Source organism: Lagopus leucura, unplaced genomic scaffold, assembly GCF_019238085.1.
Source record: "Lagopus leucura isolate 7727_CA_CO unplaced genomic scaffold, USGS_WTPT01 Super-Scaffold_100002, whole genome shotgun sequence".
Taxonomy (NCBI): domain Eukaryota; kingdom Metazoa; phylum Chordata; class Aves; order Galliformes; family Phasianidae; genus Lagopus; species Lagopus leucura.
Genome location: NW_024962263.1, coordinates 45,428,932 through 45,500,838, shown reverse-complemented (window position 1 = coordinate 45,500,838; position 71,907 = coordinate 45,428,932). Strand labels below are relative to the sequence as shown.

At 45.3% G+C, this 71,907-nt stretch overlaps 1 protein-coding gene and 1 long non-coding RNA gene across 2 annotated transcripts; one reads left to right on the top strand and one right to left on the bottom strand.

Moving 5' to 3' along the window:
- Positions 1-20,044: 20,044 nt before the first annotated feature.
- GATA6 (GATA binding protein 6) lies at positions 20,045-36,230 on the bottom strand. Its single transcript, XM_042869095.1, has 6 exons — positions 35,668-36,230; positions 33,139-33,305; positions 30,122-30,247; positions 28,604-28,691; positions 28,405-28,511; positions 20,045-20,477 (listed from the first exon to the last, which is right to left on the bottom strand). Exons 1-6 carry the CDS (start codon positions 36,173-36,175, stop codon positions 20,310-20,312), a joined length of 1,164 nt encoding a protein of 387 aa, XP_042725029.1. The 5' UTR covers positions 36,176-36,230; the 3' UTR covers positions 20,045-20,309.
- A 1,882-nt stretch (positions 36,231-38,112) lies between these two features.
- On the top strand, positions 38,113-42,600 carry LOC122179387. Its single transcript, XR_006178678.1, has 2 exons — positions 38,113-38,245; positions 39,203-42,600. It is a non-coding gene; the product is annotated as an uncharacterized LOC122179387 (long non-coding RNA).
- The last annotated feature ends 29,307 nt before the right edge of the window (positions 42,601-71,907 follow it).

The following is a 71,907-nucleotide window of genomic DNA, read 5'->3' as shown; positions in this document are numbered from 1 at the left end:
ACCTTGTTCAAGCCCGTGGAGTTGCACCTGCTTACTCTAAGGCAAAATTTGGCTCGGTTTGAATCTAGATTAACTCAACATTTGGAAATAAAAATGAGAAGCTTGGCATATTCCAGTATTTCATCTGGAGTCTTATGGCACTTGAGATTAGTTTATCTAGTAGATTTACTGCTTGAAAAATATTTGATATCGGTATCAACACAGTTCAATATCTCCTTCTCACTACCCCCTTATCCTTCCGCCCTCCTCTCCACAAGCAAAAGGAGACCTGCCTTGGTCTTTCTTGGCCTACTGCAGCTGACAGGGAGCTGAGCTGACAACAGCACATCCCTTTTGATCTCCACAGTGCTCTGCAGGAGACAAAGAGGTTGTTCCTGTTGGTACAGCAGGCCAGGCTGTGTCCATCTGCCAGTTTGTCCTCAGCCTGTAAGGATGTGAGTGCCTGGGGATGAGGGATGCTTCCTGCACCAGCATTGCCAAGGACCAAGCCAGCAGTGTCTGGCATCACTGGGAAGGAGGAAGTCTGGTTTCCTCCCTTAATTACTAAAGAACTGGTACAGAGGCTGTGCAGGAAGAGAATAACTTCTCCACATTTTGTTTTGTTTTGTTTTACTTTTTGCAGCATTGTACATCTACCATACTTCTTTAGGAGACATAAGGGACAAGAAAAACCTGAAAATCAGTTAGGATATGAATGAGTATTTTCCAAAGAAAGGAAAGCAAAAGGAAATTTCAAAGATCCTCCCCACTAAACCCACCCATCCAGAAAAGGCCTGAATAAATAGATAGCCTGTGCAACATGTTGGGAAAGTCAACAAACAGGGGCTCCCTCACGCAAAGAGGGAAGTGAATTCCTGAATCAAGAACTGTGTCCTGAGTAGTCCCTGCCCACAGCCCTAGGAAGAGTAGGATTTCTGTCTCCTAATGTTATTTCTTACTCAGTTCTCAAAAAAAGAGTAGTCTTAGAAAACACCCTGTAATCAAATTGAATCTAGCTCAACAGAAAAGAGAGATTTGGATTACACTTGGAAATGAGCTGCAAGACAGATCAGTCTTTGCATTACACATTTTTTAATGTTTGAACATTGTTCTATGTGTGTAGATATGTGCGTGATACCCCGACAGTAGACTTCCAGGAAGAACCAAGTGAGTACATTGTCACCATCCAGGAAAAAAATAACAAGAAGCTCATGCTAAGTTGGTAGAGAGTAGGTACTTCTTAGAGGACATAAAAAGCTCACATGGCTCAGCTGGGAAGGCAGCAGTTTCTTGGATTAAATTATCATGAAGCACAGAATGGTTGAGGTTGGAAGAAACCTCTGGGTCCATCTGACCCAACCTCTGTTCTGGCAGGGACACCCAGAGCAGGGTTCCCAGGCCCATATCTGGGAGGCTGCTGAACATCTCCAAGGAGGAAATTCTCCAACCTCTCTGGGCACCTGTGCCAGTTCTCAGCCAATACTGCCCCAATGGAACCTCACAGCCCAGCATCTCTCCACCTTTCAGCCATGGGACTGTCATTTCAGCCTTGTACCATCTAGGCAAGAGTGACTGAGCAGCTGCCTTGCTTGCATGGGATATCAGATGTGTTACTTGATGGGTCAGCAGGGTGCTTCTGCCACCACAGGGCACGTTGTCCCATTATTTCCCTTTATAGCTTAATATCCACATGAGTATACTAAATAATCCAGGTTCTGGCCAAATGGAAAGACAGAAGCCACAGAAGTGGAGCTTTGTCTGGCTTTCATTAATGGACATGTGCCCATCAGCTCGGGCTTTGGAGCAAGACATTCCCACCACTTAGTTATCTTCTACTGGAAGGAAAACAAGTGCATGCTAAAGCAATGCTCCTCATTCTCAGTCTCCAGCCAAATACAAGCTGGTCGAATTATTTACCTCAGCTTTCGTGCTGATTTTATTACTAGATGTTTTTACAAAGGCTGTTTTATTAAGCCTTTTTTATTGACCTGAAGACAGAAGCTTATTGATATCGTTGCCTGTGTCAGGATAAGATTGAATCTATTATTTGTGAATGCTAAGGCTTGGCTTTTCTGAAAGGTACTGTCAACAGCTGCCATGGAAACAGTTTGAATGAAATAGTTACTTTCCTACAACTGTTTCATCAGCAGCAAGGAACTTAATTCCAAACTGCAAATAACAAGCAGCTCTCCATCCAGTTACTTTATCAGTTCTCCTGTTTAAAACACACAGGTCTATTTTCTAGGAGCATGAAAATAACAGATCTTGAATCACCAAAGAGTTGCAGAGGAGAAGAAGGAAATGATGGGTTACATCACCAAGATGAGAGCAGCAGCAACTAAGAAACTTTTATTAAAGCAGATAAAATTCCTCTTTTGTTGAAAATGCAGGAGTATTTTGCCATTCACTTCAAACTGCTATCTGATCCATGAGAATGTGAATCTAAACAGAAAAAAAAATCTGACATTTTGGACACATAGGATAAAGATAAGATAAATTAGTGAGCATAAAATGAGATATTGCATGTTTTTTGGCTCTCTTGGAATCTTTTGGAAGTGAGAACTTTTATAAGCATCTCTTCCTCTTTTTTTTTGTGCAGGAGGCAAGCTTGTTTTTCATTTCTCCTTCAAATGCCTAAAAGTGAGCTTTACCTTCAGGCTGTGTGCACTGAGATGAGAAGTTGAGTCTGTCACAGTGAGCCTTTCATGGAAGATGAGCAAGGATCAGTGAAAAAAAAAATTAAAGAACATAATCAGATTGTTAATTCCATGATAATTCGAACCAGGAAGATAACTCCTGATATCAAGAAATTAAGAAGTACCTCTTTTTACCATTTATGCTATCTTTGATTTTAGTTCCCATCACATGAACTGCTGGCAAAATCTAACCAGCGTAACTCATAACTGCAAAGATTTACATCACTTTTCTTTCCAAATATTTAAAATCTAGAGAAGAATTTGCTCATCTTGACTTCTGCTGACACTTGTGTAAATCTTGTTATCTACTTCAAGATACTTAATTTTTCCAAGATGTGAAAAAGAGCTACCAGGTTTATCTGGTTGTTGGAGTCCAGGCACCATTGAAATCACAGAGACATTTTTGGCATACAGTTTGAAATCTACCCAGAAAGCAGCAGTGGTTTTGACTTTCCCTTAGACTTCAGTGTGACAAACCTGCCCACCTGTACTTGTGATTCCATGCACTCACAGCTGCCTGTGTCAGTTACTGCCTTTGTTTTGACTTTCTATGTCACTTATTTTGTCTCCCATTCAAAGAAAAATAAAATTGCTGATAGATAATACTTCTGTGTGATATAAAGTATTCACAACAGCGAATGAAAGAAGCTAGCAGGGAGGGGGAAATAACAGAGAGCAACTTTATCAGATATTTTTGACCTGAAGCAATTACAAACGTAAAGTTTGCATGAGCATGCATGATGTTTTTACATGCATATCATATTTTAGATTGGTTTGAGAGAGAAACAGATAAAATCAATCAACTGGTGATGTGGCAGTAATTATGCAAATGGAGCAACCTGACCATAAAACACTTTGAATGGGATAAGGTAGCTCAACAACAACTGAGCATTAAAAATATGGTTATTGCATCTGTCCTAATAATCCGACATCTCTCCTGCCAAAGTGTGGAAGGAATGGATGTTGTGTAACAAAATTTAAACCATATAAAGAATCGGATAAAGATCATAAATAACTTGTCCTTATAAAAATCATGTCTTTAGTTCCCTTCTGTGTGTTTCTTACAGTTTTGTTCAATCTTGGGCAAAGTTCACTTTTATGAGACCAACCTTATGCAGCAAACACACCTTTGCTCTGCTGCTTTACTGCAGTGTTAATGGTTCGTTTGCCTTTGGGGGTAGGGAAAGGTAAGTGCTGCTGTTCCAGCTTTTTCCTTTGAGTGCTGCTCAAATGAGCGCTGTGGGGTTAGATTAGTTCATCACATAACACCATGAATTATTCTCAATTGCAAAATCAGCTGTGATAGCAAGCAACAGAAGTATATCCCACTTTACAGGCAAAGTATTTTGCAGCTGCCTGGAACACAAGTGATGCAGACTGGTGGATACTTGAGAAAGAGGAAATGAAAAAATGATGCACATTTTCATCTTGATCCCAAAGGAAGTTTGAACAAAAGTACTGTCTGTTCACTTCTTTCTTCTTGCCACTTGTTTTCCTGTGTCCAAGTTGTTTTGACTCTACCCCACACCATATGTGCTTCCATATGTTGTCACTACTCCAAACAAACTCAACCCCAGTTTGCAGTGCATGCACCAAATCCCCACAGCCCTTCCAGCCTTCCTCATTATCAGCCATGTACTAGTAGCATTCCCCTTGGTGAGGAAGGTCTGGGCAGCAGTCACTTCTTCAGCATGTCCCTGGCTGATCTATAGCAAGACCCGCAGTCAGATTGTTACTCCATTTCTATGGGCTGGCTTTATATACTTTTACCTCAGTCCTCCAGGTCAGGCAGCTGGTCAGAGCCTGAGGAATCTGTCTCTACCCTTTAGCTGAGAACATGGACTATCTTTGGAAACGAGGGAGCAGGCATGAAAGAGCACTAATCTGAGGCCAGATTAATCCTTACTATAGGTTTTGGATGTAGGTGAAGAATTCTCCCATACCTAGGAAATCTGAGATGTTAATCCACAAGCAGCCATAGTATTAATTTTAGCAAAACAGTACTGATTGGTGAGTGGTAATCCAGGAAGACCTGCAAGCATGGGACACAACAGAGAGAGAGGAGAGGACCTACACACACACACACACACATGCATACACACACTTCTCCCCAAATAGAGCTTTGAAAATTTGCTGGAGAGATCCTCCCGTTCCAGCTAGCATGTTGTCCAAGCAGTTTGAACTTTCTTCACCTCAGCTGTGGCATGCCTTTGGCTGAATGCTACCCTCAGCAGTGATCCCAGTGCCATCAGGCAAGCCCACATGTGGATGTGATCAGTGTCATTGTGTCTGACACTTCTGAGTGTCCCTAAGAAACTTATGCACAACCATGCCAGTGCTGCAGCATAGGTTTCCTTCTGGAGAAAACTGTTTCTCCCCATCATCTGTTGACTGACTCTCCAAGCTGAAGATGGCCTTTGCATGTACCTTCTGGAGGATGAAATAATTATGCATAAAAAGCAACTGTGCTTTTCTCAAATACCAATAAGCAGCTTTGCACTGCAATGAGTATCAGCACGGTGTGAACAGCATTCTGTTGGAGGACACAGGTTTAGAGACATTAGAGTCTGAGAGTCTTTGGTGAAGATAGGAGAGTAGTTTGTCAGAAGTGGCTTGGAGAGCACAGATAGGGATTGGCTCAGTATCTTCCAAAAGATGACCTAGGGACCATCAAACTAAACTATTAGGAACTGGGTTCACAGCTGGGCAAAGGAGACTCGTAGAATCATTTGAGTTGGAGGGGACCCTTAAAGACCATCTAGTCCATCTCCCCTGCAATGAACAGGGACACCTCCAACTTCATCAGGTTGCTCAGAGTCCCACCTGCCTGATCTTGAATGTCTCAAGGGATGGGGCTTCCACCTCTTGGCAAAGGAGGTGGCTCTTCTCGCAGCAGGTGCAACTCCTTTTCAAAGGTCACTGTGGATGCACACAATTTATATGGGATCAGGGTGAGAATGGATGAGCCCTGGATGAGGAATCCATTGCGAGCTGCTACACATAAACAAACTGCAGAGGCTTAGGAAGGTCCGAACAGTTATGAGCTGAAAATGGTCAGAGAGTGGGAGGGACTTAAAGGAAAATGTTACACATACTTGCCCTGTTCTCACGCTCCCTGAAACATCTTTTTGTAACCAGTTTTAAGACACGGAATATTGGACTAGAAGATCCTTGGTCTGAACCAGTACGTTCACACTGATGTTTCCCCTCCAGACAAGTAGACTGCTGAAACCTTTTCACCACGTAGATAGGACATAATAAAAATAAAAAATAGAAAATAGAAAAGGGATACTACTTATACATTTTACTCTCTCAGGCAGAACGTTCCTCCCACCCCCATTATTTCACAACAAGTAGTAACAGAGACTGAAACTAGCTGGAACTGAGACTGAAGAGGTGAAGGTGAGAAATCTCAGCTGCTCTCAGCAGTGTTATAAGGCAAGAAATGGTTATGCTCATATAGTCTGATGGTTATCATGAAATCAACAGGTGTTGATTTCTCCTATATGTAGGAACTGTGATTTTCACCCTGTATGACAAGATCAATAGGTTATCAAACAGCAAACACCATGCCATGATATGTGAAGGTCTATCTGCTCTGGGAAACCAGGAGCTCCTGCCTTGAACAGCTTTCATCGTGACTCTGATCACACTCTTTCTTTTTTTTTTTTTAAATCTGAGTGTTGTGCAAGGCTTCTGTCACAGTTGTGGACAGCCACAGTGGTACCAAGGCGCCCGTACAGACAGGAGAGTGATGCTCCTGAATAAGACGAGCAGGACTCGGTGAGGTTATGTTTTTTAACCTTAGTATTTTCACCCGCATTTAGTTCAGTGTCCATTTGGACTAACACAGAATTACCAGAAGATGAGAAAGATTTATTTACACACTTATACCAGTAGTCTGCAAATGCAAGACAGTCCTTCAACACACAACACATCAGACACCAAAGTAAGGGCAACATTTCAGCCCATGTTCTGCAGCTAGACCAAACAGAAACACAATTCCCACTGGGGTCATTTAGCACTTACAGGTAATAAGTAGGCAAGTGAGAAAAAAGTGTCTATTTCCGATTTAAAAGCAATGGCTGAACCTGGCACAGCAGAAACAATAGACTGGTTCCCAAGTAGACATCAGGTGTATTTATTTTACTGAAATATATGGGTTTGTGACAATCAAAAACAGATGTTCATTAACAGGCAGAGCTGTAGGTAGGTTTCCAAGGTATGAAGCATGAGGAGGCCAAAGAGGCAAAACATTCAGTCTCCTGCCTTGAACCTGAATTTGTTGAGTCTTTTACAACAGTTTTCAACAAAGTTTTTCAATTTCCATGTTTTTAAGTAGCATCTATGAAGATGCTGCTAGCCTTTGGACATTGTTTCTGTTCTAGGGTTTTTCCACTTTGTTTGCTTTTATTTGGGATCCAGAATTAGATTTGAAATTTGCTGTCTAAAGATATGCAGAGCTAAAGATATGAGAGACATCTTTTACAAACCCACCGCAACCTTCAGTCTGGAACTGAGTTCCTTCAGAGCTTGTGCACTCAGATCCCGTGACAGGTGCAGATGGATCCTTCTGAATGTGTCACTCCTTATACAGCTCTTTTGTGTTTCCTAACATTTGGAAATTCCCTTGCTGGAGGTGAGTGATGTTGCACCAAACCAGGGCAACCTTATTTCAAGCAGGAACTGTCAGCAAGATCAGTGCAAGGTCAGTTGCTCTGGTTGTTCATTTCAGCAAACTCCTCCTCCTACAGACAAGCTTATGCTAAACCAACTCCAGAGATACAAGGGCTGCAGCATTCTTCCATTTGCTGGCGCCATGAAAGCTGGCGAAAAATGCCATGGCAGCAGATGTTAGCAGCCTGCCAGACTAAATCAAGCCCCATTCTCCCCTGTACAAGGACAATTCCAAGATAACTTCGTAGTTGGCCGAGTTTCTCTTTCCAAACACTGCAGTGGAGTATCAGCACAAGAAAGCCTTGGGAGTGTTTCTGCCAAGGAAATTGAGTGATGGGACCTCTAACTGCATTCAACACATAGGCAAAAGAATTACTTTTATCAACTGACCTTGAACATGCTTATATGATTTTTTATTTTTTTTAAGTTTGATCTAGAAGTACATCTGAACCACAGTTCCAAAGCAAATTGAGGTCTACGTATTGCTGATCAGCCACCTGAATGTTTTAAAAAACAAAAGTCAGGTAAAAGAAATAGGGTGGATTTTGAAATTCCATAGTACTCTGCCTTAATTTGCTTTTGTCAAAAACCTGAGACTTCTCTGTCCACCTTTGTGTGTGGTTCATGCTCCCAGAACACAACTGGTACCAGACCAAGACGGTCTGTTGCCCACTAAGCTACATAGCCTACAAAATATTCTTGTTGGAAATGCTCATAAACCAGCCTTGCAAACGGCTCTACGGGGAATGGAGCCATACTTCTCAGCTGCTGCATTTTAGGGAAAACGCTCACCATAGCAGAATCACATAATTGTAGAGGTTGGAAGGGACCACTGGAGATCATTCAGTCCAACCCCTCGCTAAAGCAGGTTCCCTACAGCAGGTTGCACAGGAAAGCATCCAGGCAGGTCTTGAATATCTCCAGAGGTGACTCCACAGCCTCTCAAGGCAGCCTGTTCCAGCAATTTGTTACCCTTGAAGTCAAAAAGTTCTTCCTCATGTTCATATGGAACTTCCTGTGTTGCAGCTTGTGTTCATTGCTACTTGTTCTGTGGCTGGGCACCACTGAAAGCCTGGCCCTGAAAAGGTGGAAAGCCAATCGCCTGTCTCCCACCCATTAGGTATTTACAAGCCTTGTTAAGATCCCACCTCAGTCTTCACTCCTCCAGGCTGAACACCCCAGCCTTTCCTCATAAGGGAGATGCTCCAGGCCTCTCAACATCTGTAGCCCTTTGTGGGACTGTCCAAAATTTCCCTGTCTTTCTTGAACTGAGGAGCCCAGAATTGGACACAGTACTCCAGGTGTGGCCTCAGTAGGGCAGAATGCTGCAAGAGTCTTCCAGCTATGAAATTATGCAACACGCAATACATCTGACTTAAAATATTGTCTATTTGAAGCAGAAATGAATAATCAGAAGTCAAAGGCTGAGTCCTACTTCTTCTCTTGCCTGTGATCAGGAGCCAGACGTCAGTGAGCACTCCTGAGTCCATCTGTCCCTGAGAAGAAGGTGACAGAAAGGTGCTCGAGGACACCCTAGAGAGGCTCAGGTGGAGCAACTCAGTGACTGTGTAAGCCCAGAAAAGTATTTTGGAAATGTCAGGGGGCTGTGAGCGCATAGGTTGTGTGTTTGCACCTGACACAGATCTCAAATCCACACACGAGTGGTATATAGACCTATAGTCCACTTCTGTGAGGGACACAGGAGCTGAAGCCTCTGCAGCCCAGCCCTGCTCTGTGTCCACTGGCTAGTCCCTGCTGCAGAATGTGTGATATGAGGATAACAAAACTAGAACAGGTATTTGACACCACAAACCTTGTTTCACCATGTAATGAACGGTCACATAGGGCAGTCTTTATTCTCCAGGCTAAGCATTCAGAGCAAACAGGCTGCTGTAATCTTTAGCAAATACATTTTTGCTTGCACAATAAATCTGTTCAAAAAAATCACACAATTCCATTCAAACCAGTCACTAAAGAGTCACGTGTTGGGGCCTATCTCTGCTTTGTGCTGACATAGGCAGAGGATCACGTGCCTTCATAAAAAAAATATCCCCAGACTAGAGGCAGGTCTTGGCTCAGGGTCACAAAAGACTCATCCACATTTCATATTGTGTCTTATCTTCTTTCTTCACCAGCTAGTCTCGAAGTATGCCACTTCCATGCAAGCAAACAGGCACACATCTCAAATACACATCAAGTGGCTATATCTCTGCTGGGAAATAAAATGGATCAGGGAACAGTTGAAGGAGGAGTGCTCCAAGCCAGTCTCTCTTACCCTCAACGTAGAGGCAGCAATCCAATCTGGGCCCAGTCTCTGGCCCGTGCTGGTCCCCTGACTCTTTATAGGGGGCAGCTAGGTGGACCTGGCCAAAACCATGCCAAGAGTCACCAATATGAGCTGTCACACATCACTGCCAAGGCCCTTGCCCACCAGCTGGGACATCACCTGGGGCCAGGAAGGTAAAATAGCACCTGTGGATTTCTCACAAATTATTGAGTCCCATCTCTCATGATCCACAAAATGGATAACAATCCCCACTGTATTTCTCACTGGTAGTGGGAGGATGGAACATTTTCCTGCTTGGATATTAATGGGAAAGCCTGAGAGTACTCTAGCTGTACAGCTGGGTTTATACCATTGTGCCTGAGAGTCGTCATTTCAGCAGAGGGCAAATACTGACTTAGTGGGTCTACTAACACAAATCACAGAATCACAGAATGGCCAGGGTTGGAAGGGACCTCAAGGATCATGAATCTCCAACCCCCCTGCCACATGCAGGGCCACCAACCTCCACATTTAATACCAGACCAGGCTGCCCAGGGCCCCATCCAATCTGGCCTTGAACACCTCCAAGAGCGGGGCATCCACAACCTCTCTGGGCAGCCTGTTCCAGTACCTCACCACTCTCTCTGTAAAGAATTTCCCCCTGACATCCAACCTAAATCTCCCCTCCCTCAATTTGAAACCTCACCCTGCAGTTATCAACCCTTGTAAAGAGTTGATTCCCCTCCCCTCTGTAGGCTCCCTTTAGGTATTGAAAGGCTGCAATGAGGTCACCTCACAGCCTTCTTTTCTCCGGGCTGAACAAGCCCAGCTCCCTCAGCCTGTCTTCATAGGGGAGGTGCTCCAGTCCCCTGATTATCTTAGTAAAAGTAACAAATAACATGAATAAGATCCATGATCAAAATTGAATTGAAAAAATTGAATTTTGGCCTCTGTTTTAAATGAGGACAGTTGTCTACATTGAAAACAGGCATATTTGAGATAAATAGGACCATATACCATTAAAATATACAGTAAAACATATGTTTAACATATTCTGAAATCAAGTGTTTCGCATTATTGATCTTTTTATTTCTTTCATTTGTGTGAGTGAAGGATGGTTGTTCATTCCATTTTTTATGACCTATTTATTATTGTTACCTGGAATTATACCACTACCTGAAATACAGTAAGGAAAGGCTACCACTTGTTTATGTTGTGTAACACAGTAAATGAAAAAAAAAAATGATCAGGAAACATTTTGTTCAGTGCAGTGAGTTTAAAGAAGACAAACCTGTAGCTCGGAAAAAAAAGAAATCCACTAGACAAAACAGAGAAGGGGAAAGAGGCAATAAAGCAAACAAGAAGATGGAAAAGCCTGTGCTAATGTTCCCCTGTTCACTCATACACCCTTGTGCCAGTATGGCATTTACAAGCCTGATGGATGGAAAGCACCCCCAGTTTTCAAAGTTCATCACGGAAGAGAAAGCTTTAAATGCATAGCTTAGGTACAATTCTTCCAACCTACCTGGCCTTTCCCTTACAGATAGAGTAGAATCCAATTAAAAACCTGTAAAGGTGTACACACACCATCTGTGTTGTCCAGCCAGGGGCTAAGTTTCTGCCTTAAGGGAAGGTATAAGTCAAGAGAAGGGTGATGGGAAACAATTGTTTTCTGAAGTGCTCACCTTGCCACCAGGACTACCAGAGCTTCACTGCTGGGTTGGGTAGGTTACACAGGTGAAGGCTCTCTGAAATTCCTGTGTAAGAACTTTCTTAGAAAAAGTTTCTGTGACGCTGCCACGCTTTTTGCAAAGGCTGGAAGAATTTCAAATTCATCTACTTCATGGCCATGGGAAGCCATAAATGCAAGCCTACATCCTCCACTGCCCTGGGTTCCCAAAAGTGCTGTGACACTACGAGATGGAGAATGCTCAACACCAGGTGAGGGTCAGATGCAAAATATCTATTTTTCCACATGGAAGAGTTAACTGGAAAGACGGTTAAAGAACAATATTCCATGACGTCAGTGGCATTTATGACATGCCCTTTAATTACCCTTACCAGTAAATCAGTGTGTGCACTTTAGTACAGCAGAGTAAGGCATACTTCAAAGGAAATAGTAGTACTGTTGATTAGCTAATGAATACGATATCAGAGAACTCAAGGAGATTTTTCACTGTATTAGTTACTTTAAAGGATAATGCTAATTAAAGACTTGCTACATGCCTCAGGTCCACTGCTGATTTTCTGAAACAATGAAACTCTCGCATTAATTTTTTAATTATCTGCTCTGTACTTATTAATAGAAGGATGCCGTCTTGTCCTCTGGCTTACACAATGAATTCTCAGGAGCCCAGTCATACACACAGAACATAGAAATTAATCTAACCATATCTGTGGTTGGTAAATGATCCCTGTTCTTCAGATGGCCAAGGAAGCCTTCTTCTCTCTCTCTCCTCTCTGCCCATGCCTTCTGCTTGAAGCAGCAGAAAGGCATAGAGGTGTTTGTCGAGCCCCACTTGTTCCCCAGCTGCAGCTGGAAAATTGGACTGTGTGCATCAGGCCAATACCTGAAATTGGCTTGCAAGTAGAATAATTTATTTAGTGTAAATCAGGATTATCTCCACAGTGGCCATTGTTATTCTAACCCTATCTCTGGTGCAAAGGGCAAAATCGGGACCTGTATTTTCTGCGGCTATAAAAAATATCTGCCTGGGAGTAATGATATATTCCCATTGCCTTCTGTTGCAATGCATTTATTAGTAAAGCTCCATCCAACCATGACTGTCTCGCCTCCTTCCCACCTATGCTATGTAGGTAGAACATGCTCATGTTTAGTGTATCGGTTCTCCTCTGAACAGTCAAGTTCTGGCCAGGACAGGTAGGTATGGCTCTCCCACACCACAGTCAAATTGGAGGAGATGGGTGCACTACCCAGTGCCTTAGCAGTGGAGGGTCACTGTGCCCCTCAGGTATGGTTGATAGCTGGGGCTTCTGGTGGCCAAGACCTCCTGGCAGCTGGTGAGTCCCTGAAACACAGACTATCCCATTCAAACCACTTGGAGAAGTTAGATGAGGCCTAGCCTGAATTCCTCTGTGTTTTACAAGGCTCCTCCCAGCAGCTGAGGTTTGATGTAGGTGGCTGCCATAAGTAGTCTCAATGATTACGAGGGTGTCAAGCACGTACTCCTCAACTTTGTAGCTAACATTGAAGCTGACAGCTTGCTGCTTCCTATATGCTTGCCTGCTTTAGCCTACTGTAATTGAGGCTCTTATCTTTTAAAGGTCCTTATAAACTAGAGTTAACCTCTGCCACGGATCCACAGGGGCCTGTGCTCCCAACTGCAGGGGGAAAGAACATGCCTGGGCTGGGGGTGTCACGAGGAGCCTGTAGACCAAGAAACAAGGCCAAAACTTCACAAGAACTGAAACCTCAGAGTTAACATTTCACTCACATAGGTTTCCTCATAGGCTGAAGTACATCAAATCATGAGCGAAGCATGCTGACCACCTTTTAGGTTGACTGCGGCAGGAAAGCAGAGCGTACATAAACATCATACACACCTTGGTACATAACAGGTGTGAAATACGAGCTCCTCCCAGCTTCACCCTGATTTTTATTTTTTTTCAATGTGCTCATTTCAGAAGTACTAATCCTTTGCTTTAGATAAGAAATGGTTTTGCAGTGTGATAGATTTGACCCTATCACACAGTCCTGAGGCGAGCACCCATCTACTTGCACAAGGCAAACTGGTCATGACTAAACGGCAGAGGGAGTGGGACTAATTCGTGTTGCAGAACGGATACAGCACACAGCTGTTGGTGCCTGTCCACTTCCTCCTGATGAACTCAGCCACAGAGAACTGTTAAGATCAGTGCCCTGCATACAGAGCCTGAGTCTGCTGGGATCCGTATGCGAAGTTTCTTGTTGAAAACTGATCGTGAGGACTTAGAAAGACAAGCTGTTTTTCCTGAAATTCCTGCTTATACAAAGCTTCTACTTAGTCTCAGGAATTTTATCACTACTCTGAGCAAAGCCTGGGACCGGACAATAAAGTGGGAGCTCTACTGGCCTCCTTCTATCTAGTGCACAGATAATCCTAACAATACTCTGGGAGAAACCCATTTTTTAATCTTCTGAGAGCTGCTAAATTGCACAGACAGCATAATTTCTCCACACCTACGCTCAGTGCAGCCAGTATGCAATATAAAAGCTTGAAGGAATCCCTTGGTGGTTGCAATGAAGAATAAATGTTTTGTCAGTCCATCTTGTAAGCAATTTTTGTTGTTGTTTTCCATTAGATGAAATAGAAATATTAATTTCCAGGCTCAGGGTTCTAACCTTTAATTGATACAAGACAAGTGAAATTTTCTGGAAACTACAGGACATCACTGTGTTATAAGGAAGGATAGAACAAGGGGAAATAGTTTCCAACTAAAAGAGAAGATACTTAGACTAGATATAAGGAAAAAATTTTTTACAGTGAGAGTGCTGAGGCACTGGAATATGTTGCCCAGAGAGGTGGCAGGTGCCCCATCCCTGGAGGCACTCAAGATCAGGCTGGGCTGGGCCCTGAGCAATCTTACTGAGCTGTAAGTGTCCCTGTTCATTGCAGCGGGGTTGGACCAGATGACCTTTACGGGCCCCTTCCAACTCAAATGATTCCATGATTCCATGACTATTGCTGTCTTCAGAAGACTGTTCCAGGGTTGGTGAAAAGTCCCTTATGGTTTAAAATAAAATAAAATTAACCTTGTGACACAACTTATTCTGTGAAGAACAGAGTATCCAAACCATGCAAACCTGAGGCAGACCCTGCCCTGGTGCAGGCAGTGCTGGGAGATGTGCCTGCCCAGACCTCACTGGCACTTCTCCATGCCACTGCTCTGGAAATGTGGCTCTGCCTGTGTGTTAGGCCATAAAGTATTTTCAGATCCTATTTGCAATAATTTAAAACACAGCCTTTTCATCTGTGAAACTCAGGATGTATTTAATAGGAAACAATAAAGATGCAGGGCAGTTTTAGAGAGGAAAGAGGATGTTTTAGGTAGGCAAAAAGTAATGACTTATGGTGAAAGTGGGTCAAGACACCACAGTGTTTACCACGACTCACAGGAAAAGTGCCATGGGGTTTTTCATAATGACAAAAATTCAAACTCAGCATTGGGTCTCATCCCAAAACATAATACAGCTTCAGGCCAAATGGGAACTAATCTGGCCTATAAATCACAAAGCAGCAAATGTAACCCACTTAGTCCTGAGCTCAGTCACTTCTCACTTTTGTTCAGCTAAATTCAGCCTTTTAGACAATTTTGTTGCAAAGACATCAGGAGATTGAGCACTCGTTTTCTTCTCTTGCCATCATGTCATCACTAATAACATTAATTGTTTCAGTTGAGGCTAATTCCTCACCTGAGCTTATCTGGCTTCACCTTCTGACCACTAGAGGAAGACCACTGTTTTCCTCTGCAAGACCAAAGCCCTTTCAGTACTAAGATTTTTCTTCCCATGAAGAGACTCACTAAACCAGTCACCTTTCAGTCTTTTGGATACTTTCAGCAGACTGTGGTCATGAAATTTGTCAAGGCCAGACAATTTCTCCAGTCCTTAAATCATTTCATGTGGCTCTTTTCCCCTACACTCTCCAAATTTCAACATCCTTTTCAAATATGGATGCCAGCTCCAAATGCAGCATCGCAAATTACCTCTTTACCTCTACTCAGTATTTCCCAGTTTATTTCAGGGAATGTATTAGCACTTTTGCATAGTACATTGTTCTAACAGCTCCTGTTTGGCTGCACACCCACCGGGGCACTTGAATTCTCCACCCCTCTCCTATCACTTACAGCAAATTTCATTGCATATCTTTAAGGAAAGAAGGTAAGAAATGATTTAAAAACATGTTACATACATGTAACGAAGACCTCAAAGCCTTTTGCAACATGTGGAGCAGAGCCTTCTTGGAATTGCCCCTCAAGCCCTCAGTTTCTTCCTCCCGTGGCCCACTGCAACAAACCTTGCCCTATATTTTAATATTGATTTCAGTAGGTTTGGTTTGACGCAACCCTGGAATCTCCAATGTATACAAATTTAGGAAGTGAAGGATCTGTGAGGAATGAAGTTCAGGACAGCTGGATAAGGAAGATCTGGAGCCCCAAGCACTCAGGAGGAGCTGGAGTCCGTTTTGTGTTTCTACATCCTGTGTTCAGCTAAGGCTCTTGGTAAGAGGGACAGAGTGTAACTCATAAAATTCATGTTCTCTTGGAAAGAATGATAATTGGTATTATTTTTATGCAGAACAGTGAATTACCCAAGTTCTATATAGCAAATATTGCGGGACCGACACATGGCTCTATCTAGTTTTGCAGCAAGAAAACCAAATCAAATTAGCTGCTTTGGCTTCTCGCTTCACACCAGGTGAAGGTCCTTGTCCTCTGATTGCTCATAAGTAACAAAAACCTCCAAGTTGCCACAAGGCCTGTTTGTCTGTGCTTCATCCAGTTCACCAAACCAAGTCCAGCAGTTGTTGCACACTCATATACCTCCACAGCACACATCTCACCCTGGCATATGCTGTCAATGCCTCAGCGTTATTTGGCGTGCGAGCCTGAAGAAGATGCCTGAAGTCATTAACCATTTAATATTGGTTGTTTCTAGAGAAAAGATGCTATGATAACATATAACTGCATGCTTTTCTTAATTTTGTTTTGTTCTGAATGTCAACTCTGAAGCTTCATCCTGGCACCAGAGAGCTGCTCTGTGGTCAGTTTGGCTTGTTCAGCCTCACTAGTAATTGAGACTTGCAGCCGAACTCTCTTTGTTCTTTCCCAGCCCATCCCAGGGGCTGTCACTGAAGAAAAACAGGGATATGTAAGGAAAGCATCTGGCCAGGCCGTCTATCAGTATCAGTGTTATTGATGATGTATGAGCCAGAGCAAAATCCAGCTCACAAACCCAGAACTGGGCCAGCTTGCCAGGACTGAAAAGCAAAATAAATAAACAAATATATATATATTTTTTAAAAAGACAAACCTTTATTTTGTCAAGCAGCTTCAGCAGTAAGTACATTTGGAGATTGGCTTTGGTGAGTAGAAAGGTACTCTTGTAGAGCTCTGATAGAATTTATAGATTTTTGCTATGCAAAATCATAACAGAACTTGGCTTTGAGCTCCTCAGCATCTATAGAATAAGGCAATGTGGTACTGCATCCCTCCTATCTATCGTAGAGGGACAAAAACCTGCCTCTCGTCCAAGGAGACAGAGTATTTAATTCTTGATACTCTTGCTAATAAAAACAGGAAACACCTTCCTGTATGGGAACTGCTGAGTCACGGCCTGAACCTCTGATTGATCACCTGAGGCGAGCCATGAGCCAGCCAGAGGAGCACAGGTGAAGGCAATTCACCTGTGCTGCCGGAAGGGGTGGAGCCTGGCCACCCCTCCTAGACCTATTTAAGAGCTGGCTACCAGTGGGGAAAGATCTCTTCTGGAGATTGCCTCTATTGGTGTTTGTGGTGAGCCCAGACTAAGGGTAAGCCTTCCATTTTATTCTCTTTTGTTATCATTGTCCACTTCGCCTAACTCTCTTGATTATATTGTGGTTGTAACATCTTGATATCCATTGATTATACACCTTCCCTAGGAAAGGTTGTTTTGGTTTTTTTGCTTCTGTTTTTCCCTTTCTTCCCCACCAGTCCTTATATCACCTAAAAGAACATTTTCAGACTCAGATCCAAGAGAACTCTTCACGTTTTTTTGTGCCCTGCAAGACTTACTATCTGTGAGAACCATCCTAAGTCACGCTTTGGGTAAAGGTGGTACTGAGAAGGCAGAAGAGCTTCCTGGGAGCCCTCTTAAATGGTGCCACGGGGTTTCAAAGCAACGAGACATCCACAGGCTGATGGCAAGAGTGTCAGCAGCCAGCTAAGTTTACTGCTGGGTCAGCAGCTCCAAATTAGGATGTGCTGGTCTGAGTTCCCTGTTTTAGGATAACCCGAAGGAACATAGCTCTGACCTACATGGCACTCTCCTCCTGCTCAGTAGTGAGGTTTATATTACACTATTCAGAAGTAGCACACCAAACTTCATTCCTGTTTAAAAAACAAAAACAAACAAACAAAAAAAAAAAAAAGAGAGAGAGAATGCAAGACTCCAGCTAAGTCTGAAGGCTGTTCAACACCCGTTAGTGACAGCTTTTCATCCATTTAAGTGTCAGCACAGAAAAGGGCATTTCAGCCAACAAATGCTTCAAAAGGAAAGAGATTCATCCTCTTTTGCACACCTTCTGCTTTTTAAACGCAGTGTTCCCTTGCATGGCCCACTTTCCAGTTGGATGGGGCTAAACAGCTATTAAATTAGGAGATCCCAGCCCATGTGACCCCTAGGTCAGCAGGGCTGGACTGCACCACCACATTAACACACAGGGCACAATGAACTGAAGTGGTCCAGCACCATGACAGTCTCCTTGGGTCTGCTAAGCAGGTCTGGTACAGACCAAACCCCAGGAGAGGCTGTTTGCTACGAGCTGCTCTATGAGGCCTGTGCCACTGCGTCCATCCGTTGGTCCTCCCATCAGCCCTGGGATTACACAGGCAGCCTCAGCCCTCTGGGTTTTACAGGCTGAAAAGCAAGCAGGCAGGTTCTCAGCTGGTGCACAGCAGCATAGCTTCACTGCAAGCAGAAGAGCTGTCCCACTTCACCCCAAATGGATCTTATTCTGAGGAAGGTGAAGAGATGCATTGCAGCCACTCACAGGGCTGTCGGCATCCCTGTTCAGCAGCACAGCCAGTGTAGCTGGAAAACACACAAAGTATAAAGTCTTGCTCCCAACAGCGAAGCAATGCAGAGGACTGGTCCTCAAAGCCAGCCAGAGGCTTTCTATTCCCCTTAGCAGCTATAAACCAACATCTTCTCTTTTTCAGAGCCTTCAGCTGTGGTTGCCCTTCAGACTTCACCACCAGAGGATGCCAGCAGAAAGGCAAGGGCTCTGCTGCCCCATTTGCTGATTTTTACATACACAAGAGACCTACCTCCCACACTTTAGCTACTGTGTGAAGGCCAAGCAAAACCGTTACGGCCCTCCCAAGGCATTTAAGCAGAAATACAACATGTGTGCACAAGAGACACTCATGTTGGGAGGTGCAGGACCCCAGTTGTACATACCTCCAGGAGGCATGCATACAGAGGGAAGTTCTAAAAATGCCACTCATGGCACAGACTTAGCTAGGCAGAGCGAACATTTTGACTGAAGAACATCATTGAAGCCATCTGACATGCTGCCTGCATCCATAGCTTTTAATACAGATTAACTGCTGTGGCTGAAACAAAGGAGAAGGCGCGGTGTACAGAAAAAAAATGATACCCTTTTATTTGTAGAGCTCTGATGAAACAACTTTCCAAATGCCATCCCATTTAAAAAACAATGGAAACCAACCTAACGATGTGTCAGTCACGCTATACAGATCGCATCCTAAACTTCAAAGATGCCTAAATATCTTATGGAGTATTTACATATGTATCGGTTAGGTAGTAAAGTTTCATTGCAGTTTGTTTCTTTCCAGTACAGGCTTCTTCAAATGGCAAAAAAATAACCAACTGGGGATGCATTTGCTTTTTTGTACAAAACTTAGGAGCAAACAGCTAGGGCAATTTTCCTGAGAGAAGGCTTGTTCTTTGAAACTCCTGCTTTAGCAACTGGAAATACAGAAAGTGGATGGGTTTTGTTGCACTAAAAAGCCTAAGGATGCCTAGTTAAGTTTTTCTTTTAAATTATTTACGTACCATTAAGTTAAAATGTTTACATTCATTCATTCGTATAAAAACCGTTGTTAAATCTTATGCAAATGATTTAACACTGATTGCTGCAACGCAAATTGCACTTCTTTTAAAAAAAATTATTGTATATATGGAAGAAAAAATATCTGATTGCTACCCTGTTTACAAATTTTGACTGACTCTATACAGTTCAGCCACAAAATATGAACTTTCATAAACCTCAGTCACAGTGTACTTCAAAAGTTATAGCGCAGTCTTGCAAGGTGAGTAAATATCTTAAACAAGAACAAAATGTCCTTCACCAGCTCGACCCCGTGAGGTTTGTACCAAAGGCTGTGATTTTCTCCCCCGGGCATCGCTGGGCTCTGGCACAAGGGAGCAGAGCAAGGCAGGCACAGGATGGGTGAGGAGGTCAAATGTCCGGCTCTGGGCGCCCACGCTGACTCCAGCAGTACATGCTACCAACACTTCAGAGAGTATCTGGTTATCTCTAATAATTCAAGCCTCCCCAATGCTGACGGCGTCTGTCAAATTCTTGGGAGGAGAAGGTGATGAGAGAGTGAAAACAAATATACAATCAGAAAGGCAGCACTGCTGGATGAGTGAAGGTGTGTTTCTGGAATCTATCAATAGGTCTAGGTTTCTCTCTTATTTTTTTTGAGTGTGTATGGCTGCATTAGCTATTCCCCAGTGGGCACTTGCTTTCCCTACAGTTTTCTTGCATAGATGAGGATGAGGATGCTTCGGCAGAGCCTCTTAGGGGAACTGAAAGCCACCTCTGCCACCAAGGCACGGAAACAATTTCAGAGGAGCGTCCCTAGCCAGCACTCTCGCTGCCACCGCTCCGCAGAAGAAACCCCGCACGACATCTGGGGGCTGCTGCTCTGTGCCGGGATCCAGTTTGGCTGGCAGCGGGTCATGCCAGAGCCAGGGCACACCAATGATCCTGTCTGACAGACGCCGTCACCTCAGCCGTGGAGGTCAGGCTGACTCCTGTGTACAGCCCATCTTGACCTGAATACTTAAGGTTGCTGCTTTCGGGACTGGTGCTCTCTCCCGGGCCGGACATCACTGACGAGCTTGCCTGGAGAAGGATGGAAAGGAAAGGGAGATTTCACTGAGAGGGTAAGCTTTGCACTGCTTTCCTAAGCATTTGTGAAAATCCAGAGTTTGTGCTCAGCTCTTGAAACCACAGAAGACCACAGAATAACTGAGGCTGGCATCTGGCCCCACACCTGCTCAAGCAGGACCACCCTGAGCAGGCTGCCCAGGCCTGTGTCCAGGCAGCTGCTGAAGATCTCAAGGAGACTTCACAGCCCCAGTAGGCAACCTCTCACCACCGGCCCCCAAACACTGTAGCTGAATCAATATTTTGGGAACAGCCTCTTCATTTTCCTATGCTGGCAAGGCCTAACTAGGTTGAAAGCTGTGTTTGGAGGACAGTACAGTGGTTGTCTTCACAGCAAGGTGGAAAAGAAAGAGCATGACATGCAAGAAAATATGTGGAAATTAGACAGTAAGGGAGGAGGTGTGCATGATGAAGGATGCAGCGCATGTGTCTCACCACTCACTAATGAAGGAACACAGAAGCCAGCACCAAACATGTGACCCAGGTACGGTGGCACTTCTAGTTTTGCTCCCTCCATGGGAGAAGCCCAATGCATCCAGCAATGGGTGCTGAGCACCTCCTGGAGGTCAGATTTCTTTGTCTCCCGCAGCCTGTAAGACATCTAAAACCACTCCTCTCCCTTCAAAATGCTCACCAGGATCCCTTAATCCCCACAAGACTAACCACTATGGGAGATGCCTTTTTTATCTCAAGCAGAGCAACTATGCCTCTGACCCAGGAGCATGTTTGCTCCATGCCACCTACTACTACCACCTACACACTCAAAACAAAGCACAGGGAACCCTGGTAGGCACAGAGCTGAAGCTCTGACCAGCGCTGTAATCAGGTCATTTATTTTAATGGAGAGACAGGGAGTTGCAAAGACAAAGAAGCAATCATTTTTTCCATAAGGCTGAGCAGATCCACTAGAGAAAAATTTGCTGTGCCAGACAGAGAAGGGGCAACATTTTCACCTGATAAAGGAAATGTTTAAGAGCTGACTTCATGCAAAATTAACTCTTGGATACGTCAACTTTGAAACCTTAATTTACTTGTTAATGGATAGTCTTTGGACAGGATTCCTTAAAAAGAGGACAAAAAAAAAAAAAAAAAGACTATCCTAAAGTGTGATTGCAGAAGCTTCCTGCCTGCTGTTTAAGTGAAAAGTATACATATTTAATCATTTTACAAGAGTAGAGCTCTTGGCTCTCCTGGAGCTATGCCAATCTAGCAGTTCGTACATAGGAAAAGCGGGGTTTTGCTTATTCAAAGGCAGTTTCTGAGCTGCACTTCACAGTGCTTTTGTTGCTAACCCAGCTGAAGCTTCACCTGACAGAGGTACTCATTGCCAGCATTGCCAGTGGTCAGTTCTGTCTGAAACAAACCAAAGGCCAATACTTTTATTTTTCTCTTATTAAAATGTCTGATGGCTGCTATTCTTGCACCTAGTTTCGTCAGCTGTTAGGCCAAAATACAGAGAGTGAAGAAACAACCGCTGCTGCAGAAAACAGAATGACTCCAATTTGAGAAAAAGTATTTTTATATTATCCCTCTATCAGATACACAGTTACTGTTCAGTAACAACTAATCTCTGTATCCTCTTTATCTGTGCATAAGTAATTCAATGAGACAATTTTCACAAGAACCTTCAGGTCCATTTGTGGGTCTTGCATCAACCCAGGTTTTTTAAATTCACATTCATCGTGTGGACTTCTGTTGGCACCGCATACCTATTTTTTTTAACAGATTGAGTGCCCCCACACTGGAAGAAGGGTTTAAATGTGTTCAGCTTTAGCCAAAAATGCCAGGAGCCGCTTTGAAAGGTTCCTGTTTGCCCATATTTGCCGCTGTTGTTCCGGTAGGCAAATATCTTATCGCCGCCTATTTTTTCCGGGCTTGGAAAATGTAGTTTGCCCTTTTCCTGATTCAGTCCCACAAAGGTGGGGCACAGCACTCTGCCCTTTCCATACCGGGTTATCAGTTCCCCCTCCCTCTGGCACCCCAGAAGGGAGGACGCAGAGGCGCGTCCTGTTTGAAGGCCGCCCATCCCTGCCCAACCACGGCCGGATCCTGGCCCCATTGAGCCAGTGTGGGCAGGACCTGGGCAGGACAGCTGGGCCTGGAAACCCCACCCCAGTAATGTCGTGACAAATCCAGACAGCTCAGGCAGCTCCCAAAGTGAGACATGGAAAACAAACTCGTGAAAAGGAGGTGGCTGAATCTTTGAGCGAGGTGACCCAGGCCTGCCTACCTCCTACTTCAGCAGGGGAAAGGCAGCAGAAGGCTGATTGGAGATTAGAGGACATTTGTTAGCTGGAATAAATGAGCTGAACATTGCTGCTGAAGTCAAGAGGCTACTCCAGTTCACAACAGCTGGCTCAATCAATAAAATAATGGATTTGTTTTTATTGCTGGTATCTGATATTAAGAGAGATAATCAATGAAACTCAACTTCCTGAAGAAAAAATGATTGAAGTCCATTGGGAAGAACCTGCCTCCCGAACAAACATCTGTATCTGTAAAGGTGGTTGAAGGATCCCACCTTCTTTCTACACAAAGCAGCAGGAGCCAGTTATGGAGCAGCCTGCAGGCAAGTCATCTGGATCAGAGGTGACCTCTCTGCAGAGGATCTGCCCTCCATGCTCACAGCCAGACCCTGGCCAGATCCACAGAGGGATTTGGACACCCACATCCTCCCCAGTCCTGCTAGCCCGGAGCAGGAGCAAGCTGCTCAGCCCAGCAGTAGGGAAACATCCCCGGCTGGAAGACTCATTGTTTATTCTACCCACTCCTTCCTGCACCGTCTGTCTGCCATGGAGACCAGGGAGAGGGGAGGGTGCTGAAAGGCAAAGTCTCTGGTCAAAAAGTTGCGCTAACATCTGGAAGGGGTGGCTGAGAGCCTTGGTCTGAACCTCTGTTCTATCAGATAGACCTTTGCTCCTTCTGCTTCAAAAGTTTAAAACACTCCAGGAATTTTGGACATCACACTAGGTCTGTATCTCAGCCAATAGGCTGATCCCTTCCTCTCCTATTAGCACAGTTTAGCTTTGCTGCACTTAAATAATAACCGTAGTCAGCTGAAACACACTTGCAAAAACGTATTTCATGTATAATGTATTTTGGCAAATGGCAGTGAGCCCTTCATTTTCCAGTCTCAGCTTCCCATCGGTAACTGCCATCCCCACTTTCTCCAAATACTCTCTCTCCTTTCCAAACAGGGGTTTCAGTACTGCAAAACCACAGCTTTTCCCTGATTTAGTGACCCCCTTGCTACGCAAAGCTGTAATTTCTTGCTAGTCTAATTGATCCTTTTGTTTATATTACAGATGTGTAAGTTTACATATCTTCTAATCTCTCCTTTGTATTATAGCGACATAAATCTGTGGTTAATACTTCATTAATTTCCTAAAGGAGGCAACTTCCAGCATGGGTATGGGAAAGCTGATGACCCCACTGCTGATGAGGGCTGTTTGAGCAATTGGTTTCATTGCTTTTGCAATAAAGCTAAACAAAGCAAAATATATGCGTCTAAAACCATGTATAATGCTTGAGTAGAACAAAAAATACTCCTTATTCCTCGGTTTTCCCCACTGAAACAAAAAAAAGGATGGACTGCTTTGTTCTATGTGATACAAAAATAAATGCTTTCTCTTGAACACGTGTATACGCAGAAAAAAAAAAAAAGTGAACGGCTAAATTTATAAAACTGAGTGGGGAGAGGGAAGCAGAATCCTATTTTGTGCAAGAGCAAAGACTAATGCAAAAGAGGAAAGAGAATGTGGATTAATTCCCTGACAGGGAAGATTTGAACTGACATTTCATATCTCCTGCATAATGCCCTGACTACCAGACTATTTGGTGTTTTAGGTTGCCACGTTCCTCATGCCTCCTACTGATCTTATTCCACCTGCTTTAAATATTTACTCATACCAGGACTGAGGCACTGTGTTCTCATTTTCCAGGTAAAAGTCCTAACGACCGTGCTGGTGAGTCTTTCTCATCAAAGCTACCCCAGCAGCTAACAAATTACTCTATATTAACTGAAATCTCATCATCACGTAGTCTGAAGGACTCTCAGCCATTTAACTTTCCAGTGTCCAGGTGGCTGGGAAATATTTTTAAGAGGCTCATCCACACTCTGGGAGATACTGTACTCACATTGGTTCCCCTGTCCTATCAATCTGCTACCTAGAAGAGCGCAAAAATCAAAACCTCCAACAATCTCTCTCCAACGAACCCTCTTCTGAAAACAAAATAAAACAAGTATGTGAAAGCCAATCAGTGAATTCAGCTCAGGCTGTCTTGTCATCTGGGGAACGGCCAGAGCTGTATTTTTCTTCCTCCTTACCGACTGCAAAGGTTGGTTCCTTCAGCTCTCCCACTTTCCATACTACAAAACCGAAAAGCCAGTCCCGAAGCACTTTCTGCAGATCAGCCTCCAAGGAGGTAAACATATGTTTTACCTGCAAGATGCCTGTCCTGAGTTATTCTACAGTTACTCTGTGGCATGCAGTTACAGTCCTTCTCAGATAGCTCCCGATTGGAGTAAGGGGCATAGCACAGTCCTCTGCAAGAGGAGCTGCTCTGGTGCTGCTGAGCCTCTACTGACATCAGCTCTGGCTCAAAGAGCCTCCATGCCCTGCCATGAAAAGCAGATTTTACAGCAGTTTTCATCCTGCCTTTTGTCCTAATAAGGGAATAAAGCCCTTCTGGTAATCACATCAGTTGGAGCCCCTGCATGGAAATGTATGGGTGTGCACTAAAGACGGTGCCCCTCGTTTAGCAAATTATTCTGCATAGCTTTTCTCTGTGCTGTTTCACCAGCAACAAAGGGAAAGCAGGTATGGATGCAGATGCAGGCTGCCTGAAACCTTCTTTTTATGGGGATGTAAGGCAACTTCATATATCATGCAGCTGGGCCTTTTCCATATTAGTAACACAGGACTCCCAGTACTTACACTGCTTAGGAAAACAGAAATGGGCCTAAATCCTAGATCCAGATGTGAATTTGGCAAATAGCTCCTTTACAATGGGGCAACGAAATATCTCTGATCCGAACACTTTTACATTTTGAGATGTTTGAAATCAACTTTGCACCCATAGCAATTCATTAATCATATCTTTTAAATGTTTAAACTTCAGCTAGAACGTAAAATCAACATCTAAGGTTCTTGACAATTTCTCTTGAAATTGGCATCGCATAAAGTTCCCTTCATGAAATAGAGTGTCTCAAAGACATTTTGTTGAGTAATTGCTGCCCTCCTCTTTTTCTGCCCTCCCCTCTTTATTTTACTTTAAAACAGATAAAGAAAGGTAGGGCAAAAAGTGAGTATTACTGACACAAATGAATTCTGCTGAATTTCATTTCCATTATATTTTTACATAACTAGGAGCTCTTTTGGCAGCCTCCCACAAGAGACATAATAAATTACTTTTGTACCAGTAGAGGAATTCATTTTCTCTGTTTCATTTAGCAACAACATGGCAGTGAATTTCAGACGAGAGTTTCTAAAACGTCATCATATTTTTTCTGTCTAATGTTGATTTGGCATTTTTCCCTTTCTCGCAGAAGGGCCAGAGAAGAAAAAACAGAGTAAGGCAACAACAAGTTGCCATGTCAGTTGTGCAATGTGCAGGTAATGGACAAGTACACTCTCTGAACAGGTGCCCAGGTTACAGCAACATCACCCTTCTTGTTAAGGCAACCAAAGATTAGAGGGCCTGGATTCATCCATCCGAGGGCTTTTACCTCCTGACATGGCCTGAAGAAGCTTATTCTCCTCATGCAAAGCCACTGCCTGTGCTAAGAATAGACACGAACCTTCAGGCTATCAATATGCAAGCTCAAACATGGGGAAAAAAAAAAGGAAAATAGAAGTCCAGTAAAGTATCTGTGCTTCACACACATGATCAGATTAAAGGCTTCCATGTTCTAAAATGCTGCATTCCCTTCCCTCTTGACAGCTTCAATGGGCCTTAAGAGCACCCAGCTCACGGCGTTTTGGCTCACATTCTTCTCCATCCCACTGAATTGCTGATGCTTGAGATACAGCCCACCTCCATTGCTTCCTTTTACAGAATTTTTGCACACAAGAGATATTTTGCAAGTGCTTTGTACATGCAGGCCACATGTACATACATTCCAGGAGAATCATAGTAGAGAAAAAGCTATGACTGTCCTCTCTTAGCCTGATCTGCAGAAAAAACAGGGATGTGCTGGCCCCGGGGATGCCTTCATGTAAATAAGAGCACCCTCAGGGTTTCTGCAAGTCACTCATAGTTGCCAGCATCTCCCAGCTCATCTTTTGCCTTGGGAACACTCAGCTCTCTCTCCTCTTTCACGCACACAACTCCTCCTACTAAAATCATATCACAAACTGTATCACTAAAATGATAAAAGAAATATCACTAATATCGGTGCTGACACACTGTCCTAGAAAAAGAAAACAGACGACAGCCAGCCAAGAAATTGGCAGCATGGGGAAAAGGGGGTCTCTCCATAAGGTCTCTCCTTCCAGAGGAGTGCACAGCTGCACCACCTACAGCCCACACCTCTGAGACTCCGGGTGCATTTTGCCGTTAGTTCTGCCCATTGTATAAATCACACAACATTCCTCAGATCAGTAAGCATCCAAAGGGAAAATCTGGCTGATTTTTTTTCCCTTTGGAAATATTAGGGGAGAAATTAAAAAATAGTATTCAATGCAGAGAGCACGAAACCCGGCACAGTGCACTTTTTGGTTACTGTTTATCCCTTGTTTTTTGTTTTTTGTTTTTTTGTTTTTTGTTTTTTCCCCAAGTGATCTGTTTATTTTATTGGACTGTCAGGGTTTTCTCATTGTCAAAGAGGAGCCCTGTTAATAATATCTTTGCCTGACAGCATCAGAACCAAAAACCCAATGCTTCTGAAACTTGGTGGCCCTGCCAGCCAACAAACAATTGCATCTGCTAAAATTGCTTTCTGTTGTTTCTTTCCCTCTGTACAATGAAACTTTGAATGTCAGCAATTGAACTACTAGATTTAATAGAAACTGGGATGTGGGAGTGCTGGGACATATTGAAAAATACTTATTATAAACAGTGTTTTCTTTTTATTAAAAAAGAGAGAAAGTCACATTAGGAAAGCTTTTGAAATAAATGACGTGGTAGATTGAAGGATATGAAGATCAAAAGGAGTGTGGATATGGGTACGTGTAGCCAAAAGGTTAAGAATTAATCTGTATAAAGGCGTGCAATTTTAACAGTAGTATTTGTTATCAAATGTGATAACTGAGCGAAGAAAGGCAGTCTGAGATGGTATGAGCATGTGACTCAAAACTACTAGAGCTCATGGCTGTCAGAGGCTGAGCACCCAACCCTGGAGGAGCCCTCTGCTAGCAGCAGGCTGATGCACACACACTGCAGTCAGCTGGCATCCTCTGCCTGCTTTCAGCTCAGTCTGAGTCCGAGTGTAGGAATAAAGCTGAGTTTAAACCAAATGGCATTATGCTTCCCTTCAAACAGCAGGACAAACTCTTATCAGAGAGCATTTCAGAAAGAAACAGCATGTGCATAAATGTTTCTTGAAAGGATCAACTGGGTACGGTTTGTTGGTTTTGCTTCAGAGAAAAACCTTTGAGAGGGAAATAAGCAAAACACTTCAATACAAAAGGGCTTGGGCTAAGCCATGCTTAACTTAATCATAAAAATTATATAGATCTTAATTAAGGGGTTTGTAAAGTACTTAAGCTTGTCGATCTGTTTACAGCTATATGTGATATCTTCCGAAAATCTTGTTCTAGTATCAGCTAACAAAAGTGGAAAGTTTATTTAGATTATTGTTCTGCTAGATAAGATAAAAGTTGTGATAACACCGCGCAGTGATCAGCCTGCTTAGCAGTATGGATGCTGCATCAGTACTCACCCCCGAGGCTGCCGGCTGTGTGCTTGGGGAGGCATTTTTGCTACAGTCATCTGAGTTAGTAGAAGACGTGGATGTTGGAGTCATAGGAACTGCAGTAGTACTGTTACCTGAAAGATCAGGGTCCGGCATTAAAAACAAGAATTTTCCAGCCAAGGAAAAAAATTCTAGCATCTCAACTATCTTATTTTTTCATATTTACCAGAGCATGCCTTTGACTTATTTATGTTCTTAGGTTTTCGTTTCCTTGTCTGAATTCCTTCTTTCTTCATAGCAAGCGGTCGGGGAACCTGAAAAGAAAAAATTTCCACACCAATCTTAGAGCTGTGCTTGTGCTCTAGTGACCAAAAATCAAAACTAGACTATAAGAGCAAAGAGAGATGTTCGAAACGCCTGTTCAAGTCATTTTTCCAGTCACAATGTAGCAATTCCAAAAAACATTGTATTTTATTTGAGCAAAACCATGAGTTGTTTCAAGGGGAGTTTTATCGGAATAAAGAAGTGGGAAGAGGTTTTTGTTGATGTAGGCTAAACAGCTTTTCCAACACCTCAGTCGGTCCACAGATTAACAGCACCAGTTTAAAGGAAAAAAAAGCACTGTTTGGCCATAGGTCATACGACGTTAAACTGGACTGGATGTATCTGATCACTAATTCCTTTTCCCAGTCAGTTGGGGATTATCTTCAGAAGTTTGTTCTGGAAAGCAAGAATGCAAATGAGGGGAAAAATTCTCCTCTCCTTGCAGACCAGCTATGCGAACCAGATCAACACCAGTAAGCTTTTTAGGACAGAAGCTTCACACCACAATCAGCGTGGCATTTGTTCTTATAAGCAATTCTGCATGTGATACAGGTTTAGAGTATCCAAATTTATGTCTGTAGAGAAAATGATTCATAGTTTCATAGTGATTATACAGAAAACATTGGCTTAAGATGTATTTTCACTTTATGATAACATGAGTTTGGAAAAATACAGTTCAGCCATGTGCTTATTATCATTACCATGTTTAAACCAGTGATAAAATTTACGTTTTTTTCAAAGGCTGGACCACGTACCAACCACTCCTAACGCCCACTTTCTTCAAACACATGTGCTCAGCTTTAACATAACCCAGTGGGTCGTCGTGGTCTCCAAGTCTCAAACCATATTCCATCACATTCAAGTTATTTTCTTCCTGGATTATTGCCTACCAAGGCTGAAATCGCATATAAAGTTTTGCTGGCATACCTATGGTTGTAATTACATTTAAAATTTTGCCCGTCCAGACTATGAAAAGCTATCATATTAAATGTCCAGTGTTTTTTTCCCTGTCTGAAATCATGGTGACAAAAAGACCTCTGCCAATTATCCCAAGGCAGTTTCTTCATACATATCTATACAAATTTGCAATGACAAATCCCTGTCATTGCACTGTCAACACCATAACTTGCTAAAAGGAGAGAACCAATTTCCAGTGCCATTTTCAGTCATTTTGTCAATTTTATACACCTCTATCCTTTTTTTTCCTAACTCCATAGTCCAAGACTATTAGAGTCAACAGAAACTTTGCCCTGGCTTTGGGAAGCCAGATGCCACCCACATGCTGTGCCCAAAGCCGCTGCAGGGACAAACCTTCTGCCAGCACTCACCAGAGCCTGGGGGACAGGGCAGCCAGGCGTGAGGGGACATGGTGCACAGGCCAGAGGGAACATGGCACCTAGGCCAAAAGGGACTTTCTTACCCCGTGAAGCTTCATGTAGAGGCCGCATGCGTTGCAGACGGGCTCGCCCTCGGCGTTCCGGCGCCAGAGGGTGGTGGTGGTAGTGTGGCAGTTGGCACAGGACAGGCCGAGTCGCCGCGATGAGGGCTGTGGGCATGGGGAGGCAAACACACGTAAACAGGTGGGCAGGAGCAGATGGTCGGTGTTTTTGCAGTTGACATTCAAAAAGCAGGGATGGCGGGGGGCTTTTTTATAACATTTCTAAAGGATATCCTAGAAGTGACACAAGATTATCCTCATTTTCAAGGCTGGAAAGATGGTTGGAAGGGCCTGCAAGTCACACTTGGGAATCACCGACTTGGGCCTCCACTGAGACCAGCGGGTGTTTCTCCAGCAGGACAGACCACAACACTGCCGCACCAAACACCTCCCTGCAGTCCCCAGCAATGCCATGATGCCTCCCGGGACGCAAGCAGCAAGCCTGGGCTTAGGCAAGGGAGAGGGGCCGAGGACAGCTTTTAGAGAGTGCAACACATCAAAAAGCATCACTTTGTGGAAAGGCTTCCTTATCATGCTGTGCTATGTTATCGTGTGAAAAACAACGTGTCTCAGGAACAAGTTTTACAGAGGGAGCTTTCCCTCGGCCATCAGAAAAGCTGGTGTGGGACAACAAGGTCCACACTGCAAATAAGCCATTTATGGCACTCTTCCGTGGAGTTTGGAGCCAAGATGAGGCAACCCGGTATCAGAAATAACCGCATAACCTGGCGCTTTATGGCTGCAGGCTGTATATCATAAGTGAAGGCAGTCCTCATAAACATGTGAAATGAAGGTGAATGGGTTATAAAAGTTCCTGTAACAAGTGATCTCTTTTACGTTCATCACAAGCAAAGAATTCCAGCTACATCGTAAATCTATTATTTTTCAAAGTATCGCATTGTCAAAAAAAATATATAAAAAAAGCTGCGACTGGCTCTGTCTGGCAGCCAAACGAGTTTACGTGGAAAAGTCAGCTTTAGAGAATTGCATTAATCTTATTTTGACTATAAAGCGCCCATAACTGAAATGACTGAGTTGAGGGTACTATGCCCTTCCTCTTGAATCATTTACTGCTGGGTTGTTAGGCACAGCTCGGTCACCTTTGATACCACAGAGCCGCCTGCCACTTGGGAAACACACAGCGATGCTTTCAGCATGGAGAATATTCCAGAGTAATGACTGAGTTTCTTGAATTTGGGCTGTTTCAGTTTCTTTCACGGGAAATTTGTCATTCTAATCTGCGGCTCAGAGCGAGCTCCAGATTTAATAGGATTTGTGCAACTTTGGAGCAGTAATTCATTATTAATTGCACAATAATAACAATTAAAAAAAACAACCAAATATAAGACAGGCTGAAATATATACATATACTTTCTAATCTGAAAAATCCAATTCTCACAAAAGCAGAATTTGTAGTTTCAAATGCATATAAATACGCTGCCCACTGTGCTCCGCAATTCAGTACGAGTTTCACACGGAACAGGTTATAAAAAAAGTTGGTTGTAACACATATGTTGTATTTTCTCTCTTCGCAAGCAAAATGCCATTTCACTGCTAAATCCTTCTGTCTTTCGCATGCAGCCTGGTGTAAATCTTCCTTAATTTTATTTCTGTAGCTTTGCTCATTCCTCTATCTAAACAAACGAGAGTTTTGGGGCACGTTTTGAAGCTAAAATGGCTTTTCTGCCGCAGGAATTTTATCAGAAACTTCAGGGAAATCTAAACATGTTTAGCATTTTCAAAACATTTTCCCTTCTCACCTACATATTTCCAATGGCGTGAGCACGCAGCCGCCTCTGATTTATAGCTCTGGCCAGTGTGCTTGGTGCAGAGTGTTGCACAGAGCTATTTCAGAGTTATTTAGCCGAGGTGTCGGGCTGAAATCAGGCTGCTGCCTGACTCTGATTTGGTCTCCTCAGCTCTCTCCCCCCTCAGAAATGGTGAGAAGGGTCGGGAAGAGGTACGAGCCCATCGAAATCTGCACCCAGCCACGGTGCCGCGCGTAGCTGAGCTTCCCACTAAGGAGATAAAACTTCCTGCAGTGTGATTTGGTGCACGGCCAGCTACAAATACACAGGCACCAAGCGGCAAACAGTTCCTGCCCCAGCGCTACATTAGCTTTGTCCCTTTAATCAGAGGTGAGGTCGCTTTGGGAACAGGGAACTGTCCGCTCCCTGAGTGTCCGCTTTTTGCCTTCCCCCATTAAAGGCATTAAATTCAGACCGTTTTGAAATAAAGGGTGAGTTTAAACGCTACGAAAATAGGGACGGACTGGAGCAGCTGGTTTGATTGAAAGGCTCTTGAAGGGTCGATCGCTTTGCTACGCCGTCTCCGTACACAAGGGTCCAACCATCAGCTCGGATTATAGTGGTGTGATTTATTGTGGCTCGCTCCTAACAGCCATTACCAAGGCACGGATTCTTTTTCCCCGCTGACCTCCACCCAGATTTGCTAAACATAATGTGCAGTTCCCACTTGGTAAATTCTCTCCTCACCTATTCAGTGCCAGCCGGAGCTATAAACAGGGGCTCTGGTTTGTACTATTTATTTCCCTCCCCCTGGTTTTAGGAAGATATTTTTAGAAAAATTACCGCTCATTTCTTAGGAGTCAAACAAAACAAAGGCTATTATCGTCGTTTAAACAATTGCTTTTCTTTGAATTATATACAAAACTTGCTTACGTTCCCAAGGATCGAGCTCTCGGCAAACAAAGCAGGTCTGCAGAAATTCCTAGCGCTCTCAACAAACACTTTCCAAACCCAATTACTTTTTTTTTTTTTTTTTTTCTCCCAACCCTTTTGGAAACTTTGGAAGTAAACCTCCTCACACCGATGGGCTCCACTAATGCAAAATAAACGCCAAACACCTGTGTATGGGCAGAGGGTCCCAAAGAGAGGCCTTTTGCCTGCGCTACCAGCGCGCTGGCCTCCGAACTGGGACACCTCAGTGGCGTCCCTACGTCTCTCGCACCCAACAACCGGCCCGCAGTCCACACTCACCACTCTCTTTTGGGGTTTGATGAGAGGCCGGCTGAGGCCATTCATTTTGGTGTAGAGCCCGCAGGCGTTGCACAGGTAATTCCCGGTGCCATCCCTCCTCCAAAGCGGGGTCTGGATGGAGCCGCAGTTGACGCACTCGCGGCTTTCAGAGAGGTCTTCCAGCAGCTCTGCGGACAGGAGCAGGGCACTGCGATGAGGCACGGCCGAGCCATTCCCCCGCAGGCCCCGAGATTAAAGTTTTTAAAATTCCCCCCCACACCACCTAATTTGTCGTTGTTGTTGTTTTCCTTTAATCCCACCAGGTTCCTAGCGCAGCCGCTGCTGCCAAAACGCCCTGCCGAAATGCCTTGCGGCAATGCCCTGCCGTAACGCAAGCCGAAGGCTCCTGTTCTTCGCCCCCAGCTCCGAGCCCACCTGCGGGCCCGGGGCGGCTTTGCTCGGTGTCCCCGCCGGGCACGGAGCCGTGCAGCTTTCTGGCGGAAAGCGCCCAGCGAACGGGTACGGCTTCGACCTGAGGGAGCCCAGTCTCCCAGCTACAAAGGGGAACGAACGCTTAGCTTATTTGGTTCAATTCGTCCTCGGCGGGAGAAAGAGGGGGAAATGGAAAAATCGGCGGTGTTGGGCCACAATGTTCCGAAGGCTGCGGAGCGCTGGGAGAGCGCTGAGCACGGCATGGAGCAAAGGAAACGCGAGTGTAAAAGCGAACACCTTCCCCCTGCGAATCTCCGTGCTTTATCTATTTTGGGGGGGGGGGGAGGGGGGGGGAGGGAAAAAAAAAAAAAAAAGAAACGGAAAAAAAAAAAAAAACCCACTCCAAAACGAAACTGCACTAAATACAAACGTTGCTTACACCGCTCCGCGCTGAGCGTGCAAACGCGGAGCGCTGCGGCTGCCCCGCGGCACTGCTCGGGCAGGGAACGGCCCTTCGTTGTGCGCGGCTAAGGGGGATCGCAAAGCTGCGGAGCGCAGCGTCCGCACTGATCCATCCCCACACCAAACCCCAGGCCGATGTTCCACGGGCGCTGGAATCATTGTTTGATTTGTCTCTCTTCCGTAGTTCCCTTCGTGCCGACCGAAAGGAATTGTGCTCTGATCGCACTGCCCGGCCTTGTTTTTTTCTGTGTTTTTTTTTTTTTTTTTTAATTTATATACATTGTTCCTCTTAACTAGTGAGAAAAATATTTCTCTCCGTGGAAAGCAAAAATAAAGCTTTGATTTGAAATTACTTTTTGGTAGCCCTACGAATAACGTTAAGTTAAGCGGCATCAGATCGCCTCGTGTTTTGTTAGAACCAAACCAAACGAAAGCGATCCCTGCGGGCTGCTGTGGGCTGCCCGTGCCACTGCCGTGCCCGACACAGCGCACTCCGGAGCCCTCCCACCGACGGGCAGCCCCGGCCCGCGCTCCGCCGCCCCGACAAGGGCTCTATGGGAACGGGAGAAAGCCCGAAGCGGGGCAGAGTCGAAGCCCACCGGGCTCCATCGGCACTGCCCCTTTTCTCCTTCCCATGTCCCGTCTCGCCTCCTCCAGCCCGATAAAGTCTTTACGCGTTTTTATTTGCTGTTATTTTCCCCTTAGCTTTACGCTGCGGTGTAGGGAAATCGTGTACAAAGCGTTTGTTAAAACTTCGGCTTTGCTCTGCTCCGTTCCTCCACCGCTTCCGCCTCACCGCGACCCCCGCGAGCAGACGCCGAGAGGAGCCTTCGTACGTCCGACAGCCGCCCGGTGCCACCGGGAGACGGCGGGGACGGCACGGGGGGCAGCGGCACGGCGGGACGGAGCGGGCAGAGGGGGTGGGCCTGGGGCTGCCCGGGAGAGGGAGAGTGCGGGTGTGCGTGCACGTCTATGCGTACATCTATCCCCGTACACAGGTATATATCAGTATATATACCCATATATATAAGTATGCAGAGACGTGCATATAAGCATATATATATATACATATATATATACACACATCTATACTATAAATATACATACGTACACTCGCACAGTCCCATCTCTCCCTACACACACTCACTCCTACCCCTACAGACACCCCCTAAAGCCGCACAAACGGCAGCGATCGTCACACCGCTGCGATTCCAACAGAGATTCCCCCCCGCATCCCTCCACACAGCAGCACTGTGACACCTCCGGAGCGATCGGGACATCCCCGCACGGCAGCAGCGCGGGTGCCCGTTCTCATCGACGGAGCGAGGCTGAGTCTCGCTTTCTTTAAAACATATATAGATATTGGGTGTTTGGGTTGTTCGTTGTTTTTGTTTTTGTTTTTAAACGAAGTAACGAAAAGCTTTGCGGATGAAATTATTAAGTAGTCCAACCGATAAGTAATTCAGCAATTAAGCGATTCGATCATTAATTTGATAATCCTGTAGTTAAGAACGGGCTCGCACTCGGGGACGGCAGAAGACCCCGCATCCCCCTGCCCCCTCCTATCCCGGCACCGTTCGCTTCGCGACCGCCCCGAACGAACCGCCGTTCCCGGCCGCTCCCCCCAGACCCCACGCGGCCGCCGGCGGCCCCTACCTGCGCTGGGAGCCCGCACGGGGATGGGCGCGGCGCGGCCCTGCAGGCAGTGCAGCACGGAGTTCTCGAAGGGCGCCGCGGGCCAGGCGGGGCCGAGCTGCGGCCCCACGTAGGAGGCGTAGGGCGCCGGGTAGGAGCCGTTGAGCGGCCGCGGCAGCGCTCCGTACTGCTCCCTCGCCGCCAGGCCGCCGCCGTACTGCTCCCGCGAGGCGCCGTTGGCCACGGGCGGGCTGGGCGAGTAGGGGAAGCGGCCCGAGGGGTGCGCGCCGCCCGCGGCGCCGTACGAGGGGCTCTCGGCCGCCGGCTGCGACCAGACGTGGCCGGCCGGAGCGTGGCCGGGCTGGGCCGCTCCGCCGCCCTGCAGGTAGGGCAGCGTGGGCAGCACGGAGCCCACGCGGGTGGTGGGCACGTAGACGGGCGAGCTGGGCGCGGAGTGCATGAAGCCGCCCGGAGATCCGTCGTAGGGCGCGGGGCCCTGCGAGGCCGAAATGGCCAAGGTCTGGTACATCGCCGGCGGCCGCTCCGAGTCCGGAGGCAGCGAGAGCGACGGCGGGACGTCCTCCTCCCGGCGGGCGGGCCGGCCGGGAGCGGGGGCGGCCCCGAGGTGCGGCGGGGCGGGCCGGGAGCTGCCGCCGGTCTCCGGAGCGGGGGTCCCGGAGGTGGAGGAGGGCGAAAGAGGCGCCCGGGCGGCGAAGGGGTACGAGGACGCAGCGCACCGCTCCGCCGCGCGGCAGCCGCCTTCAGCCACGGCCATGCAGCTCCGCTCTGCGCGCTGGGTGGGGACGGGAGGGAGGAGGGAGAGGGGAGGGGGTCCGAGGCGGGGGGGGGGGGGGGGGGCGGGAGGAGGAGGGGAGGGGGGAGAGAAATGACAACAACAACGTTAGCGCGGGGCGGCCGTAACGGGACCCGCCGGTTCCCGTCCGCACCTCCGCGACCCACAGCTGCCGGGGGTGCAGGGGGACGGGGGTGCGGCAGAGCTCCTTCCTCCGTCACCGCCGTCCTTACGATTCCCGGTGCGATGAATGAGTCATCTGACAATGTTCCGCGGTGACAAGCACCGGGAAGGCGATCGCTCTGAGGTTACTTCGCGCATCGCCTCTATCGTTCGCTCCTTCCCAGCACGGGGAGGCGGGAAAGCGGCCGGGAGGGGCGCGGGGCCGGAGACAACGGCTGCAGGGACAGGGACCGGGATGGCCCCGAGCCCTCCGCCGCATCTCCGAGAGGAGACGACGATGTCTCTGAGAGGGGGCACCCGTAGGGACCGACACGCAGATGGGCGCGGAGCGCGTCTCTCTCCCGCCCGAGATAAGCGGCAGATAAGGGCCGGCAGCTAGATAAAGCTGCGGCCCCGCCGTCGGATGTTTGCCCACGAACCTCCCTCGGGCTCCCCTGGTGGAAAGCGAACGGAAAGGAGCGGGAAGAACGGGGGCCCAAACCTGCTGCCGGCTCCGGGCCGGGAGGGATCCAGCGCCGAGGGGCAGCGGCGGCGGCGGGCGGCGTATAAATGGGAGAGAGGAGGCGCCTCTCGTCGCCGGGCCGGGAAAGTGCAGGCGGAGCGGCCCTGATTGGGCTCCGGGCGCTGAGCAAACAGCGGCTCCGCGGGAGCTGCGGGCGGCCGGGGGGGCACCGCAGCGCTCGGGGCCGGGCAGGGGAGGAGGGGGGCGGGGGGGCCGCGCTCGGCGGTGTCGCTGCCGTTAACCCTTCGTTCTGCTCCTTAGCACCAGAGCGCTGCGAGGGGGAACGCGCACTCCTCCCCGGCCGTCAGGTGAGGCCAAAGCCGTGTGCGAGCCGGCGGCGGTGCGCATTTCTCCGCTGCTTCTTTCTCGTTCTTCTTTTTTTCCTCCCTCTTTTTCTTCCCCCCACCACCACCCCACATCCCCCCACCCTCCGATCCTCTTATCTCAGCTGTGTACAAACTGATAGCGGGAAAGTGAGTGGAAAATTAAAATAACGGCGTTGCCCCGAGGTTATCGCCTGCGGATCTGTCGGCGTCGCTCCGCGAAGGGCGGGGGTGGGGGGAGGGGGGAGAGAACCTAGGGGGGCAGAATGGGGGAACGAGTGGGAACGTTCCTCTGCCGGATTGTAGCTTTACTCGGGGCTCTGTGTGGATACTGATGTTGTCCTACCGGATTAGGAGTTTTGTTTTATTTGTATTTTATTTTATCTTTTTAAAATATATATTTAATTTCATTGCATTGCATTCCATCGTTATTTTTACCTTTCGATGTTTGTTAACTGGCCTAATAATACGTAGAAAATAACCTTTTCGAAGCAGCGATCCTCTGTCTCTTAACGTCCCGCGCTCACTCCCATAGGACTTTGCCACGTAAAACGCTTTTTCTTTCTCCCTCCTTGTTCGTTACCTGCGGGGGAGCCCCGAGCGCGATACAGACGCCGCCTTTCCCCCCACACGTACCGATCCCCGCCCCTAAACGCCGCCGGCTCCACGCTTCCTTTCGGGTCGGGCCGAGCCCCGCGGGGCGCCTACCCCCGGCACGGCTGTGCCCCCCGCAGCCCTGCTGCCGCCAGCTCCTCGTGGTCTCACTCCGTGCCCAAATCGCGTTCTTCTGACGTAACGGTGAGCCCCCAAACCCCACAGCCGGGCGTTGCAATCCCTTAGGGCAACCCCACCGGGCGCTCTTCATCTAAGGGAGGGCCCAGCTGTGAGGGGTCACTTTGGGGACCGTGGCGCTCTCCCCGGGCGGTGTTTATATAACGCCTTGTACTCGAGCGGCGCGGGGAGCCAGGGAGGCCGGGCCGATAACGCAGCGCCCTGAGCCGACGTGCTGCCTGCGCTCTCCTCCGTTCCTTATCCCAGTGCCTTAAAATACGCTGTTATCGCCCCCCCCCCCCCCCCCCGCTGGGACATCGGGTCCGGCGTTATCGCCCGGGCGGCGGCGGGGCGGGCAGCGAGCTCTCCGTCCGTCCCCTCGGGCCCGACGGTTGGCGGAACTCTCCCCCTAAAAGCCCGCGGCGGTTCGGAGGGATGTTGACCGTTCCCTTCTCCCTATCGATAAGGGCTCCCGGGGCCGAAAAGAACATTTCGTTTTCTGCTTCAAAAACCTGCGGGCAGCGCTGCGCTCCCGTTCCTGCGCTAAGAACCGCCGCGGGGGCCTTCCGAGGGACGATACCACCGCACCCAGCCGGGCAATGCCCCCGGCACCGCCTTCCCCTGTGCTTTTGACTTCGGCTTTTTTGTTGTTTCTATTGCCAGCACCGCCGGCAACGGACGTCCCATTGGAAACAACGTTCGTGAGGGACAGTCTGAAACAAAGATGCAATTTACATATATATACACACATATATATAATTACATATACACGCACGAAATATGTAAATATATATATACACTCATATATATACACTCACATATATGTGTGCATATATATATATATAAATATATACACTGTGTATACACATGTATATCTACAGTGTGTGCGTATATATATATACATATATATGTATGAGTATATATGCACACACGAAAATTGCAATCTGACTTCAGCAAAGCCCCTCCCTTGCTCCAAACCAACAGATTTCCAATTGCCGTTCCGAGAGCAGTGGCACAATTTGGCGACTCCGCTGCTGCTCGTCTGGAAGCGTCGGGATCTCTGCCGGGGGCCGCCCGATCCATTCTGTAAATTGAAGTCTCATTCGATCGATGGGTAAAAAAAAAAAAAAAAAAAAAAAAGAGAAGAAGAAGCGAATAGAAGCAAACCAAAGCCGCCACATTGCAGCGTGAGGATCTCAGGGCTGGCTGAGAACACATTATTGAAATAATCATAATTATAATTAAGAAATGCGGATGCAGCGGAACACCCTCACACACCCTCACCCTTCCCCCTACCCCGCTCCCCCTTATTTTGTACTCCTTTTCTCTTTCCTTCTCCCTTTATCCCACCCAAAAGTACCGCCGGCCCCGCGCAGATCCCCGCGCAATCTCCGTCGTTCCCGTCCTGTCCCCGCAGCAGCTTTTGTCCGTTCGCTACGCAAAGGATCGGCGCTTTTCGATTGCCTTAGGAAAATGCCGGTCTGTGTGTTACCGACGCATCGAATTTATTGCTAATTACGACGACATCGGGATCGGAAAGTCCCAAAAGACGCTTATGACCGGGAGGCTGCACTGTTGCCGTCCCATCGCCGCCGTCGGTGTGTTGTAAAGGGTCACAGATGAGTGCATTTGGAGGTGCGAACTGCTCTGTTTCAGTCCGGATTGGATGGACGCGAGTGCAGCCGGGCGTGCTTAGGGGCTGGCTTTGCGCACTGTCATCAGTTCCTACGTTTATCACAGTCGATGATAAAACTCAGGGAAGAAATTAAAGCTTTATCACAGCGGTGCCTGAGTAGGTGGGAGTCATCCCGATGGCTCTGCTTTTCAGCATTCGTAACATTGGCAGGGTGTAAACGGTCCTCCAACTCGGGATGCCCAATGATTCTATGGCTCTAAATCCACGTGCTGGAATCTGCACAGTGGCTATTTCCAAGGCGAAAAAAAAAAAAGAAAAAAAAAAGACGTAGGCATCTTTGATGAGCCCTGAAAATAACAGCATCAGCTGTGTACCAAAACACCTCCGGCAGTTTGTAAGCAGGACTGCATCTGGGTCTTGCACTGAGCTGCTATTCAGAACGGCCAAACAGAAGCTGAGGCATGCACAACTGCAATATCTAGCTGTGAAATAAAGCAATTTAAAAATAAAATTACAAGAAAAAAGCTTTTACTCATTAGAGATTTGTGCGTGTTGCTTGCTTTTACTGCAGCCCAGCAGAAACGTGCACGTTCTGTGGGGCAGGGTGGCTGCCCACTGTGTTTCACACTGGGCTCTGTCAGGTTACAACACCTCTGTGATGCAGGTGCCGGCAGCTGCGTGGGCACTGAGGCTGTGCGGGAGGATGGGGATAGACAGAGGGAAGTGAGGTGGCAGCAGAGGTTCACACTGATGTTCTGTTCTTACGTATTACGTAGGGCAATGCTCTCTCAAGTGGATTTATTTCAGCCCGAACCTGGGCTCCAAGCTGTACCCTTCAGGTTCTCCCTACAGAAGCAGGCACTGCTCAATTCCCAGACCCTGCCTCTTGCTGTGTTCCATTTTCATATCTCCTCAGTTTGGCTTTTGATAGCTTCAACAGAATTGTTGAATGACATTTCCTTCGGTGGGGCTTTTAGAAACAAATTAGCTTCATCTCTGCTTGCAAGGAATAGAAAAACATATTTTTCTGGTGCCTGCCTGGAACCACGCGTGCCTGTGAGGTCCAGAGGGCGACACCTCTTCCACAGCATTTCCTCTAATACACCCATAGAAGAGAAACTAATGGCTGGGAGCTGTGCCTACAAGAAAGCTAAAAACATTCTGTACAAAAATACACTGACCGAAGCCAAGTGTTCGTGCTGTAGGAACACAGAGCTGACTTGGGTGCATCTGCAGAGGGGATCAGAAAGCAAATAGTTTGACCTGAGCTGTAAAGGGAGCACAGAGGGATGGGGCAATGGGCCCCTCACTCAGCAGAAGGAGGGAGAGCTGCCATGGGTCCATCCCACTCTTTGCACAAAGGCAGTATCCAGCAGCCCTACAGCCTCACGTTGCTAAAAAGAACAGCAGTATATCTCCGTTGTGGTATTCAACGTTACGAGGGTTCCCAGTATCTGTCAGTGAATATCAAAAATAGGCTGTTTAATGGACTAAATTATTTTATCAGCCCTCTTTTTGGAAGGGAGAATCCTGCTGAGTAAAGAAGTCAGTAAAGCCTCACCACTGAGGACCTGGCTGCAATGGGAGTTTTGCTGGAGGAGGGCCCATAAGAATTGACCTATTTAATTAAAATGTGACAGCATGCATTTTCCTTTACATCACTACACCCCGGTGTCAGACTTAGGGTCACAGATCTGTTACAGCTGAGCAAAGTGTCCCATCTTGGGTCCCCCCTCTTGGTTAAAAAGAAAGCAAAAAGATGCTCTTAGGGAAATGCGTTGATGATTAAAAATAAACATAATGGTCTAAATGAACACTACCGACAGTATTAAAAAGGATGGCTTAATTATGTTGGTTGATGTCAGTTAATCATTTTGGGGCCATCCAGATCTAAACCGGATAATTTATTGACTGCAATAAAAACTGGACGTGTGCCATATTATTCAAGAAAAACAATACACTGCAAAAACAATACGGAGAAGAGGTAATTTGTACAGAGTTCATGAGACAATTATATATCATCTGAGCACAAAACTGACTCACTATGCCCTTGGCTCCATTTATTATGAGAGGTTTGAAGGATGTGCTGAACATACTGAGAGTCCAGGAATTTTAACTGAAATCCTGCCTGTACACCCAAGTAGGCACCCAGGGACTGGTGTGACCCAGCACACAGACCAGGGAAGCCTTCCTGGATTCAGGACTCAGGACACTACTTCATTATTCGGTGCTGTTTTGCTGAGGGGTGCCTTGAAACTCCATCAATAATATCATTGGAAAACTTTGATGAAGAATTCAAGACCAAAACAAACAAACAAACCAACCCAACCATTTGAAGAATTAATTACTGGTTTGAAACCCTGAATGACAGTCTGAAAGCTGCCTAAACGTTACTTGCTTCTCTGGCACTTCTGTTGGTGCAGAGCTTCTCTGGAGCAATCCGAAGGGGACGCCTGTATGTGAGCAGATGCATTCCTTGTTTAAACAGAGCAAATACGCTGCGGTGCCTGAACTGTACTGTGGAAGTTGGGCTGTGCCCATCGAAGCCCAGAAATGGCCTGGACCAAAACAAAAGCAAGTTGCTGAATTATTCTTCAAATTGCCAAGTCATATCTGCACTGCAACCTTCTGAAGTATTGTTGGATGCTTTTCCTTGAACTTTTCAAGCTATTTAAGGAATGTACAAATATTTTCTTTGTTGATTATGTAAAAAATTTCATTAAATGAAGCTCTTTTTCCCCCCCAATTTGCATGTCTTCTGATGTTTCTTACTCTGTTTATCGTGCATTTTGTGTTTGAATAGATTTCAGTGGGTGATGTCTAGCCACGCTACCACAAACTGTGGAGGAGGTTAATGGTTATAATGAATATTCATTTATAAAACGGGGAAAACCTCAGTGCCTCTTTATTTGTTTCTATTAATAATAATTCTGGCTGGCCTACAATACGTTTTAAAACTAAGGCTATGAGAACTGAGGAGCAAATGTTGAGTCTGGGAGACCTGGGTCCTGCCTTTAACCTGTGTAGGGTCTGGATGTTGGAAGGTCCTTCCACAGCACGTTGGCTTTGGTGCCGTGCTGTCAAGCAGCCCTCTCCGGCAGCCTGGAGGGTCCCTCCTGCCCAGAGGAGCCGTGCTGGTGCCAGCCCTGCAATCACTGCCTTCCCATCATGTTAATGGAATTCCACGTGGGACCACACCGGGAGAAAGACCACTGAAGTGGTTACATTTAAAAATATCTCCCTCTCTCTTCCTCCTGCAGGAGGTTTATTTTTAACTTCCACTACTTCAGCGCTCTGGTTTGAGCTGTCCTGCACACAGCTGTTTTGGCACCGCTGAGGAGGTGACAACTGTGGGACAGAGGTGGCAACCATCATCTGGGGCAGGGGCTGGCTGGGACTACGGTGTGATAGTTCACTGTATGGGCTTAAACTTTGCCTTTCCTGGCTCTTCTTATAGCCATGTAGCATCTCTGCTGCAAATCCCTGGTACAGAAGTGCCACAGCATTGTTGTTTTCTTATCCCAAACCAGCTCAATTTACACAAGAGATTTCCCAGAACCATAGGATCATAGAATATCCCCAGTTGGAAGGGACCCAGAAAAATCATTGAGTCCAACTCCTGTTTGCAGTCACACAAGTTTTATTGTGGAAAAACACAGTGTAGGCAACGCCTCAGCCAAATCATGAAGCCTGTGTCCCTAAAGACATTTGTAGGTGGCTCATATTCGGTCAGTTACAGGCTTAAATGGACAGGATTAGTATCAGGCATTTGGTTGGAGATGGTGCCTTGGCCATAGGGCAGCAGCCTCTCATGCTCCCCAGCCCTACTTATTTTGCTTACATTCAAAGGATTAAGCTGCATATGTGATTCAGGACTGAGTAAGAACTTCTCCCAGGTCACTTTGGCTGGGATTTAGGGTTCTTCCATCTTTTCTTAAAGCCATGAGTCACTTGCTGAAATCTCTCTGGCCTTCATTCTTATCTCTCCAGCTTCCTGCCACTCCATGGATCTCAGGTGATGATGGTCCTTCGATTGCTTCTATCCTCTGCCTGTCATTTTTGTCTACCTGTGAATTTTGCAAAAAGCTACAGCCTAGTTCAAATTGTTGTACAGCTTTGCAAGCACTTGGGTGAACTTGCATAGCCCTTAACATGCGGGAAGTCAGATAAAATCTAATCTTCTCCACATTAGGGTAAAACTGTGTCCCTGTCTGCTCTACAGAAGACAGCATATTGCATAGTATAACCCATCCTACAACTCTGATGATTAAATGCAATCATCCAACTTGTTCATGTGACAGCATCACAACATGACCTCATCCAGCACCCTGAGGTGCAAGAATTGCAGGAAGCTGTGATTCACATGGCTTTGGAGCTCTCCATTAGTGCCTCAGGTATCTCATCTTTCACGTGTAATCTGGATTTTGAGCCTACACCCTCAGTTCATCAGTTGACGTGTCTCATTCCAGTCTTGATCTAGACTAGGGACACATGACCTCTGCTTTCACTAGATTCAAGACTTCAATATCAATTTTATTTTATAAGACTTTGCTTGCCTGCACATGCATGTTTCTTTTTTCTGATCCACATGCACTTTTCCAGTTCTCCCTCAGATTTGTCTGTTATCGTAATGCAGATAAAAACAAGATAGTGTCATGATGGCTCTAATGGAGCTTTTCCATGGCACTCTACTTTTTCTTAGTGGCATAAGAAAAATACCTAATGAAAAGTCAACTTTGAAAATGATCTGGCTCATTAAAGCATGATTTTGTGATGAAATTTTCCCAAGAGGTGGCTCAAGCTTGCTGGATTGGGCTGTATCATGAAGATCTGCAGTCCTTCCTGAGCATCACATGAGGAGGGAACACTCTTGCTGTTTTCAGTGACTTTACCTCCACTGATTATCTGTTATCTTTTCACCTGTGAATCTCATTCATGTATTTTCTGTCCTCATTCCCCAGAGATGTAGCTTCAAAAAACTCACCCAGAGCATACAGAATCTTTCTCTCCAGCTTCCTCTGGAAATCAAAATATGGTATGGAGGCAATTTAAAAAAAATGGTGTATTTTCCTAGTGGCCCTTATACAGCCACCAAATTGGCAGTTCTTTCAGAGGTGATTGGCATTCCTCTCAAAAAACTATTGCCAAAGTCGGCCAAAATTCAAAGGGAAAAGAGAGAAGGGCTAGCAGGTAACTGATCCATTTTGGAGCTGACATGTTGTGACACAAGGCATGCTTTTATATGACAGGCAAAGAATCAGGTTCCTTCCTAGGTGAGGAGCAATACGATGGCTTAAATGCGGAAGGGTAAACGATGTGTGGCATGCAGATGGTCCTGCATGGAAAGCATACCCAAGAAAAGAACTGATCTCACACATCTGTAGTGGAAGGTTACAAGTTGCTGGATGAGTGATACTGAGTTGGTGTTCCTTTTCCTAGCTGTAACTTATTTATAAGAAGAGAAAGAAGGAAAACTCATGGAATAATGAAGACGAATGTGATAAACATACCTGAGCCTGTCTGCTTGTTTTAGTGGCTAATTCCCCTGGAGGAATCCTGCGGGGCTTTAAGAAATTCTTAGTGATGAAGATTTATGAAGCCCTTTTAAAAACTTCATTAAAGGGTCAGAGAGATTTAAGTGGCCTTGCAAGCTCCGCACTGAGCCAAGAGATTCACTCAGCAGAAGTTCAGCCAAAACAGTGCAGGGAGATATGCCGTGCGTGGACTGCCTTGTGCGCTGGGCTAGGGATGGTGCTGCCCATGTCCATATAAATGGTCCATGCCCATACAGAGCTGCCACACCTGAGGTGGTCAAAGGAAGCTGTTTAGTAAAAAGAGTTATGAATAGGTGCAGGCTGGTGCACATTGGTAAGTGTGCCAAATCTGCATACGCGGTGTCACTGCTCCAGTGCCTCTCTTTGTTCAGCTTCCCTCCCTTTGGGTAAAACACGCTAAAGTGTTTTTGCAGTTTGGATGAAACGTACATTCCTCCTTCTGACAACGTCTGCCTGAATCCCTTCAAACCATGGCACAGAATCTTACCTTCCATCCTGATGCCCCCCAAGCAGTTGTTTAGGAGTGCAATTATTTAGATATAAATAGCAGTGCTCATTAAGCTGGCAATCACTCCCAGCTATGAACATATAAATCAAGTTGGCTTGTTTGTGTTTTTGAGAGAAAGGAGGTGGCAGTGGTAGGTAGGAGGGGAAAGTTCCCGGATAATACTGTTATCACTCCTCGTCTCACCATGAGCAGGGAGCATTTCATCTGTGCCCTGCAGAGCTTTTCCCATCTTCATCCCATCACTGCTGATGTGGCACATCATATCAGGCATGCGAGGGTGGTTTGTGGACTTACAAATAGGGTCATCTCCCAGAAAAACTGCTCTCTTTTGTAGGTGTTCTGCAGGATGAGCTTTGGTAGGAAACAGACTTTGCTTACCTTGATGGAGAGAGAGATGGAGGCTGTTCTGGCAGAGCTGCAGGTTGAGCCGCCATTCCATTTGCTTGCTGAAGATGTTTGGCCCCTAGAAAGGAGTCACAATGGAGCAGATGTTGTGAGCTGTTACACAGCCCACTGTAAACCGAAGTAGCAAATCTCCTCTGGAAGATGTGTTTCAGCTTGACTGCCCTCCTGCAGCAGACACCTTCACTAGGAGGCTTGTAGTGCACTGTGTTGTATGTTAGATGAAAGATAACAAGTGTTACACAGCCTTGGTGCCTAAAGATGAAGGAAGGAGGGTTAAAAAGAGAAAGATAGTAGAGGATGGAGAAATGGAGAAACCGAGAAAACTGCAGTAAGAGAACCATTGGACAAAGCCATCCAAGACCCACTTCCCCTCATGACCTGTCCCCAGCAGCCCCAGCAGCATGCAGAGAAGCCTACCGAAAAAGGGCGTATGAAGTGATACCTATACTGTATTTGTTTAATCCTATCCCCAGCCTCTTAAATACATTCAACTCGAAATGTCTTCAACAAGTGTGAAAGGGAGCTCCTGAGTTTTAGCAGTGCATTATTGAAAGGAGAATCTCATATAGGAGTCAGTCCTCTCCATTTCAGGAGAGCTTGTTCATACTAGCTGTCATTAAGGAATGCACTTTTTACACTTGTGAAGCAAAGCACCACCTTTGCACTACCTGAAAGGGATAGAGGGAACTAAACTCTTTCAAACAGTTGCTCCACAATTGGGTTCCTTGGAGGACTGGCTCTAGCCCAGGGCATCCTCAAATAAGGGTCTAATCTATGATCGATGCTACAGGCAATGCCCAGCCAACCACCTGGCACTACGTTAGCATCTGCTGGAAGCACAGCACTGGCTATAGAGTCTCCAAAGCAAGCCATAATAACACTTTCCAAACAGTTATTCCATAACAGTTTGCAGCCAAGAAGACCTACTGTGTCCTGGGCTTCATCAAAAGAGGGGTGGCCAGCAGGAAGAGAGAGGGGATTGTCCCCCTTCTATTCTGCCCTTGTAAGACCCCATCTGGATTACTGTGTTCAGGCCTGAGGCTTCCAACACAGGAAGGATGTGGAGCTATTGGATTGGGTCCAGATGGCTATTGGATTGGGTCAGAGGGCTGGAACACCTCTCCTATGAAAAAAAATAAAAAAGGTTGAGGGAGTTGTTTAGCTTAGAGAAGAGAAGGCTCCATCAGATCAAATTGCAGCTTTCCAGTATTTGTAGGGAGCTTATGAGCAGAAGAAGGACTGACTTTTTACAGTCTATTAGTGATAGGAGAAGGGGGAATGGTTTGAAACTAAAAGAGAGGAGATCTAGATTAGATGTAAGGAGAAAATTCTTTACTCAGAGGGTGCTGAGGCGCTGGCACAGCCGCCCATGTAAGCTGCGGTGCCCCATCTCTGGAGGCAAGGCCGAGTTGGATGGAGCCCTGGGCAGCTGAGCTGCTGGGTGGCAGCCCTGCCCATGGCATGGGGTGGGACCATGTGAGATTTAAGGTCCCTTTCAACCCAAACCATTCTGTGGTTCTATGATAAATTGCTCACTATTAATAAACAACATAAGGAAGCTTAGCCACTGCTAACTACATCTTGCAGCCTTCCTTAGAGGAGCAAAGGGCCTTACCTAGTATCTTCATTTGAATACAGTCATTTCTGGAGCACATCTGATTGCTGCATTCCAGAAGCTAGCAAGAAAGGATGGAGGCGTCCTCTCGTATGCAGGAACTGGCAGAGATTTGCAAGTGAACCAGTTACTGCTCACAGGAAGGAGAAGGCTCCCTCATGACAGTGAGTCATGAGATCCCAGCATTGACAAGGAGAACTATTAGAGAAGGGCCAATTGCATAATATTGCAAGGAGGAGCAATTAAGTGTCTTCACTGATACAAGCTTTGCATGAGCCCTATGCTACAAATAGCAACTTCATTCAGGCCATTCCAATGACACACCATAGATAGGAAGATCCAAGATAACGATGTTTCGTGATAGCATTTTGGGAAACACAAACCAGGAATTCTTCCAGAGTGGAAAACCCTTTTTCCTCACTGAAGACTTTGTTTTGATTTAAAGCCCCATTGAGTAGGCACCATTGCTACATTTTTAAGATACCTTTTTTATCACTCCCTGGATTGTAGGGCACAGGGAGATTTTGTCAGCAGAACAAAGGCTCTTCTGAGGCATATGCAAGATGAGTGGAACAAATCCGCTCCATGCCTCTCATAAACACATGGTTAGCTTATTTTATCTAGCTGCCTCTACACCAACATCAATGCTCTCCTATTCCCAATTGGGACATAGTGACAATGGTGTCCCAAAGAGTGGCACACCTGAGGCTCCTGGATGGCTGCTTGGCAGATGCTGCATGTCTCAACCAGGAGAGCAAAACTGCCCTGGGGCTGCTAGTTATTACAGGACTATGTCACTTCCACAGGCTACTGCTGACCTGGGTGGCTCAGGAGAACAGAACCCACAGGCTTTAAGAGCACCCAGAGGGCTAGCAACAGCTCCAGAAAATAAATTTGCAGTGAAGCATATCTCAGTCCTTCATTTGGAGCCATACTCACAGCCTGCCAAAGTAGGAAACATCTGAGGTGGCCCATTTTCCATTGTTTTCTTCTTTTTTTTTTTTCTTCCATTTTCCACATGCAAAACAATGCAGGTTGTCATAAAGTTATTTAGAGGCTTGCACTGGTCTCCAATTAGCACTCCTAAAGCTTCTGCTTGCTTCAGGTTTCGGAGGGAAACAAAAGAGAAAATGGAGCAGAACTTTTCCATGAGCCAGCAGGAGCCTGGCCAGCATTTGATTTTTTATATCTGGTTTCCTCAACTAATTTAGTCACATAAAATTAGCAGCCTCAAAAAGGAAAGTGTAAGTGCGTTCAGCCTGTTTTACCCCCAGAATGTGTTATGTTTCCCAGCAGCTTCCACCAGCAAGGCCTGTACTTCTGTGAAGCACCAAAATATATAATAAAAATCTTCTACTCTTTGGTGAGGTTTTAGAAACAAGCGCAAAGCAATGTTTGTTGCACAAACCCTCTTCTTTGAGGCTTTGGTTGCTCTCAGGATACCTGGGGGCTGCCACATTCCCTTTCTGAAGAGGGGAAGAACATTGCCCTTTCCTTTCCCTTCCACATGGTAAAAAGCCACAGGCAACCGCAAGGCTGTCACTCTGCACCGCTGCCATCAGATTTCCCTGAGAGCTTTTCCTGTAGGAAAACCGCCAGGAAAAGCCACCAGTGCCAGACGTATGGAAAAAAAGGGCTCTGAAATCACTCTCTGCAGAGCACCTCTGCGCTCCTGCAGATGGGCTGTCATCTGTGTCTGCCAGGGGACAGTGGAGTCTGGGGGGGAAGCGTTACATTCTTCAAATAAATGATTCATTGAAAGTCACCATCTGGCTCTGGGAACAATTCACTACCAATGTTTTGCCTCAAACTTAGTCATGAAACCAACAGGAGTTAAAAAAGACTCAACAGCGAACCCCTTCAGCAATTAAACCCCGCCAATACACAGCATCGAACATTGGAAAGACACTTTATTTCTAGAAATGATGTGAGCTGTGGAAAATATAAACTGTGTCTTCCCTGCAGACACAGCCAAAACTAATCAAAATACTGCTAGCAACACAAAGGAAATACCTCTAGCTGTGATAAGGAATATGAATGTAGTTCTTTTACGTCTCTGCTAGCTCATAACAATATGATGGACTGGTGGCACCGTTCTCGGCACTGAGAAGGAGAAAGTGAACTTTCAGTTTTCTTTCCGATGGCTAATTAAAAAGGCCATATCTGGGAGGAAACATTGTGGAAATGAGAGCTATTTGGATGTCCCTTCCCCCGTATACTATCACTCTGCTTTGTCAAGAACGCTTTATTAATGCTAATCTCATCCCTGTGCTTTGACAGAAGTTACAGTTTCCTTCCTTTGCAACCGCTAAGTCTGAATTCTATTATGGGTTTTGTTTTATGGGAGCATTATTATTTTACTAAATTACCTCATCTTCTGGGAACAAACCTAACCTTGAACTACAGAGCTAAATGGCTTTTTAATGATGCAAGTCTGTTTGGAAATTGTACTTTGATGACTCTAAATTTTCTTCTTTCTCCATGTTTAGTTATGTGCAACAAACACTAAAAGTGACTCATTTCTGCAGTCTTTCAGGATTCCCTGTTTTAATACAGAGTTGCTGCATTTATTAGGGTTAAGATGAGTGGGAACAAACATTCTTTGCCCTGGGAGGTGGTAGAGTCACCATCCCTGGAGGTGTTCAAGAACTGTGTGAATGTGGCACTGAGGGACATGGTTAGTGGGCATGGAACCCATTTTCAGGAACATGGGAAATCACACCAACATCAGTATTTAAATGCTTAAATTCTAAAATGACTTAAATGATACTCCTAAGTGTGCTCTGTGATGGTGCCTTCTTGTGCTGCCATGACAGTCAATAAGAGAGAATCTGTGGGAAGCAATGTTAAACTGCCCTGACCCAAATGAAGATGATTGGATCCATGGTTGGCAGCCAGGTCAAATTAATGTGTTTTTATAGGATGCCCTATAGCATGGTGGATCTCTCTGATCCTGGAAAAATTAGGTTTTGCCCACAGGGCACAGAGGCACTGTGCAAGGCTACTTGCTGAGATCTGATGTACACTAGAGTAGTCACGGTCTTGTTTCCTGCTTGATTCCCTCCCAAATGCCTGCAAGTCACTGCAAACCCACAAAAAAGATTCCTTGACTCTAGAAAAATGTATGTCTCTGTTTAGGGTGTGTGCAGTTGGGGTACTTCTAAGGCTGCATTGCCAAGAGGTCACCTTTGGGCTAAGCTGGGGGCAGCCTTTTTTGTTTGTGTCTGACTTGAGTGGGAAGAAATTTATCAAAACCAAAAGAAAGATGCTGCTTGTTAATGGGGTAGCTGCACTGCAGTGACCTATCTGTTAGGGAGCACTATCAAAGCTGGCAAGCTTCATTTCACATCTGATGCAGAAAATGTCTTTATCTTCCTGCAGCAGCAAGGGTGCTGACTTGCTCTCCTTCCCCATCAATTCACCAGACCCACAAGAACAGGTACAGCCCATCTCATGCTTCTTGGGGACACTCAGCATCTCCCCACCTGCTGCATGTGTGCACACAGGTGTCCCTTGCTTGCTGCCTTCGGAATATGATTCATCATTTCATATTTGGACATTAGGGAACAAGTAGCAATAAGGCTGAGCCCCCTGAAGGCCAATGAGGTATTCTCAACCACTGTCTCTGAAGAATAAAGTCCCTTCTCTGGCCCCAGATGGATGTGTGGCTTGGCATAGTGAGGAAATGAGTTTGCTGAAAGAAGCTGTAATTGGTTGCAATGAATTGTTCTGAGGGATACAGGCAGCCCTTGCTCACGTCAAGCTTACAGTTCTGCCCCACACTGCAGAGGAATTAAAAGCAGGATTGTCGTGAGCATGTCACTTACAGCACATTCTACATTCTGTACTGTAGGAAACAGTCTTGGTACATCATATGGAAACAGCCTCTAACAACAGTCTCATAACTGGCACTAAGTATTTCATCTGTTGTTAGATATCCGGAATCTGCTAAAACTGTTCTGAAAAGAAGCCAGCAGATCTGGTGTCTTGTTTGTTGCTCCTCAGAAGCTACAAAACCACTTTCTAGGCTTTGCATTGAAGTTATAGAGGAGCCTTTTTCCCCAAGTGCTACCATCAGATTACCCACTCTTCTAACATCATTCACACAAATCACTCCGTGTGATTATTAGGTTCTGGAGTAGGTCCAAAGAAAGGCAACAGGGCTCGTGAAGGGCTTGGAGAATATGCCCTAGGCGGAGAGACTGAAGGAATTGGGGCTGCTTAGTCTGGGGAAGAGAAGGCTGAAGAGAGACCTTATTGCTCTCTTCCAATATTTGAAAGGTGCTTACAGCAAGAGAGGGGTTGGTCTCTTCTCACTGGTGAGAAGTGACAGGACGAGGGGAAATGGCCTTAAGTTGCACCAGGGCAAGTTTAGGTTGAACATCAGGAAAAACCTCAGGAAAATCTCAACCCACTGTGCCAGTGCAGTCCCCATGTCTCTCCACTAAGAAGTTAGAAACGGGTTCTATCATCATACATTTATGATATTCCTTGGAATTTCAGTTGACTGACAAGGTCCTGCTGTGCTACTAAACCTAACCAACTAATCTTTGTGTTGTGTTAAGCCTTGATTAGATTTTTTTTTTCACTGATATTTTTTTCCAAATGGGAATGCAAACAGCTGAAGCACAGTAAGAAAACATGAAAATAGATTTCTAGGAATGTAACCAAAAGGGCTTTATCAGCAGGACAAGTTGCTTATCAAAAACTATTTTAGGAGCATGAGGAAATGAAACTTTGAAGAGAGATTTCCAAAAGGGAAGATTTACTGAGGAGTTGAAGGTTCAAAGCAGGATGACAGAATGGCTACCAGGAAACCTTCTCTGCACCTGTTTCTCCACCAGCTGCCTAAGTGTACTCCCCCTCCTTTCTGCTGGCAGCTGAATGACTGAGGTCTGCATCTTCTTTTGTGCTAATCCACTCCACCGCCTGTCTGGAAATGTTTGTCTGTTCCCATCCTCCTCTCAAGCAGAAACATAAGACACAGATTCTGATTTTAACGTTCAGCTATGCACAGGAGATTTCGTATAAATCCAAGTCACACACTCTAAAAACAGGGTATAAACATGACTCAGTTTTCCTTCTGTACAAGGAAAAAGCGGTACATCTGCTGTAGTGAACTGGATGATCTTAGTAGTCTTTTCCAGCCTAATGATTTTATGACTCCATGATATTACCAAAGGGAACTTCAGACTCCTTAGCCTGGGAGCTGCTTCCTTCAGATATTACGCACGGCATTTAATGGAAAGGGATCCACCTCAGTTTGAGATTATGGTGCCTGAAGCATGTGTACTGTAGCTGTCACTACTCAAGCCCATCAGTGCAAACACACTATGAATCAGGGCCTTTTCATGCACAGGGATGAAGCGTAGTCTTTCCCAGTACCAGTGTTTTGCACACAAGTACTTTGTGCAGGTCCCCTCCAGGCTGTGTGTCTGAACTGCTGGTTCCACAAGCAGAAGTCTTGTACGCCACCTATGTGCTCCTCCTTTAGAGAAGTGCCCTGAAACTCTTATTTGCTGCCTCAGACCCCAAGATTCCAGGATATAGTATTTTTGTACCTGTGCTACCACAAGGCAGAAGAAAGGGGTGACTTTACTCAAGTCAACAGTGCATCATACCCTGTTCTGGTTTTACACGTGATTTTGGAAGATGATAAAGCTATCAGCTTCAGCATATAAGTACCAAAGCATCAACAAGTGATGTTATATTTATATTATGAGGACTGAAAGCTCCTCCCTCTTCAGCCATAACTTCATCTCATACCTCATACCAAATTAAATCATCAGCTTACATCAGCCCTAATACAAGCTGCATCACCTGCTTCTCTGCGCTTCAGTGAAGGAGAGCAGCCTTAGGTGCTCTTCTCACACCTCCTTTACCCCTCTCAGGTGTGGTTCTAATAACGTTTCAGCTGTCAGTGCTAACAATTATGAGCAATTATGTTAAAAGCATTCCCTTATACCCCAGTCTGGGGAGGAAATATTGTTTCTGTCTGATGTCTACCCAAATGGTTTCATAAAAGTTGAGAAGAAGCTCAGAGCTCATCCCCCAGTCCATGTCTGAGCCAACGCTCCACTGTGTGTAGAATAATTTGACACGGCCATGCACTGTCTGCCATGTTTCTACGACTGGCAGTGCACAGGGGATATTAATAGCCACTCTGGCAAAGAATAGACTAGGACACATTACCTGGCTTCTTGCTTTTGCTTAAATGTTGCAATTGTTAGTTCTAACTGACATGAACGCATTTGATAAGGTCCCAGGTAGTAGCAGAGAAGGTGAGGTCAGGGAAGTGTGAGGAACTTCTCTTTGTGGCCTGGACCCACAAAAGAGGAGGAGGAAGCAGCTGAAGCTTTTAGTTGGCTGGTTTCAAGCTGTATTTGCAGCTCTGAGCTCAGCCTGGATGGGGAGTAATTCAGCAATCAAATAAAAAGTGTGAAATGAATGGTCCCACATCCACACATGAACTAGAAGGCCAGGACCAAAGCTGAGGAAACTCCCTTCAGAAAAGACCTGTCTTCTTATCTGTATCTCTAAATGATGGATGTCAAATAAAGAATGGCCCATTGAACATGTAGCTGAAGAACCTGCATCCAATTTCTAAGCTTCTCCCCCACCCTGACAACAGGCAATCAGTTTTTATATGTCTTATATCTCAAGTTTGCAACCTCTTTGAGGAAAACAATTCACATTTTAACGTCCATGGCTGAAATGTATTTATCAGTTTGTGAATAGCATTGAAGATGGAGCTACCTTCATGGCAGTAAAATCCATCTTATGGCATTTATCTTGTGCTTTTAAATATTTACCCCTCTCTTTGCTCACAGGCCTTTGCCTGGTTGTTGGCTGATGCTGGAGTGTCACAGGTGAGAATGGCAGCTGATCCCGGAATAATGGCAAGACACAGGCTGTGCACTTGGAAACTTCAGTCAGATTTCCTTGTTTTTGGTGTATGAATTCTACAAGTGTTCACAACAAACAATAGGATTTTTGCCCCAGACTTTGTTGTGGTTATCTCTGGAGCTCTTGGAGGAGGTATCCTAGGTCCTAGGCGTTTTGGCTTAAAGCAAGAGATACAGGGAACATATTACATTGAAATTAGTTCCTGTTGACAGACAGATAGATAGATAGATAGATAGATAGATAGATAGATATAATGTAAATATCTATCTGTAATATATGAAGAGATATAGACATACATACATTTTTAAAACATGCATTTTACGTATGAAGATATTTGTAGATGGATGTTTACTGCCACAGTACAGTTCTCTAAGAAGCTCCCATTGCAACCACAGTCACAAATGGGCATCACACAGACTCCTTAAATGTTGAGATCATCACAAGCTCTCTGCCTGTTTCTGATTGCACATCCAAAGGCAGGTAATATTAACACAGACAGCAAGAATTCAAACTCTGTGCAAAACTCCTCAGAGAATGGAGTGAAGCTTTGAAGCTTTCACCCAACGATCTTTGATCCCTTTTGAAAAGGCTGTCTTTTCACCCCTTCTTTACACCTCTCTCAGAAAACTGCTGAGCCTACACAAGCCTGTCATGTCCTGTGGCACTGAGGCATCACGCTGCAGTCACCCAGTGACAGGCTGGAAGAGCCGGTAGGTGTTCAGGGCAGAGAGGAAGCACAATACCTTTGCACACTGGAGCAATTTACAATGACTTTTGTTGCTGATGGCGCATGTTAGGTTCTGCTTGTTAAATCTTGTTAAACAGGAAACAGGTTTTGAGGCGAGAGGGTCCCTTAGAGTTCAACCTCCTGCTTTCAAATGTTCTTACAAGATGCACAATTGGCACCGACTTACAGGAAATATTTAATTGGAGTCGGAAGACACTGGCTCCACTAACCTTGTATTACATTTCTCTGTGTGCTGCTTTCACAATGATTTTCACCTATAGCTTAAATCAGTGATTTATTTATACTGGCCAATGGTGAGTTGAGCGGAGCTGAGGGGATGAGTGGACTACAGAGACACAGGGAGAGAAGGAGGAGCAAGCAGCAAGGAGCAGTCTTATGAAGCAGAAGGGGCTGCCGTGGGCTGGAGAGTGACATATTTATGAGTCCAGTATCGGTTGCCTGCACTGATAAGCCACGGTCATTAAAGGAAGGAAAAGTCACCTTTGTGTATATAAAATATACAAGATTCATAGTCTGAAAAGACTCGACAGGAAAACATTAGGTAAATAAAGGATATCCCATAAAGCATAATGTGAAAATTAAATTACCTCATAGGGGAGGAAGGCTGCATGTCCCAGCAGTGAAAGTGAGGAAAAAGTTAATTCCTCTATTCCATCCCAAAGCTGATTTGTCTTTGGAGTTTTGAGTGGATCTAGATATATTGTTACTCATGTCTATTTAAAAAAATGTATTAAAGTTCATTATATTCAATTGGAAACATTGCAGTTTCTCATAATTTCTCACTGTGTACTCACAAGGTGGTACAAAGCATCCCATATTTATCTGCTCATGGTGGCCAAGTAAGACCTTTTTTGTTGTTGTTTTGTGTCGTTTTTTTGGTACGGTTACACAAGTGGTCTGATTCTGGTAGGAGCTGCCTGTGGCAGGCAGTGCCTGTGGAAGTCATGCACACCCCTTAATGTTTGTTGAGGAGGAGCTGATTCAATGTGAATCAAACCAATCTCAGTTTTCATTGCAGACTTTAATCCTGGAGACATAGTCCACACAGCGGTTAGGTAGAACCAAGCAGCAGCTTGTAGCCATTACTAAAATTATTTTTCCAGCAGAATCTATTGGTCAGCAACTATTTAAAAATGTGTTTGTTGAGTACTCTTCTGAATAGTGGGGAAGTTGCTCTCTCGTCATATTGTGGGTTTTTGGAAGGACAGCTTCAAGCAATGAGCAATGGCCAGGGCCTCTGTTCCCAGGAAAATGTGCCGCACTGACTGATCCATCTGAAAAATGTTTTGCTTCCATAGTGCTTCACAGAAGTAAATCAAGCTTCCCAAGCAGGGATCCAGGCAAGAAAGAGGCACTTATTCCACATAGCCTGCATCTGTCTTTGGAGTTTGCATCAACATGTCTTCCCACCCTCTTCTTCTTTACAAGTCCAGGTCATACTGCTGCCAGATCTCTGCCTGTGAGGCCCTTCGCTTCTCAGGAGCTGTCAGTTTCCTCTGAGCAGGTACGTCTCCAAAGTATCTTCATCCTTTCAGACCTCTGCATCAAGCAAAAGTACTGAGGGTACATAGTTATCTGTGCAGACCAGTAGCCTAATGGCATTGCTTTTGCATGTTAATAGAACCAGTAATGGATCACCATCAACAGCTCCTCTCTCATTTTTGAAACCCCGAATTTATGGACTCATGACGTTAAACAAAGAAGTTTCTTTTCCAAGTCAAAACAAACTCAGTATCTGGCTCTCTGTTCCTGGCAATCAACGTTGCTTCAGTGACCTTCATTGACCTGGCTTCCACCAAACAATGTCCTCACTCACGCTAGCTTCTCCTTTCAAGAGCATGGGAGGAGGTTATTTTAATTACACTTCTTCAAATTGAAAGGTGCCACTGAGCAAGGCAACTAGTATCACAGCCAGGATTACACCTAGGAATCTATGACTAATAAAATAATAAAAGACTATTTTGTCACCTCTGGAAATGCAGTTTAGTCCAACCCTGTCACCTTTATACACAACCCCCAGGAACATTTCTTTATCCACAAGGAGTTTGCATTCAAATCTCTACATGTACCCCTCCATTAGATAAATAAGGTTAGATCCAGAAGTGAGAAATAGGAGACCAGCCTTCTGGCCAAAGCAGATTCATTTCATTTGATTTGGATATTTTTTAAATTCCCACTTTTGCCCTTTGCTGTTGTCTCAGATCCCTCTCTAATAAATAACCAGTCCACATCACTAAACTGCCGCACATAACTCAGAGCAATTTGTTACTGTTGGCAATGTCTGTGCAGCGGGGGCCCAGGAACAGGCCAGCATGGAAGCAGCACTACCTCCCACTCTTCAGGAGCATGATTTCTGCCTGATTACAGAAGGGGTCATTGGTAGGACAATGCAGAAAAAGCCATATACAACTGCCTGTATGCAAGCTGTATTCGCTGCATGGTCCTTGCGTGAGCAATTTCAGTTTCACCCAGGAGTATCAGTCAGGAGAAGTCATCGCTGTGATGTCAACACCACATATGTGGCAGGATATTAAAAAAATTAACACATATTCATTGTCACCACAATAAGATGAAGTTACCTGAGTGCTTTACACAGCTCTGGGCCCAAAGGGTACTTTAAAATACAGAAATTCCTCTAGAAACGATGATATAATAAATCTGCTAGGCCTAAGGTCATTAAAAAAATAAGAAAATGAACACAGCCTTCAAATATTTGTAAGGATGTATCATTATGTGGTCAGGTACTGGAATGGGCTGCCCAGGGAGATGGTTGAGTCACCAACCCTGGAAGGGTTGAAGAAACATTAGATCTGGTACTAAGGGACATGGTTTAGTGGGGAAATACTGTAGGTAGATGGTTGGACTACATGATATTGGAGGTCTTTTCCAACCTTAGCAATCCTATGATTTTACGATTAAGAAACAAGTATAGCTTTAAAAAGAAATGGGAAAGGATTTTGCATGCTTCTTCCTTTGTAATTCCTTCTTGTAGTCCTTCATAAACACCAAGCAATGCAAAAAGGGCAGCAGTCCACACCTTCCTATGGTGTGGTTATTCTGTGGGTGCTCACAAGAAAATAACTAGCTGTGAGTCTGGCTGCAGAGTAAGAGGGATCTTCAGGTTCCTACCTGGAAGGGAGAGCTCACCAGTCCTCTGCCTGCAACAAGGCACTGGGGTTAGATAAGAGTGTGTAGCTCTGCACTTGTGGTACCCTCTCTTTTCTTCTCAGAAAGCTCATGAGGGTAGAGAATGGAGGAATGGCAGCTCCTGCTGTCTGGGGAAAAAAATCATCCAGATACATGCCAGAGGCTCCAATTCAAGGGGTTTTTCTCAGCTTCCCTTCATCTACACACTTATGAGAATAATAGTCTCTACTACACCTTTCTCCTTATAGCCACCTTCCTTGAGAGTCCTGGCCCAATTTGGCACCTTTTGGATGGAAAGATATGAAGTGAGAAAGCAGAGGGAATTTGATTTTGACATACACTCCAGTCTCTCTTTGACAATTAGCTCATCTCTGTGGATGTTTGTATCTGAACCTGGAAACCTTGGGGCTCAATGGAAGAGCATCAAGTGGAAAACTAAGTCAGCAGAGCAACCGGAGGGTAACTGTGGTTTACCCAGGATGTAACATCTGGGCACAGCAGCACCATGTGCCAGTGCTTTCCAGTTTCAAAGTCAAAGTTGTTTCTGTGGGAAATTTGGGGGGAGTTTGTTATTTGCTGTTGTTTATGTGGTTTTTTGTTTTGCTTTTTAACAAAGCAACTTTTGAAAGAGTACACTTTCCAATAAGGCATTGTTTAAGTTAATAATAGAAGAGGAAAACTGGGAATGTGGGGGAAGGCAAGGGAGAAGCAAAGTGAAAATAAAACCTCCTCAGTTGCTCCAGAAGGAAAACACTGGGTCTATAGTGTGTGATGGGTAAAATACTGTGTGTGATGGGTTACAAAAGGGATGTCTTCCTGGAATTTTCCAGGTACACTTCATGGAAGACTATTTATTCTGGGAAAATGCAAGCAAACAAAGGAACAACACTTTGTTTGTTCTTAAAATGTTATTTTTCCATTTAAGCCCAGGAAGGAGCCAAGGAAGGCAGAATGCCAAACTCCCAGTGCTGTCTTGTGCAAAGCAGAAAGATCTGCTGCAGGTTTGGATGTGATCAAAGTCACACTACTGACCAAAACAAAAGCCACAATGACCATTTTCCCAAGAGAGTTCTGGGAGTCTTGTACAAAAGACCCAGATTGCCCAGAACTCTCCTGCTCTTTAGCAGAAATGGATTGTCCACTTCTGAAGAGACATCGACAAAGATGAGAATGATGGGGGAAAATGAGGTGATTTCACCTGCTCTGCTCCACATGCTACAGAAAGCAGCTAAAAGCAGGTGAGGGAACAAGAAAAAAGGCTGGGGCACAGAGAAGCCCAGTGATGATGGGTGCAACATTCATTGATCATCTGCTGGAGAGAAAACGAAAAAAGAGTCTGCTATCTTCAGCATTAAGCAGGAAGACAAAGTTATAGCAGAAGAGGCGGGCAGAAGATTATGCCTTTACCCATCCTTTCTAAGATTTTCCTTGGTCAGTGACTGATTATAGTTAAGTGGATGCCTCAAGTAATATGTAAAGTTCAGACAACACTTCTTGTTAGCAACTGTTTGAAGACAACAAGAAGCTTCTCATGAAAAGTTGACATGAAAACAGAATTGTCATTTTTACATGCATTGTTCATGTTAGTGGCCTCTTATCATGCAAAAGAACAAACTTGGTGAGCCTGGAATGAGAACAAACTTCACAAGATGTCAGCCTTCATTTTGGATATTTCACAAAAGGCTGGATACCTAATAAGACCATATGAAGAAAGGATTATGTGGGGTATCTCTCTGCATAGTCCCACAAAATAAAGGAGCTACTCATACATGGAGGGTCAGACACAACTACTTGTCTCACCGGATCAAGACCAAATCTCTTGTGTCTCCAAAGCTCACCACCAATCCTCATGGGATTTTCAGTATTTCCTGTTTCAAGGCAGGCTACAAATTTTGTCTGATCATTTGACAGTGCTACACCTTGCAAGCTAGTCCTGCCCAGACCCAGAAATGAAACCATTCCTTAAAATGGAAAATCGTTCATATAAACTACCTGTGCATGTTCAAACTTCAAGTTTCCATATGAGGCTGGTTCAGGTTGGGCTTGTAGATTAACTCTGCTTACTCACTTATTTTTAAGTTATATTCCTTTGACTCTTGCTTACATGCTTTCTGACATGCTTATCCTTCACTGCCCTTTCCCAGCATTTCCAGACCTGCAAAATCTGCACCTTTTACTGTATGCGTATCTGCAGGGAAAAAAAAGAGCCCCTCCTCCTGCCTCCCCCTTCTCCCTGTGTAAGTAACATCCATCACTGTATCAGCACCTGCCTGAGCAGTGCTAGGAAAGGGTCAAGGTATTATTTCCTACTCTTGACAGGTGTTATAACAACACCGAACTACCCCACTTACAAAAGTTTCCATTCCACAGGCTGCTGTGCGTACTTTTCTTTCTGCTATTCCATCCTCCCTGGAGGCTCTCAGCTCTTCTAGAGTCCAGACAAAAAAGCCAGTCATACTTCCACAAATGTAAAAGCAAAAGGCAGACTTTCCATTTGTGGAAATGGTGTGGAGGAGAGCCAGCAAGCACGAGTCTCCCACCACAGCCAAGGCTGGCATTGCCCCTCCTGGGCCAGGCTCTGCTTGAGACACATTGCTGAGCAGCCTCCCATCAGACAGGGTCATATTTGGGCTGAACCAGGACAAACAGAGGAGCAGAGGCACATATTAGATGTACAGATGCACACATGCTCAGGACCACTCCTTAGAGATGCACTGGGTCCATCTCTCTGCATTCTTCACTCTTTTCTCCTGCTCCCCACAGCACAGCTGCACCTGCCATACATTCATAATCCCATGGCACTTCCTTTCTAGCAGAGTGAGAGCAGTTTAAGAAACAAAGAATCTGTTAAAGCTATGAGCTGTGTGAGAAATGTGAAGTATTTGGAGGCTGGATTCTCAACTTTGTAAATGTGATGCATCTAGGTAAGCCAGGTTTCTTTTTGGGGGGAATAGAATCATAGAATCATAGATCTGTTTGAGTTGGAAGGAACCTCTAAAGGCCATCTAGTCCAACTCCCCTGCAATGAACAGGGATACCTACATCTCAGTTAGGTGCTCAGAGCCCCATCCATCCTGACCTTGGGTGTCTTCAGGGATGGGGTATCTCTGTAGGGTGACCTGTTTAATCCTAATGTAAGCGTCCAGTCTAAAATAGAGTTAAATTTCTTCCTGCTTTTCAATCTCTCTAGCCGTTGCTGACCCTGGGCAATTAGCTTTTAGATGTGGTTTAACATCTCTTGTCTTTTACAAGACACTTTCCCCTTTTGTGTGGAATTCAAGGAAACAATGCAGCAGATGGTTCACCTGAGGAAGAGGAGAGCTCCTCGGAGAGGCTGCTTTTTGCACCCCAGTCCATCCCATGTATACCCTTTCCTCACACATATTCCATCTTCAGGCAAATCAGGGACTTACTGCTGAGCCCACCAATGCCCAGGACATGAGCATTACACCTGCTCCTCTCTGAGTCACCCCAGGAAATGCTGGGAAATTTGTGTTCACATGTAAGAGAGAGAGCACAAGAGTAGGAAGTCTACAGAGGAGAGGAGAAACTTCTTAAAATAAAACAATTAATGTTAGTGTTCTCCATTTTGCATGTTTTTTGGTTTTGGGTTTTTTTTCCCCACTAAGAAAGACTGTGCTTAACGAGAAACCACACCTTCTTGCATCCCATTGCTGACAACCATTGAGGAAATGCAGCAGTCTCCCAGACTCAAAAGCTGCTGAGTATTTCAGGACTAATAGGACATGTTCAGAGCTAGTTCAATGACATTTCTGGCACTCTGAGACTAGCTTGGAGAAGTCTCTCGGGAGACCTTGTTGCAGTCTTACAGTACTTGAAAGGAGCTTACAAGCAAGAGGGGAAACAACTTTTCAGTCTATTAGTGATAGGAAAAGCGGGAATGGATTTAAACTAAAAGAGAGGAAATCCAAAAGAGATGTGAGGAAGAAATTCTTTACTCAGAGAGTGGTGAGATGCTGGCACAGCCGCCCATGTAAGCTGTGGTGCCCCATCCCTGGAGGTGCTCAAGGCCAGGTTAGATGGAGCCCTGGGCAGCTGAGCTGCTGGGTTGCAGCCCTGCCCATGGCACGGGGTGGGACTGGGTGGGATTTAAGGTCCCTTCCAAGCCAAACCATTCTATGACTCTCTGAAACCAGCACAGCACCAAGCATCGGTTATTTCCACTTTTCCACTTGGACTCCTGCAAGCTGAGAGGTGGAATAAGGGACATGACAGCAGATATTGGACACCAGGAGAACTCCCCAAACAGAGAAATTTCTTTATCTGATTCATTCCTTAATTGTGATTAATTGTTTATCTTAGTTTGGTCATAAATCATAAAGCAAGCTGAGGGATGGCTCCAGCAGAGACACAGCTTCTGAGCTGACACACTGCTGGTGCTGAACCTCCTGGTCCTCTGGCAGAGTGCTCTCAGTAAAACCCAGAAAAAGAAACTGCAAAAACAAACAAGAGGAATAAAATAATACCCAACACAGAGGATAAAGAAACAGCTAAAGTCAGCATTTTATCTGATAGTCCATCTTCAGGAAATGCCTGTGAAAACAGCACTGGAAAACAAAAGCCGATCTGGCTAGAGATATTCCTTAAAACAAAATAGTAAGAAAAAAAGTGCAATACCCTGGTGCTTTTTTTTAAATAAAATAAAATTGTTCTCACCAGAAGAAAAGCATTCTACCTGTGAAAAGTAGAGTGCCTGATTGAATGTAAAGTGTTAGAAGATACATTGCTGCCTGCAGAAGGATTCCTATACTTGTAAGAGCAAAAGGAAATAGTTCTGCACTAAAAATGAGAGAATGGAAAGTAATAGACAAACACAGAAGAGGCCAGTGCAGTGATGAAGTGTTTACCTAGCTAGGCTCTCCCTGAATCTCTGAGTGCCATCATCACTGTTTTCCTCATTCTCAGGATTTTTCATGTTCTTTTCTTTTTTTTTTTTTAATGACACCCAACCGTACCCATGAAAATCTCTATGTCTTGCTGCATGCCTTCCCTGCATGTGTTCTGCAGGAGGAGGAATGAGATGGAGAGCTGACAGCTATCACACTCCCATTAAGACAAGAAACATAGCAGCAAAGATATTTTTACTGTTCTAACACCCTGCCTGATGACCCCAGTTAGGAAAGGTATTGTAACTATTGCTCCTAAAAGCAAGCTCCCCTTCTCCTCACGTCCACCCTTATTCAAAGCACACATATCTCTCACTACATTGGTAGAATTAATCTCACCTGTGGCAATGTCTTCTAGAGACAGAACTGGAGTGCAATGCACTGAAGCCCCACTATCTGCAAGGAATGCAGAAACCTGAAAAGAACATGCAGCATGCAAGAGCCTGGCAGAAGAGCTGTCCTGAATTGTGGTGGTAGTAACCCCACTGTCACCACCTGAAGTACTGTAGGAGCATCTCTACTTGTAGGTAATCTTTCCACACTGGCACACAGGTGAGCACTCATCCACTTCAGGCTGTGCTTGATTTCTTTAAAGCTATCAGGATGCAAGAGTTCAGGTGCACGAAGGACAATACCAGGGACAGGATCAGAAGTGGCCGAATGAGTTTTGGGGCAGCACTAAGATCAGTAGGATCCCTGTACTCAGACCTCAGTCCAACCCAGAGCTCCTAATGGGGTCTGGTTATTAACTAATAGAAAGCCTCTCTACTTTGGTACTGAGGACAGCATGCATGATAATTATGTGATGGAACCCAGTGGTAGCCAGGCATCAGTCCTGCTGCCTCACATCCTGTGCCAGAATCAATGGGCGCATCCAGGTCCTGATCAGATCAGATCTAGCTGGCTTGAAAATGGGAAGGCAACCATCACAAAGAATAACAGCAATATAAATGTCTCATTAGAAATCGCCTAAGCAAACAGACACAATAACCTAATCCAACCAAAAATAAAAAATGATGCCTCTGAACAGCAGCGAGTGGGAGATAAGAACTATCCTTTATCAAGTCCAGAGGCCTCCTGGACAGAAGAAAAAACAAGTGGAAGATCAAATGGGTTGTGGGTCAAGTAAAGCACTAGGCAAAGAGGTTTGAAGCCAAACCACAGGACACATTTGTCAAACTCTTAAAAAAATAGAAATGCGGGATCAAAGCAGAAGCACTTTGCAAATATTAACATTTGTCACCTACTTTTACTTTTGATGTACTTCATTTTGAAGACATTTCTCCCTTTTAAAAAAAAAAAAAAGGGCAGGATAATCTAATCTATCAGTACACACGCTTGTTTCCTTCAAAAGAAACACAGTGACAATATTAGTGGAACGTGGAAGACTTTAATAAGAACAGATTAAAAGAACTACCACATGGAAAACAAATAATTAAGATATATTAAGCAGCAATCCAGGGAAATGTTGTTGACACCGTTGTCAAACGTTCTAATATAAATGTTTGGTAATTTTCCCAACAAAATATACACGAAACAATACCTCTTTGTATTGCCTCCCATTCAAGTGAAGGAAGAGCATTCGCGCAGCACTGGTGCCAGTGGCTCTATTAGTGAAGAAATCTCATCAGCACCCAAATGGGTCATGTCCATTGCTAATGTGTAGGTGTTTCTCGGAGATGCTACCCATTGACTAACATACCTCCTGCACACTGCTCTGCACACAGCACCTCACAGAATAGCAACCAAGCCTCAGGTTCAATTTAGGAAATTCGGTAATTGTCAAGTGTGGTAAATCATCTTTAAAGCAAACACTCTCAGAACAAGAGAGATAAAGCTCGTTCTGCTGCACCGAGGCAGCACACAGAGCGGGGCTGCACAGGGTTTCAAAGCTGCCCGGTGGCATTTGGTGCAAAGCGGCCGCCCGCTGCCGCCACCAGACTGCTGGCACCAGGGTGACACGCTGGTAATCGCAACAGGGGAAGTCTGTCTGGTGCCTGCCCTTTGTTCCAGCCCCACTTTCGTATTTGAGAACCCTTATGATGTACTTTCTATTCACAGCAACGTTTCAGCCTGTCGCAAGTGTGGCCCCAGTGATTGTAGTTTGGCAAATACAGCAAGAACCCACACAAGCTTCAGCCCTTCAAAGTATCTTTTTTTTTCTTTTTTTTCCCCTCAGTTTCCACTTGTTAATATTTGACTGCTCAGTAGTTTGAACAAGTACTTCCCAAATATATTTCAGCCTTAAAAAAAAAAAAAAAAGCCACGGAACATTCATGGTGCTCCGAGCATTTATGGCTGAAACTAGTTCTGCAGGTTCGGCCATCTGCCCTTGCACAATGCTGCTCCTTCTCGTAAAATGCAGGCAGCCGTCCTATTGGGGAACTCATAATGCCCCTGGCATCGCATCCCATTCCTGGATGTCTCATCAGGATCATTTCTTGGAAGTGGTAAAATTGAAGAAGATGCTAGGAAGATGCAGTTCCAGTGGGGATGGAGAGGTTGAGATGCATATGAAGATGTCTCAAGGGATGAAGCTCTAAAAGGATATATCCCCAACTGCAACCAGCTCTGTAGAAAGAGAATGGTGGGCACATGCTGCTAATGACAATGACATGAACTTGGTACGTGGTACCAGCAGGAACATCAGATCTGAGCCAATGTTCTTATCACTCAGATTACCAGATGGGGTGGTTAACATTACTGTTATGCTGAGTGCACCACAAATTGCAGGTATCTGCTCCACTCACATAAGAGAATGATTTCTCACTGAGTGTAAAAATGAGAGGAAAATTGCTACACACAATTCAGTGGTTTCCTGCAAGCTGGTGTCTTTCAGTGTTTGTATATACACAAATACTGGATATCTGCAGCGACCTGCCTGCTAGCAAAAAAACAGATCATCTGCAATTCAAGAATAGACTCACTGGTGGTTACAGTCTTATTTCTTAGATTGAGACTTGAAAGATGAAACCACAGGAGCACAAGAGCTTTGGTTTTATCTGCTATACTAAAGACACAAGGCTCTATCATATCATGGAATCATGGAATCATGGAATCATAGAATCACAGAATGGCCAGGGTTGGAAGGGACCTCAAGGATCATGAATCTCCAACCCTCCTGCCACATGCAGGGCCACCAACCTCCACATTTAATACCAGACCAGGCTGCCCAGGGCCCCATCCAACCTGGCCTTGAACACCTTCAGGGACGGGACATCCACAACCTCTCTGGGCAGCCTGTTCCAGCACCTCACCGCTCTCATAGTAAAGAACTTCCCCCTGACATCCAACCTAAATCTCCCCTCCCTCAACTTAAAACCATTTCCCCTTATTCTGCCATTATCTTTCAAAGAGTTGTATCCTTCCATTTACTGTTGGAGAGGTATACCTGAAACTCCACATACACTGGCATACACAGGGTCCTATCAACTCCAGCAGCTGCTCCTCCAAACACCTTGTGAAGGCCAGTGCAATCTTAACATGGGAGAGCTGATGCAAATCTACACAAAAGCTTCTTCAATCTGCTTCTGGCAACACAATAAATTTAAAGAGGGTATAAGTGAAAGAAGGTATAACAATTGTTCTTATGTGAACCTGTTCATTCATACCTCCTTAATCCTATGCCACGACAAATGTGAAATGTGAGAATTTTATAACCCCAATTCTTTTTGAGCCATACACATAGTCCAGATCTAAATCTTATGCTTCCGTATGCAAGACAGAAATCCTGTATGCCAGCCTGTACACCAAGACGGGGAAACAAGGATGCAGCAATAATAACAAGGAAGCCCATTTTCCTTTGAAGAAAGACCCTTTGTTTTTTAAAAAGCCTGTGACGTGTAAATAGCTGTGTTCTTGGAAGTGGTAGGTATTTGTTAACATGCAACTATAGCATTATTGTAATAACCTTCAGGAAGCCTTGAAAGGATTTCACACGAGCAAGGAAGGAGAATCTGGAGCTCGTCTCAAAGCCTGTCTAATTGCACAGACTTACAGGAACTGCAAAAAATAGGATGGAACAGCAATTCAACTTCCATATTTTGTTATTTGTGACCAGAACAAAGTTAAACTAGGTGAATATCTGGCCTTCTGTGGTGACTGAAAAAATCTGATTTCCCTGTGTTTCTGGTCAGAGAAAAATAAGAAGTGTTTAGAAGGCTGAAAATTTTCTTAGTAGGTTGATTTCTGCTAAGAACATAACCAAGGTTAATAACATTTATTTATGATTCGGGATAAGTGTTTGAATCACTACACCTTTTTTTTTTTTTTTTTTTTAAGCAGATCTGTCCCACAGTACTACAGCAAGCATCAGAATCAAAGAAATCCCCAAACCCAAGAAAGAAAGCTAAGTGTCCTTGCTGTCCTCAGTGCTGATTAAACCACACCTGGACAGTGGCCTGGTTTCACTGAACTGTGTTTTGCTTGACTTCTTAAATAACCATTTAATTTCCATTGGTTTCTTCCCATCCTCCCCATGGTGCTTCCTCTTCCCCTTATCCATTTTCTGGACCATAGATATGAATGTCACATCCCCATTACTCCTCATCTGTTATCCTTTTTCCAGGTGTTGCTTTCCTCTCATAGATGCATTTTCTCACAGAGTCCCATTAGGAAATCACACTGGGAAATGTCTTACCATTTTTTCTCTGGAAGTCAACATTATTGCTGTAGCACGTGGAAAAGTCACTGCTTGTGTCAGTGATAATACCTCGCTAGGCCAAGCAGGTAAGCAGAAGTAACATGCAAGATCTTGTCCACATGTCCTGAGTTTGCTGCCCCAAAACTCCTCACTGTAGCACATCTTCATCCTAGAAACACAGCTACGAGGCCGCTCACATCTTCAAAGTGTAAATCAGGCTCATATCTTGGAAGCAACTGGTACAGTTGGAGCATGGTGTTTTTAAATCAGCTCAGAAAGTGAAAACCAAATAATGAATGATAACAGAATATTAGCTTGGCAAAACTCCACTGCGATGATTTGTTTTCCAAAGTGCAGCTGATTTACAGATTTGAGGCCTCCATTCGTTCTCTCTAAGTTTAAAGCGAGATATTTCAACAAAAATTATAGCCGATGAGCAGTTCTGCTGATACAAGAAATGTTCTGTTGGTGACGGCAGCCTCTTGAGGTATGTAAAGGAGCAGAATACTCCAGACGGTGCCGTTACATCTCTGCATAAAGCAGCCAAGCGGCCTTGCTGGATTTATTGGCTTTCCAACCCTGTATCCTTTCAATAGCCCCGCAGCCATCCAGCCATTCCCATGAGTCAGGAGTGGGTTTCACCAGATTCTTGTTGATTCCCATCTCCTCGACACTGGTGGGGCCACACCGGGAGTGCTGGGTGCGGTTGTGGGTTCCCCAATACAAGATATGTGGGCTTACTAAAGAGAGTCCAGTGGAGGGCCATGAAAATGGCAATGGGGCTGGAGAACATTTCCTGTGAGGAGAGGCTGAGAAAGGTGGAGCTGTTCAGCCAGGAGAAGGCTCTGAGGAATCTCTCATCACTGCCTATAAATACCTGAAGGGAAGGAACAAAAAGGATAGGGCCATGCACCTTCCAGTAGTACGCAGTGTGCCCAGCAGCAATGGGCACAGCTTGGAACATAGGAGTTTCTCACTGAACACCAGGCAGCATTTCTGTGCTGTGCGGGTGACAGAGCACTGGTACAGGCTGCCCAAAGGCTGTGGGATCTCCTCCCTGGGAGAACTTCATAAGCCGCCCGGACATGGGCCTGGCACCCTGCTCTGGGTGGCCCACTTGGACCAACTTCTGTTGTTTCTGTTGTATTCTAAAGCAAAATGCAAACTTAGTAAGGATGAACTGTGTCCACACTTAAACTCCTGTAGCACCACTAAGCCACCTGATTTATGGATGTTATTAAGGGGATCTTGTCATCTTTCATGTCATCTTTCAGATGACAGAGCATAGGAAAGCAATGTGGATGTTTACTGACAGCTTCCTCACAAGTTGTCCCCAAACTGGGGGAAAGAGAGCTCACTGAACTCTTAAAGTTAGGAAGACAGATTAAGCCACTCTTCCAGGTATGATGTGAAAATCGAAAAGACTGAGCTCTTTCTGCAATCAGGAAAAAAGATCATTTCTGGCAGGTCTTAACTTGAGAACTTTTATAAAGCAGTGGAATAGCAGATGATATTTTGAGCGCTTAATTTACTTGGGTCTGTGGAAGAAGTTAAAAGATTCTGCCCTAATATTCTCATGATCAGAAATACCAACAGTCAGCAAAGGTGGGAGAAGCTTTGAGGAGAGTTTCAGCAGATCAGAATTTAGAAGGAACCCACTCAGGATAAAGGGACAGGACCATGCTGTGAGAGAGTCACATCAGAAATGCACGTTTCAGCCTTAAGATTTAAAAGCTTGAGAGCTTTGAAGAGGCATCACTGTGCATTGTGCAACTCCTCCTGGACCTTTGCACCACACAGATTTTGGTGATGTAAAATCTCTGGCATGTCAGTCATCGTCTCCAGTTAAGTGACAGACAGAGGAAAGACAGGTGCTGCAGACAGCCTCATCCTGTATCTGATGCCATGATGTGCCACTGAATCACCAGGAGACGAGAACATTTGGGGGCAGCTGGGAAACTGGTTTGTTGTGATGTGATGTGATGTGACATGATGTGCCAGCTGGGCAAACAGGGCAGGACCTGTGGACTCTTCACCACCTATGAGGCCTTTCAGGCTTCATAAGCTTTTTAAAGATTTTTTTAGTTATTTTGTAAAATGTTTTCATTTTTTGCTTTTCTTGCTTCGCTTTCTAGTTCTGGCCTCTTTCATGCTACAGATTTTTTGGCTGTAAGCTCCCTCCACAACTTATTCTTTCTTACAGACAAATGAGGATAAAATTTTAAAAAAAAAAAAAAAAAAAGAAGGTGTAGAAATATGATAAGACTAAAGGGCAAGAAAGGGGGAAGCTTTTCAATGTAAATTTTATTAACACAGGGAAGAGCAGAAATTTCTCCGAGACAAATTCTGAAAATTCTTCTCTTTACTTTTGTGTACAAATTCTCAAAGTAGCTATTTCTTTTTTTGCAAGCAGCCTCGCAGATACTCAGTAGTTCCTGAGGGCATGTGAAACCCAGTTCACCCCTTAAAATCCTCAGACAGAAAACACTCAGCAATGCGAAGTATGAGATGATTGCGTCTTATATTCACACATTATCATCGTGTAATTGAAACATTATCTGAAGAGGAGAGAGGGAAAACCACAGAGCTGAATTAATGTGGCTGTCAGAGAGAACTTTTAATTGCCTTTATACCCATATTACATATTTTCATAAAAAATTCTAGGATATAGTAAAGGGAAAACTCACCACTGCAGCGTTCCATTCAGCATGGTGTTGTGGTGGCATGGATAGGAGTTTGTGGTTAGGGTTTTTTTTTTTTTTTTTTGCAAATGCTTCAGATTTTTCCAATAGATGTGGGCAAAGTTTTGTGTAATTTTCCTGTGACCTTGATTATGCAATTGTGTGTGACTGCTCCCCCAGGTGACATCAAAGATGTCGTTATCAGGTCGAGGGCAACCCCAGGAAGGCAAGGGACACCCTGAGGGCACCTGGCCATGCCAGGGGCAGATGGCTCTCCATCCTGCTTTGATTGATGAGTTTGTCGTGGGGAAGCTCCCGTTTTTTAGAGTGGTTACAGAGCTGGCAGGCAGAGCACTCGCAAAGGCACCATGATGATGACACTCAGGACCCTCAAGGTATTTGTGTTCCCTTCCAACCCAGCAGTATCACCTCCTTACCTCCAAACAGGGGCCCAAACCCCACTAAAGTTAAAGGGTTAAATCGGGCCCCTTTTGAAGTTAGCAGTGCAAACCTTCATCCCAACAGGGCGGGTTCTTCCTCCTGGCGCTAAGTGCTTTGATGAATCAGCACTGAAGCACCCAAACGAGGTGCAAAGGAACATCCCCTCTTCAAGGTCCCTCCTGGCCCAGCCCTCAGGAGGGATGACAGCTGTGGCCATGCCCTGGTCATTCCACACTCCTACCGCCCATTGCAACTATCAGTGGGAAATCCCATTTGCTTTAAGTCTCCGCTCCTGCCCACAGCCTGTCTGTGGTTGCTCAGCTAAGGGCAATGACCCTGCAGAGGCCATCAGGAGAAGGAAGAAGCAACGGCCTCTCTTTGCCATGGGAGTCACTGGTCTTGCCCGACAGACCTGCCAGCCTCCCTTCAGAAGAAACCAACTGCATATGAGAAATACAAAAATGCAAATGTTCCAAAAAAAAACCCAACAAACCCTCC

Excerpts from the sequence above, each read along its gene's own strand:
- GATA6 (XM_042869095.1), bottom strand. The coding sequence starts at position 36,175 with ATGTACCAGACCTTGGCCATTTCGGCCTCGCAGGGCCCCGCGCCCTAC. Across the intron at positions 33,306-35,667 it reads CGTGCGGGCTCCCAGCGCAG|AGCTGCTGGAAGACCTCTCT; the intron begins GTAGGGGCCGCC and ends TCCTGTCCGCAG. Across the intron at positions 28,512-28,603 it reads TAAGTCAAAGGCATGCTCTG|GTAACAGTACTACTGCAGTT; the intron begins GTAAATATGAAA and ends CTGATCTTTCAG.